Here is a 71,204-nt window from a genome sequence, read left to right as displayed (position 1 = left end):
TGGACATAAATTGTTTCAACTTCTACCCTCAAAATGAGGCTATAGAGCACTGCACACCAGAACAACTAGACACAAGGTCAGGTTTTTCCCAAACGCCATCACTCTGCTAAACAACTAATTCCCTCAACACTGTCAAACTATTTACTAAGTCTGCACTACTATTAATCTTCTCATCGTTCCCACCACCCATCTCCTCCCACTTATGACTGTATGACTGTAACTTTGTTGCTGGTATCATTATAATTTATATTGATATTGATTGTTTCCTGATTGCTTATTTGTACCCTATAGAATAGGTTTATTGGCCATGTGTGATTGGACACACAAGGAATTTTTCTTGGTGCATAGGCTCTCAGTATACATAAAAAGAAAAGATACGTTCACCAAGAATCATAAGGTACAACACTTGGTTATAATTATAGTCATTAAGTGTTGTACCTTATGATTCTTGATGAACGTATCTTTTCTTTTATGTACACTGAGAGCAGGGGTGAAATGCTCCCGGTTCGGACCGGCTTGGGTGAGTAGGTAGCGATGGCGGCGGGCAGTTCGGAGAACCAGTAGCAAAAATATCTGCCTCTGCCCCCCGTGCCCAGCTGAGCCGCGCGATCATCAGAGCCTGAGCTAAGCTCTGAGGATCCAAGCTCTGATGATCCCAGCTGAGTTGCCTGCTAATCAGGCAACTCAGCTTGGATTGTCAGATCCATTTAAAAGAAAAAAAGCTTCTCCCCCCACCCAGCCTCCAGCTTGCTTACCTTAGCTGCTGATCGCAACGCCTGCCTGCCTTGCTTTTCTTGCTGTAATACCTGCAATCCATTGCATCAGCAAGCAACTGAATCTCCCTACCTGCAATCAAGCTTATCGGTGAGCAGCTCTATGTGCAACTTTAAGACTTGTGGACTTCAACTCCCAGCAAAGCTGGCTGAGGAATTCTGGGAGTTGAAGTCCACAAGTCTTAAAGTTGCCAAGGTTGGAGACCCCTGTTCTATTGGGTAAGTTTTTTCCCCCTTTGGGAGCTTTAAAAGAAATAGTTAATTGGGTTTTTTTTTAGTTGTTCTTTTTTTGGACCTAGCCATTTAAAGTTTAGGAAGTTTTAAATTTAGCTGCTTTTATATAAAAATAAAAATAAATTAAAATAAAATAATATTTGTGCAGCTTTCTGAGATTTAGTGTGTTTCTGTAGTGTTTCACTCTAACTACACAAACACACAAAATCTCACAAAGCTGTATGTGGAATTTTGTGTGTGTAAAGTGTGAAAGTTGTTTTTTGGGGCTTTTTGGGGCTGTGTGAGGTTCCTGCTTGTTGCAGGGGCCATTTTGGGTCTAGCACAGCTGCTTTAACATTGTGGGTGAGCCAGTTGTGTTGTGTTGTGTTGTTTGTGTGCAAAGTGTGAAAGTTGTTTTTTTGGGCTTTTTGTGGCTATGTGAGGTTCCTGCTTGTTGCAGGGGCCATTTTGGGTCTAGCACAGCTGCTTTAACATTGTGGGTGAGCCAGTTGTGTTGTGTTGTGTTGTGTTGTGTTGTGTTGTGTGTGTGCAAAGTGTGAAAGTTGTTTTTTTGGGCTTTTTGTGGCTATGTGAGGTTCCTGCTTGTTGCAGGGGCCATTTTGGGTCTAGCACAGCTGCTTTAACATTGTGGGTGAGCCAGTTGTGTTGTGTTGTGTTGTGTGTGTGTAAAGTGTGAAAGTTGTTTTTTGTGGCTTTTTGTGGCTATGTGAGGTTCCTGCTTGTTGCAGGGGCCATTTTGGGTCTAGCACAGCTGCTTTAACATTGTGGGTGAGCAGGTTGTGTTGTGTTGTGTTGTGTGTGTGCAAAGTGTGAAAGTTGTTTTTTTGGGCTTTTTGTGGCTATGTGAGGTTCCTGCTTGTTGCGGGGCCATTTTGGGTGTAGCACAGCTGCTTTTACATTGTGGGCGAGCCAGTTGTGTTGTGTTGTGTTGTGTTGTGTTTTGAAGGTTAAAAAAGGGCAAAGAAGTGACATTGACTTGGCCACGCCCACCCAGTCACCTTACCACCAAGCCCCGCCCACTAATTAAGCCACGGCCAAAGAACCGGTATCAAAAAAGTTTAGATTTCACCCCTGACTGAGAGCATATGCACCAAGACAAATTCCTTGTGTGTCCAATCACACTTGGCCAACAAAAATTCTATTCTATTCAAATCCACCAGGTGGACCCGGATGAAAGCATGCAAGAGGTTTTATGCTCTTCCTCCCGTCACTCAAAACTGTCCTGCTTCCCCATTGGCTGGAGACTAGCAAGCTCTCGACCTATCCGGAGCTCCTGTTCAACAATATGGCCTTATTTTCCCCAGCAACCCACTGTCTCCATGGCCTGGTGTGATTCTGCATCACTAACTTTCCATTGTTCTTTTGCATAAATTGTTTATTTTTGAAATGTTTCTGTTAAGATATTGCTCAGAAAGCCCCCCCTTTTCTTTCTAGACTTTTCTGAACCACTTTGTTCACTCTAAGAACAATACCATTTTAACTAGTTTTTCAAAAAGTTCATTAACTTTCTAGTTCTTTATTTTATTTATTTATTATGCAGAAGTGGAAGCTGTAATGAAACATTATTTTAGAAGCAATACTTCATATCTGACAATATCAGAAGCCCATACCTGCCACGGCTGCCTTGGAGCCCCCAACCTCCCTTCGCCCTCCTTCCTTCCCCTCCTCCATCTGGAGGAATAGGCAGCGTTCAAGGCCTGGACCAGAGTCTGAATCATACTGTACACAAGGGGATAATTTGTGAACCTTCTTCTGTTTTTTTCCTCCTGGGTCTCCAGTGGGGCTTTCTGGGTGCATCTTCTGCGGCCTTTGACAGAAAAGACGTTCTTTGAAAGAGAACAGCGGAAATAATAATCTTGAAACTTTTCTTCCACAAAGAAAAGGGGTTCAAAGGCAGAATCCATTGGCCTTTCTTTTGCCAGATAACCAAAGTTCCAAATACTATGGATGTATTTGTAAAGTCTGTGCTTTATCAAAATTAATCTTCCCAAAGCTGTACAGATCCAGACTTTCCCTTCAGTGGATCCTGGCAAACGCATAAGTGTTAAATGGAAAGGCAGAATTCTCCCCAAAATGGTAACATTTTCTATGAAGTGAACAAAGACGTTGACTTGTCTCCACTTAGAGAGGGAATCCCTGAGGGCTGTTGTGTATCCAGTTGTTGAGAACAGTTGTGATATAACCACACAAATTCCATTCCTGACAAGCATAGGAATAAAAATCCTCATGAAATTCTCTCCCTTCTCTGTGTCTGAAGCAAAGAGGCCAATCAGGGTCCATCTGAAATGGAGGAGCAGTTCGACAATTGCTGGGTAGTGGAATCCTTCTTTGGGGAGAATATGGTGGAAAAAGGGGAATTTCCTTTTATCACTCAGAGCCTCTGAAACAAGGTTATTACTGATCTGAAAAAGCAATGAAGAAAGCTGTGTTACATTGAGGGTCAGATAAAGTCCAAAACTTTATTTTTTAATAAATTCAACTTGGTATTGATGAACAAATTAAATAGATTATTGTTGATTAGCAATTATGCCATATCAATAAACAGAATATTAAGCACAGTGTTAATGACACTGAATATAAAAACGAAGCACAAGAAACAAATTAAATAAAAAAGAATAAGAATAAAAAAACATATTTCTTTATCACAACTTATTGCAATCAGACCCACATGTCTATGGAGATTCTCAGTCGTCCAGGTTCTTCAGCTCTGGATGAGAAGCAAAAGGTCTTCAAAGAAAAACCAGAAAGTCCAGTTGCCTCTTGAAAAAAGCACCTTTGGGATAATCAGATCCAGATGTGCAGGTGTCAAGTGAGCGTTTCCTTCCAATAAAGAGCCGTATTATATCTTTAATTCTGACTGAACAGCAAAAGTGTTGCTTTAACACAAGTTTCCCAATAGGTTGTTTGTCTAATGTGCAGCCCAAGACTCTCATCTCTCTCTCTCTTATGCAGTTGACATTCAATATTCCAGACTCTTGGTGAAGCAATATTTGTTTGTTTATTTATATACCACCTTGATTATTTTTGGGCTTTTCTCTAGTTACACAAGAGAGAGGGAGACCAGAGCTCCCAATATAATTTGTCAGTTGCATAATCCAAGAGGGCTTTATTTGAAATTCTGCATCTTCTAACCCAGAGAACTTGGGGACTCTGTCAAGTTCCAGAGATTTAATTGTACACTAAGAAATTCATTATTGAACGTATTACTGAAATAAATGAACTTTTGCATGATATTCTAATTTTTCGAGTTTCACCTGTATATAGGTGCTACTATTGCCAGCTTGAATACAACTGCATATGTCAGGCGTTATGTCTATGTGAAAATCAACATGCCAATAGTTTATCCACAAATAGGATATTTTTTGAATAGCTGAATAGCTGGGAGAAAATCCTCTTCAATGACCTTATTGCTTTTCAGGCCTTGTATGAGAAATTTGAACAAGAACATAAGAGAAAAAAACACAACTGACATGTTTGCTAATATGAAGAAAAGCAACTCTTTAATTCCATGGAGAAGATATGGTTAGATCTATTGCTCATCCACCATTCACTTTTCCAGATAGAGAAAAACACACACAAACCTGTGGGACTTTGTAAGGTGCTGCTAATGTTGATGCCTGGATGGAGATGTCCCTGTCAGCTGCATCAAGAAGAGCCAGGAGGTTCTCCTTCCTTCCACAGCCGTAGTTGGGGACATTGGCTTCTCCAGTGGAGAGCATGTCCAGCAAGGCATCTGAAGTGTGTAAAGTATTCAAATAGTTGTCATGGATGTTGTAGCCCAGTGTGAGATTGTGCAGGAGCTGGGAGTTCTTGGTGACCCCTTGAATGTTGAAAATGAATAGTAGGGTGTATATAAAACTAGAAGAAAACGTACTGTAGAAAAATGTTCAAGTTATTATCAACAGTAACAACAAACTTTTTAAAAGAATTTATTCCTTTTTGCCTCCATAAACCTACTGAGTCTTAAGCCAATATTGATCCAAAACCAATAATCAGTTATAGAAACATGGGAATGGGCTGGGCAGAGGCAACTACAACTGTTTCAGTCCCTCCTTTAAACAAAATGAATTCAACTGATGAACTCAGGAGTGAACGGGGAGAGGAAAATAATCTGCATTGCCTTCAGGTTTTTTAACCCCATCTTTGGATTTGAGTCTTTTCTACAAAATAAAAAAAGAGGCAAATTATAGAAATCAAAATCATTCAGGAAATTAGACAAGTCCTATAATATAAAAGTAAGTGAAATAAGACAAAAAAAAAGGAGAGTGTTAGGAGGGGATGCAGCTCCATCACCCTGAATGACTTACGCATAAGAAAGTATAGAAGGAGCACTGTGGAAAGGCAACATTATAGGTGATAATTGTGTTTCAGTTAAAACTATACCAACGAGATGGTCTCCTGGTCTGTAAAAGCTCAATGGTGTATTTTCATCCTGGTGGTCCAAACTCAGCAGGCATTTCCTTCCAAGCTTCCCAGAGACTGGATGGGACACCAGCAGCATCAGAAGCAGAAGCAGGAGGTTCATAATTCATGGAGCTTTATTAATCTTCTTCCTGTTTCTAACACCCACAGCAGGAACAGTTGGAACAATTCAAAACACTCTCAGATGATGGAAATGCCAGCGACTTTCCTGATATAAACAGAGAAACACTCAGCTTCACCTGGAAAGGAGAGAAACGTACAATCAAGAGCACAGATCCTGCCTGTCCCAAAACTTGTTCCCACAGAGCTTGACAAATTTATGCTTTTCTGATACAAGATTCTTTGCTTATGGCTTCAATCTGCTCTCTCTATCACAGGTATGGATATCTCCAAGGCCCAGATAATCATTATTAATTACAGGGAGAAGCAACTTCTCCTCTTGGGATCCTGAACTTCTTCTGGGCTCCATGTGCAGAGGAGAGGATGGAGAAAAGCTTGTTTGTGAAAAGCCACAACTACACTCCTGGGGTCAATTCCTGTCGTGGTTGTGGTCCTTCCAGTCAGGACATGTCAGGAAAGTGATGCTGGAGAAAGATAGTTCAATAACAAGGGAATTGACCTCTGCTGTCCTTCAACTGGGTCTCTTGTCTCCAGGGACTTGCAGGGGAAGGTCACCCAGAAGTATGGAGTTTGGTGCCACTCTAGGTTGGTGACCCTTAACTCTTGTGCTGCCTCTCTTCTTAATGCCAAGGAAGCAATCAGTCCCCTTGGATTCTGCCTAAGGTGAAGAGTGGGGCCTGTTTGGGCTTTTCTTTTATATCAGAACTTCATAAATCGGAGCTGACTTTAAAAAGGGGGACCCCTATGACGTTCCCATCTCTGAGGCTGTGGGGTGAAGCCCCCTTCCCTAAAAAGCCTCCGAGTGCTTTGAAGCTGCTCTTGGGGCACCTGAGTCCCTGGTTCATTGGGATCCATTGTTCATGGATTGTGTCTCTTCTCTGGATGAGGAAGACGGAGACGTCCCCCTTTGCCCAGGAGGGAGAACTGGGGAGGGGGCTAATCTGAAGGGAGAGGAGGGTTCCCATCCCAGGTTCTCCTCTCAGGGCCTGGCTAGGAGGTCCTGGGGGGCTCTGGGTGGAAGGCCAGGCGGAGGCCTGGGAAGGGGCTCCTCTCCTCCCGGAGGGTCTCTGCCGTGTCTCCCTGGAGCCCAGAGGGGCCCAGAGGGGAGGGGGCCAGAGAGAGACGGGGGCCCAGGAGAGGCCCAGGGGAGGGGGGCAGGGGCGGCTGGGGCCACTTTCCTCTCAGGGAGGCCGGGGGGACCTTTCCCCACACTGGGCGGAGGAGAGTCTGGGCTGAAGAGGAGCCTCGCAGGAGGAAGAGCCTCTCCGGCTTCTCTCCCATGGTCTCCATCCAGGCTCCCACCTTCCTCCCCCCCAGATCCAGAGGCTTCGGGGGCCCCAAAGAGCTTCCGGGGCCGATCGGCCAGCAGGTCCCCCCTGAGGAGAGAAGCCAGGATGGAGGCTCTGAAGGGGGAAGGGAGGCCTGGCCCTTCCTCTCCCCTCGGCTCCCCCGGCTCTGCCTCGGCCTCTGCCCAGCAACAGAACCAGAAGGAAGAAGGTGGAGGCCTTAGATCCTCTGCTGATGGAGGAGGAAAAGAAATATTTATATATATGTTAAAAAAGAGGGAAAAATCCTTCATTCCCTGGTTGCCCCCCATTGTCCCATATCCCCCTCCTGCCCCCGTGAAGTCAGGGAAAAGGGGATGGGGGGGTTGGGCCTCCCCCCCCTTGGGGGCCCTTCAGTGGAGGTCATCTGTCCGAGTGTCCAGTGCAGGGCCTCCCAGGGCAGGTGGCTCAAACTCAGCAAAGGCCTCTGGACTTCAACTCCCAGAATCCCCTGTCCAGCACTCAGGGTCCTCTTTCCATGCTTTAGCTGTCCCTCACGCTGCCTGTAGGGGGCAGCCTACAGTCCGGCCTTTCAGCCCCAGCTGGCCCCCACAGGCAGCGACCGGGACAGCTAAAGCGGGCAAAGACCCCGCAGCCTCCTCCATTTCGTGGCCTCTTTTTTCCTGAGGCAATTCTCCCTCCCTCCATTTTGAGGGGAGAAAAAAGCTGAGGGGAGATTTTCTCTCCTCTCCAGCCAGGAGTCAGGAAGGTTCCCCAAAGGGGGGGAGGGAGGTTGGGGGGGGAGACCAGCAGCCCCTCCTGGTTCTTTCAGGGGAGCCCCAGAGGATCCAGGACCGGAGGGGCCCCCAGAGGTCATCCAGCCAGACCCCAGCCCAAGCAGGAGCCCCTCTGCCCTCCTGGAGGTTTCCCTCCGGGGCCTCCGAGCTGCCTGTGGGCCCTGGCTGTATTTCAGAGGCCGAGGCCTTTCATGAGGAGAGTCTCTGCTCCCCATGGAAGCCCTCAGAGGAGAGAAAGTTTAGGCCTGGATGGCCTTGAAGTAGTCCGCCTCCCTCCCTCCTCCCTCCCTCCGGACCTCAGCTTAGTTAGTGCAGAAGATCCTCTCCTCCCATAAGGCCCTGCCTGTTCCTGCCCCCTTTGCCTCCCCTCTCGACTTCAGTCCTTAGAATAGGAAAAGTCTGGAAGTCTCTCCCCTTCGACCCTCCACTGCCTCCCCTGGACCCCCCACCCGCTTCTCCAGAGGTCCCTAAGGTCCCCCAGCCCCCCTCCCCCTCCCCTTCCGCTCCCCCTCCCTCCCCTCCTCCTGCCCCTGCCCCTCCCCTCCCCCTCCCTTTCCCCCTCCCTCCCCTCCTCCTGCCCCTGCCCCTCCCTCCTCTCCTCCTTCCCCTTCCCTCCCCCTCCCTCTCCCCCTCTCCCTCCCCTTCCCTCTCCCCCTCCCTCCCCTCCCCCTCCCTCCTCTCCTCCTTCCCCTCCCTTAACCTTCCCCCTCCCCTTCCCTCTCCCCCTCCCTCCCCTCCCCCTCCCTTTCCCCCTCCCTCCTCTCCTCCTTCCCCTCCCTTCCCTCTCCCCCTCTCTCCCCTCCTCCTGCCCCTGCCCCTCCCCTCCTCCCCACCCCCACCCTTCCCCCTCCACCTCCCTTCCCCCTCCACCTCCACCTGTCCCCCTTTTCTTTTATGTACCCTGAGAGCTTCTGCACCAAAGACAAATTCCTTCTGTCTCCAATCACACTTGGCCAATAAAGAATTCTATTCCTATTTCTTATTCTATCCTATCCTATCCTATCCTATCCTATCCTATCCACTCTACTCCACTCCACTCCACTCCACTCCACTCCACTCCATTCTTATTCTATTCTATCCTATCCTATCCTATCCTATCCTATCCTATCCTATCCTATCCTATCCTATCCTATCCTATCCTATCCTATCCTATCCTATCCTATCCTATATGTACTCATTTCATGTATTTATGGCTGTGGTTTGCTAATTTATATCCATTTATTTGTGGCATTTTGTTTATGTGTCCATGTCTATGTTTATACTGATACTTGTTTCCTTGTACTTGCTGACAAATTAAATAAATAAATAAAAAATAAACAAACAAACAAATAAGCGAAGGGGGGTTGGCTTGATGTGTGAACCGGATCAGAGTTTGGCATTCAGGGGAAAGAGGTGGGATAGTGGCAGAGGGACAGAGAGGCATCTTGAGAGATTTGGGGGGGGGGGTGTTCAGTGATTTCCCACAATTTCTGGACAAACCTTGATAAGAGACTTGCAGAGCTTTGTGGTTGTGTGTTCAGAGGATGGAATTGGTGACTTTGTATCAGCTGGATCTCCAGCCTGGGATTCTCCTTGGATGCATGCTTGTTATCAGCTGCCATAGTAACGGGGAGGGGGGGTATTTTGGCATTTGGGTTGGGGGGCTGAGCTGGTGAGGTGGAGACCCATCTGAACTAAAAGGGAGGTTTGCTCTCATGAATGACTGCGCTGCTCAGTGGAGTTGTTTACACCCAGTCAAGGCCAACCGTCCTAGGACTCCAGGTGGACGAAAACACCTGAAGATGTGCCCCACACGACACTATGTGGGACGGGGATTGGACTTTCAGCCTGGGTCCCTGGGGGGGGGAGGGATGGGATTTGGGGAAAATTTCAACCTGTAACTTTCAAGCCTTTTGAATCAGATCTTGCCTTGCTTTTGCCGCTACCATCTCAAACTCAGTAAAAGGACCTTTTCTCTACTTCAATGGAGTCGGGGGGGGGGGTCTTTCTCGGGTTTTGAACGGAGGCAGGCTTGACACTTTGATTCCCCTCCTCCCACTTGGAGCCCCAGAGATGGCTTTGGATGCTGGTTTCCAGTATTCCCAGTGAGGCCATGGCTCAGGATACTGGGGCTGCTCCCCAGAGCAGAAAGGCTGGGCATGAATCCCATAAAAGTGAAGAAGGGGGAATGTGGCTGTGACCCTCCCTGGGTTCCCTTCTCTCTCTCTCTCTCTCTCTCTCCTGCCAGGCGTTGGGAGGAAGAATGGAGGCTTCACAGGGCATCCCAGACTTTGCTCAATGTTGGCTTAGAGAGTTCTTAGAACCAACCAGGATGGCTTCCAAACCAGGATCAGGGTCTTAAGAGTTATTAGTCAGTCCAATTAATTGTGGCACTTCTGATGGCCATAACAAATCATGGTTTCTGCATTATGCAATCACTGGTGGTCTCTTCAGGTGTGCTTGTTCTTTTCCAAAATGGAGGCAACATGTGGAGAGTTGTTGGTCTGCATCCGTGTTTTTCAAACTTTAAGATGAATGGACTTCAACCCCCAGAATTCCCCACCCAACAATGCAGGGACTTCATCATGCTGGCCAGAAAATTCTGGGAATTAAAGTCCGATCATCTTAAAATTCCAAGTTTGAAAAATGCAGCTCTACATTCCTCCCTTCTATAAGGAGTTAAAGCCCTGCACCAAGAATTGGCTAACTCACACGTTGCTCAATAAGACAGACACAATTTTTTCTCTCTCTCTCCGGGCAACCCCAGATCCCCCTTGGAAGACCCAGCCCTGCATGGCTTCTCCCCCACAGGAGCCTCTCCTGGAAAGACACGGAGCCCAAGGGAAGCTGGGGAAACCCCGGGGGCTACGTCCCCCCAACATCCAACCCTGGACCCATAAACCAGGTTCGTCTCTTCCCAGTGTGGGAAGCCCCCCCACTCCTAGAAGAATGAAATATTTTGGGAAATATTAAAAAGGCAGAATATTATATTTCCCCAAAGGAGAAATGGAGAAAAAGGCTTTTAAAGACAGAAAGCAGACTTGGTCTTTAGAATTCACCCACCACCATTTAGCAGAAGGCACAGAGCTCACTACATGGCACAATTTCCTAAGGGCATTTCAGGCATTTAACAACCCCTCCCCTCCCCCCCAGCAGCATTTCAGGACCTGCACAAAATCCTGGCATTCGTCCAGCTAGTTGTCCAGCTGGTCCAGAGTCCTGGTGGTTCTGCTTCATCAATCAATGGACCTTCTTCCCAAGGAGCCTCCATTTTATTTCCAGCGTCTTTCTCCGGATTGGAACTGAACCAGATGGATTTTCCCTTCCAACACCAGGAATGGGGGGGGAGGGGGGAGTTGCCCCAGATCCCCTCCTCCTTCCTGGCCATCCTAGGCCTTCTCTATGGGTCTGGGCTTTGCTCCCCGCCCCAAGTGAAATGGAAAGAATATATGGAGAGAAGTAGCAGTGGAACATGGGATATGGTCTCCCCTGTTTCCAGGACTCAGAAGATGGAACCTGGAGGGAGATTTTGCTCTGCTTTCCTTCCCCAACATGAGGCTCCCCAGCTTCCTTCTCCCAAGAGGGGCTCCCCACTCATCCAGGCAGAGTCCTGTCTGGCATCCCTGCAAGAGCCCCCTTGCCTGGCCTGGGCATGGGAAAGGGTGGCAGGGGAACATGGGAAATGGGCTTCTGCATTTCCAGGTCTCTGAAGATGGAAGTTGGATTTTGTAGATCAGCTTTCCATCTCCAACACGAGGGTCCTGAGCTCCCCTTCCCTCCCTCCCCTCCCCACATGGGCTGAGAGGCAGCCTTGATTTCTCCATCTCTTTTCACTTGGTTTTTTTCTAACGTCCCTCTCTCTCTCTCTGATTTTTTTTTAACTCTGCAAAGTTTAAAAAACTAGTTTTTCACTAAAGTTTATTTTGTTCTTAGAGCCTGGCTGCACTATTGCATCAGCCCTTTTCTGCGATGCTCTTGAGCATTAGCTTTCAAAATAAAGTAAATTTTGGCTCCAACTCAGCTGGCAGCTATTTCAGATCTGTGGCAGGCTCTGGCATTAACTGGCCCCCGGAGTTTTGTCTTTCATCACTACGCAAACAAATATCAGATTTATGTCTTATTTCAGCCACAGGTGCCATGTATTCCCTGCATGGAGCTCCAAAAATTCTCAATTCTAGATGATGGATTTAATTCCATCTCTGCTCCTGTTGTTTTGAATCACTTGGGGATTATTTCCCTTTCATTTCCCTCCAGAGAATTTCCCAACAATCTCTGACTGCAAGAACTAGCTGAATTATCCAGGGATCCCTCCTGAGAGGAAGAACTGTGATAAAAGTTTCAGCTCTGCTCTTTGGCCAAATCCTCCAGGGGAGACTTTGGGCAGAGAAATATGGAGGTTTGGGACAGGCAGAGTCTGTGCTCTTGAATGTATGTCTCTCTCCTTTCCAGATGAAGCTGAGTGTTTCTCTATATTGAGAAAAAGCAACTGGTTCATATTCCACCTTGTGAGAGTCCTTTGAATTCTTCTAATTCTTCTTTAGAAACAGGAACGGATTCATTGATTCACGCCATGAATTATGGACCTCCTGCTTCTAACGCTGATGCTGCTTTTGTCCCATCCAGTCTCTGGGAAGCTGAGAATGAAATGCCCGCTGAGTTTGGAGAACCAAGATGGAAAACAACCACAGAGCTTTTACAGACCAGGAGACCATCTAATCAGTATAGTCAGCAGTGGAAAGAAAAGATTGCATACAAAGTTGCTTTTCAACGTGGCTCCTTCTCTTCAGTTTGTTTTCCATGATCCGTAAGTCATTCAGGGTGATGGAATTGCAGTCCTTCCATTCTAACACTCTCCTTCTTTTCTGTTTTTTATTTTTCATTTATTCCTATATTGGGGAATATGTCTAATTTCCTGAATGATTTTGATTTCCATGGCTTCTCTCTTTGGTCTGATTTTGTGAAAGAGACTCACAAAGGGGTCTGAAAAAAAAGCTGAAAGGCCTGCAGATTATTTTCCTCCCTCAATTCAATCCTTAATTTATCACTTGAATAATTTTTTTTATTTAAAGTAGCAGTGGAATCAGTTGTAGTTGCCATACTTCAGCCCATTTCCATATTGTGTAACTGATCTTTGCTTTTGGATCAATGTTGGTTTAAGACTCAATAGGCTTCTGGAGGATTATATATATTATATAAAACAAAAGTATTTGTTTTGGCTGTTGAATATAATAACTTTTTTTTTTCAATAGGACTTCTTACGATTTTTCTTATTGCTTACGATACATTTTCAACATTCAACTGGCCAACAAAAATTCCCATCTCTTGCACAATCTCACACTTGGCTACAACATCCATAACAACTATTTGAGCACTTTCCACACTTCTGATGCCTTGCTGGACATGCTCTCCACTGGAGAAGCCAATGTCCCCAACTACAGCTGTGGAAGGAAGGAGAACCTCCTGGCTCTTCTTGATGGAGCTGAGAGGGACATCTCCATCCAGATATCAACATTAGGAGGCACCTACAAAGTCCCTCAGGTTTGTGTGTGTTTTTCTCCCTCTGGAAAAGTGAGGGGTGGGTGGTGGTGGGTGAGCAATAGATGCAATCATGTCTTCTCCATTGAATTCAAGAGCTGCTTTTCTCCATATTAGCAAAAACATCAATATATTTCTCCAATTTGTTCATCTTGAGATTAATCATAAAAGGCCTGAAATACAAGCAATACACTCCCTGGAGAAGATATTCTAACAACTATTTAACTGATCAAAAATGGTTCCATTTTAGGCCCAGTACTCTTCAACATCTTCATCAATGATTTGGATGAGGGGGGAAATCATCAAATTTGAAGACAACACTAAAGTGTAATGGCTTAATGGGTGTTTTAAATTACTTGAACTATTTTAATTTAAATTTTAAATTGGTTTTATCGGGGTTTTATCGCTGACCAAGTTTATATAATTCTCTTAATTTGGTTTTAAAGGTGTTGATTTGTTTTTGTATTGTTTTAACATGGCTGTACACTGCCCTGAGTCCTTCGGGAGAAGGGCGGTATAGAAATCTAAACAATAAACAAACAAACAAACAAACAAACAAACAAATAAATAAATAAAGTGGCAGGAATAGCCAACAACCCAGATGGATGAAGATCCAGATGGATCTAGATATACTTGAACCCTGGACCTATCTAACAAAATGAAATTTAATGTAGAGAAAAGTAAGGTTTTATACTTAGAATAGAAAAACCAAATGTCCACGTACAGATGAGGTGAAACCTGGCTCAATAAGTGTAACTGTGAGAGGGATCTTGGAGTCCGAGTGGACAATCACTTAAATATGAGCCAGCAGCAGCTAAAAAAGCTAATTCAGTCCTAGGTTGCATTAACAGAGGGATAAAATCAAGATCACATGAAGTATTGGTACCACTTTTTAATGCCTTGGCAAGACCACACTTGGAATAGTGCATCCAATTTTAGTCTCCATATTATAAAAAAAGATGTAGAGACTCTGAAAAGAGTGCAGAAAAGAGAAACTAAGATGATTGAGGGCCTGGAGACTAAAACATAGGAGGAACAGTTGCAGAAATTCAGTATGTCTAGTCTAGTGAAAAGGACTAAGGGTGACATCATAGCAATGTACCAATATTTGGGGGGCTGCCACAGAGAAGAGGAAGTCCACCTATTTTCCAAAGTACTAGAAGGCAAGACAAGAAACAATGGATGGAAACTAATCAAGGAGAGAAACAACCTAGAACTAAGGAGAAATTTCCTAATGGAACGTCTCCCCTTCAGAAATTGTGGGTGGTCCATCACTGGAGGCTTTTAAGAAGAGACTGGACAGCCACTTGTCTGGAATAGTGTAGATAGATACAGATTAACAGAGTTGGAAGGGACCTTGTAGGTCATCTAGTCTCCAAACCTGAATCTTGGCTCCCTGATCATCCAAGGAGCTCAGTTAGAGAAAGGGCAGGAGTGAAAGTGGTGCTTAAATGAAAACCTCACAGCTCTCCAGCTTCCTCAGCCCCAGTGATTAAAGTATACGAGGCCCAGTTTTCCCCCATGTTCTTACATCAATCTGATGTTTGGGGCTTCAGAGAGAAACCACCAGCAGAACCAACCCAATCTCAGCCTCTGAGGAGGATCTTGGGGTGGGTAAAAGGACTCCAGCTGCTGCCCTCAGAGCTGATTTGGGAATTTACACAATATCTGCTTTGCCTAAATTCAGAAAATATGGGCATTGGCATAAAATTTAATCTATGGAAACTGACAGACTCTGAAAATTGTGGCTGTTGGAACAGACAAAACTTCAGTTAAAGATCATACTTGGATTACTCAACTGACAAATCTTATTAGGCTTTGACGCCTGCCTGTTTATTGTATAACTGGAGAAAGAAGTTAAAAAAATTCCTTCAATACAGCATATAAGGAAAATTTGTATAAGATGTTTTACAGGTAGCATTTATCCCTATCGAGAATAGCCAGAATGTTCCAGAACAAATCGGAGAAATGTTGGAAATGTCATCAGACCCCAGGATCGTATTACCACGTGTGGTGGTCCTGCGTAGAAGCAAGGAGATATTGGACTAAGATACACACGTGGTTGGAAAAAATGACTTTGAGACATATTGACTTTAAACTTGAGATATTTTTATTAGGGATTCTTCCTGAAATATACAACAAAGAATTGCAGTATTTAATCGTGAATCTGTTAACAGCAGCTAGAATTGTATTTGCAAAACATTGGAAAGAAGAAACGATACCTAAAGATGAAGAAATTATTAGGAAAATGTTAGTCTGTGCCGAAATGAGTAAATTGACATTTGAAATAAGAGAACAGGAGGAAAAACAATATTATTTGATATGGGATTTATTTTACCAATGGATAGATAATAAAAAATGGTGATAAACTAGCAAATGCTGTATTTTTTAAGTGATAAATGTAAGTGGATTATTTCTTATAAGAATACATTTTGAATAGCTAGGGATACTTAGAAGAGTGGCTAGGGCACAAAGGATATTAACCGACTGATGTACTGTCTGTACTTGTTTGAAAGAATGATGTTTGAATGTTTTATTTTTGTTTTTGTCTGTTTGTTTTAAAATAAAAATCATTTGGAAAAAAAAATTCCTCCAAAAAGAATCTGGGATATAGAAGCAAAAAAAGATGCAGCAATCCTCGAAAATTATAATAGGCCCTTTATTGGAATAGAATACTCCAGTTGGCATTTGCACATGTTAATCTAATTGTGATAAATTGTAGGGGTGATACAGTAATATGATTTACATTTTATTGTTTTTTAATTTGATTATTATTTTCCATTATTATGATACAATCTTGCTAATATTCTGTCTTTAATATTTTAAACAATGTCTGTTTAACAAACTATTCTAATACATTCAGGAGAACCAGGTTGGATTTATTAAAATCTAATATTTTGGACTTGATCTGATCCCAAATGTAACAGAATTCTTCATTGCTTTTTCAGATCAGTCTTAAAACTGCTTCAGAGGCTATGAGTAATAAAAGGAAATTCCCCTTTTTCCACCGGATGAATCCTAAAGAAGGGATCGTGTACCCAGCACTTGTCCACCTGCTCCTCCACTTCAGATGGACCCTGATTGGCCTCTTTGCTTCAGACACAGAAAACGGAGAGAATTTCATGAGGATTTTTTCTCCTATGCTTGTCAGGAGAGGAATTTGTGTGGTTATATCACAACTGTTCTCAACAACTGGATATACAGCATCCCTCAGGGATTCCCTCTCTAAGTGGAGACAAGTCAACGTCTTTGTTCACTTAATGGAATATGAATCCATTTGGGGCAGAATTCTTCCTTTCCATTTAATATTTATGTGTCTGCCAGGACCCATTGAAGGGAAAGTCTGGATCCTCACAAATTTTCTATATTTTCCAAAGAATAAGCACAGACTTCTCAAATACATCCATAGTATTTCGAACTTTGGTTATCCGTTAAAAGAAAGGCCAACGGATGATGCCTTTGAACCCAATTTCTTTGTGGAAGAAAAGTTTCAAAATTATTATTTTTTCTGTTCTCTTTCAAAGAACGTCTTTTCTGTCAAAGGCCGCAGAAGATGCACCCAGAAAGCCCCACTGGAAACCCAGGAGAAAAGGAACAGAAGATGGATCCCAAATAACGACAATAATTACAGTGTGATGAAGACTCTGGCCCAAGCCTTGAATGCCGCTTATTCCTCTAGATCGAGGAGGAGGAGAAGGAAGGAGGGAGAAAAGAGATTGGGGTCTCCAAGTCTGCAACCGTGGCAGGTATGGGGGTCCTGATATGGATCCAGCAATCTTAGATCCTTTGGAGGAGGAATCCAGAGGAGAAGGAGGGGAACCATCTCAACAGATCTGGCCAATTCAATTACTCCGGGAATGATGGTTCCAAAGAGTAGATACCATGGCATTTTAATATTACACACTGCTCATTTGAAAATGCTGTATTCTTTCTTAAATGAATTCCTGTATTTGTGGGTTTGTGATGAGCATGGTGGAATTTCCCCTTTGTTCCATCCCCACTGCAGGTGGGTCTGTGTGCAGCTGAACAGGCAGCTAAACCCCCCTCTTCTCCTCCAGTGAAAGGGAGCCTGGGGTGGATCTGAGTGTTTCTTTTTTCTTTTTTTTTTTAGAAATTTTATTAAGTTTATAAACATATATACATTAACATTTACATTAACATCGGATGTGCAGTGGTTATAACTATGTACAAAAATACATTTCTGGTGTCATTTTAATTACTTTTTACTTTTATTTAAGTCACCTTTTTTTCTTCCTTTCATTTTATCATTCATCCATTCATACCACCTTCCCCACACAGTATAATATTCTGAATTCTCATCATCGTTTATTTCATGGGTTACTTTGGTCACCTCTGCGCACTCCAGTATTTTCCTAATTATAAGCTCTTCTGGTGGTTGGGTTTTCTTTTTCCAATATTGTGCGTAGGCCAGTCTGTCAGCTGTAATTATGTGTATTATTAAGTGGATCTTATCTTTTCCATATGGCTTCTTTACTATTCCCAGGAGAAATATTTCCGGGGTCAATTTAATATCTTCCCTGATTATTTCTTGTAGCCATCCCCTGATCTTACTCCAGTATCCTTTTGCTTCAGGGCATGTCCACCACATGTGAAAGAAGGTGCCTTGACCATAGCCACATTTCCAACAATTGGGATGCATATTGGGATACATCTTTGCTAACCTAGCCGGGGCTAAATACCACCTGTGGAGCATCTTATTTTCTTTATATGTCGCAGCTCTAGTCAATTTGAGGTTCTTATTCCATGCCCCTTCCCTTCCCTTTCATTAAAATTTATATTATGTCCAATATTTTTCTCCCATGCACTCATTTGATTTTTTATTGTATCCTCAGCCCTATCTTCATCTAATAAATAATTATATAATTTAGCCAGGATCTTTTTATCTGTTCCCATCAGAACTTTATCCAACCCGTTATATCTTAGTTCAACTCCACACTGTTCTTTATCTTTCTGATACCTGGATTTTATTTGGAGATAGGTCCACCAGTCCAAATTTATTCCTTGCTCTCTCAAGGCCTCATTTGGTTTAAGGTTTCCTCCTTCGTCTAAGATGTCTTTATACCTACAGATTTTCTCCATTCCCCATCTATTGGGGTGAATCAGAGCCTCCATCGTAGAGAGCCATCCTGGGACTTTTTTATAATATCTTTGCCTGATTCCAGTCTATGTTTGTATCAATGAGTCTCTAATTTTATGTCTATGGAAATATGTTTTCTTATTCTTATCTGTGTCCCACAGGTATGTGTGCCACCCTTTTTGTAGATTGTGACCTTCTAGGGTTAAAATCCTCTTATTTTCCAGGGTGGCCCAATCCCTTAGCCAAACTAGCTTAGCTGCCCTGTAGTATGTTTCCCAATTGGGAAGTCCAAATCCTCCTATATCTCTTTTGCCCCTTAAAATTTTAAGAGAAAACCTCGACTTTTTCCCCTCCCATACAAATTCCCTAATAATTTTATTCAGTTCTGAGAAAAATTTTCTATCTAAATTCACCGGAATATTTTGATACAAGAATAGCACTTTGGGGAGGATGTTCATCTTAATCGTAGCTATTTTGCCCAGGAGTGACAATTTTATTTTCTTCCATCTGTCCAGGTCTTGTTTCATTTTCCTAATTAGAGGGGTATAATTGTCATCTTTTAGGGACGAACACCTTGCAGTAATGAGCCTCCATCTCTGTTGTTTCTTTCTCTTTACACTCTTCCACCTTATTTCTAAGGGGTTATGGTCTGCCCAGGTGTTCGGGTTGATTTCTGCCATTCCTATTTCTAATCCCAGCTTCCTGCTGACCCAAGCCATGTCTATTCTAGACCACGACTTTTGTGGGTTTGAATAAAAAGTATATTGTCTGTCCTTTGGATGTAAGGTTCACCATATATCGATCAAATTTAGTTCATCTGCTAAATCAAAAAAAGCTCTCGGTAAATTTTATTTTTCTTTATTTCATTACTTTTATAATCTTTATCCAAATCTACAATACCATTAAAGTCGCCTATTATGCAAATTTCATTATATTCCATTTTTCCTAATTGCTCATGGAGTTTCTTGAAATATTCTCCCTGCTTTTTATTTGGTACATATATGCCCACTAATAATATTTTGGAATTCCCTCTCCTAATCTCAATCATAAGAGTTCTTCCCTTTGTATCATTGAACTTTAATTCTGCTTCGATTCCATTCTTTACATAAATTACCACTCCCCTCTTCTTCTTTTCTGCTAGGGAAGTAAAAGTTTGACCAATTTTTTTGTATTCTAAACATTTACCCTCTTCCTTTTTTATGTGGACCTCCTGAAGACAGATTATATCTATGTTTTGTTTGACTAATTTTGTTAATGTTAATTTCCTCTTTTTGTAGTCGTTTAATCCGTTAATATTTAGTGATATTAGTTTCAGATCGTTCATTCCTGTTTTCCTCGTCTAGTTTTTAGACTCTTACTGGTCTTGCTCTTTTCCCTTTGGCTTCTTCTTCTTCTTCTGTCCTCTTCTCCTCCGCGATTCCTTCTTTAATATTTTGGTGGTGTGAGGCTTCCTCTTCTACTGCTATTGTCTCTACTTCTTCTTTACTGCTCTGTTCTTCCTCTGCGCCTCTCAGCTGATCGAGGAAGTCTTGTGCTGTGCTCAAAGTGTCGATTTTTATTTTCCTCCCTTGCCAAGTGATTAACATCCCTTCTGGCAGGAGCCACCTGAATAATATATTTCTTTTATTCAATTGTACAGCTAGGAATTTATAGTCTTTCCTCACCTCCTTTACTCTTCTTGGTACCTGTTTTAGGATTATCACTTCTTTCCCTCTATATGTTATCGGTTCTTCCCTCGCCATGTTATATAAAATGTCTTTCACCTTTTTTCTTGCAAACCGAACATGCACTTCCCTAGGGACCCTGTTCCTCCTTGCATAATTTGTCTGAACTCTATATACGTCGTCCACTTCTCTAATTATCTCTTGTTTATCTTGCTGAAGTACTTCTGCAATCAGCTCTGCCATCTTCTCTCCCAGATCCTCTTCTTTGTCTTCGGTGATGTTTTGGAAACGCAAGTAGAAGGCCACCTGGTCCATCTCCAATTGGATTATTGAATCCTCTAGCTCTCTATTTTGCATTGTCAGAGTTTGGTCTACGGTGTCTAGTTTCTTCTCGGGTTGTTCTACTCTTGTTTCCACTTTCTGAATTCTTTGCTCGTTGTTAAATATTGAGACTTGGATCTCGTTCATCTTCTGGTCCAATGCATGGATATCTGTTTTTAATTCGGCATGATTGTTTGACATTTTCTCCTGCATGGCCATCATAGTTTCTTGGATTAAAGTCAATGATGATTGCATAGTTTGTATTGTTGGTGTTGCTATAAGTTTTTCCGTTTTTGCCAATCCTTCCATTGATTTCTGGGTAGCTGGAGAGGTCATCGCTATAGTGGGATTGGACGGAGTCTTTTTTCCTGTTTTCACAATTGTTGCGTTGGAAGAAAAATTGGAAGAAAAAACAGCTCCTTTCAACTTCAGCACAGCCTACTTAGCACAAGTTAATTGGATCGGCCTCCCGACTCTAAGCTCATTTGTTCTCAGCTGTTTTGCGCAGGGCTTGCTGCTTGCTGGAAAGAGGTAAATTGCTGGAGCAGATTTTTTTCCCCGTGTGCTAATCAAGCTATGCTGAAAATGAAAGTAAAGCAGGCTGTTTGCTGCAATGAGGCAAAATTGCTCAGAGGCAGAATGAGATTTCTTTTTCTTCTTTTCCTCACCAATAAAGGTAGGTGCGTCTTATACTCCGGTGCATTTTATATTCCGAAAAATATGGTAACTATGATTTTGAGATCATTTTCATAAACATTTGCTGATGATAAATATTGTTTCTGGAAAATTGATATTCCTCTCATTAAATTTTATTTTATTCAAAAAGGTAAAATACAAACTTCAAAAAATGAAATTATTACAAAATCAAAACAAAATTAAATGAAACATTTTTTTAAAAAATTGTGCATTAAAAACAGATAAAACCACATACGCATATATTGTTTCCCAGTTGAATACTGACAGATGTACATTTCTCCCCCTTGCAAAATAGGCCCACAATTATAAACTTCTACCAATATATTTGCAACCACTTGACTTGTCATCTGTCTGCTGTATATAAAAAATGTAGTTAACAGGCAATCAAAAAAAAATTAAATTTCAAAACTTCAAAACTGTCTGTTATCTGCTATTATATTTAACTCTCAGACAATTTGCAGCGGCTTATTGTGTACCACAGACCACCACAATCATTATCTCTGATCCATCCTGAATCTGTTCATGATTCAATATCTTTGTTTGATTCTTAATAATAATTAATAATAATTAATAATAATTCATTTCCTTAAAACTTTAATTAGGATCTTTCCCAACAACTGCTTTCCATTTCCCAAAATCACAGGACCTCCTGTAAATTGAAACAACTCTTAAGACTTGTTTTCCAGTTAAATATGACAAGTCCATTCCCCAATCTCCCTCAATTTTCTTGAAAGAATCCATTTCTTCAGTCATCCGTTCTGTCCACTTTGAGTCTTCAGGGTCCATGGCCTCTCCAGCCATCTCCAAGCAGCCTGCCTTCAAACCAGACTCCTCCTTCAGGGATGCCTGAAGCAAATTCACTTCCAGTCCATCCGACCATCCAATCCATCCAATTCAACAATTGTTGCTTGCTTCTGATTATCGTCTTTAAGTTGATTTAAAACCATTGTTATTTTATCAATTTTTTTAAATGAAGTTTCAAATAAGGTTTCTAAGTAGAAAAACTTTATAGTCTTTAAATTAAATGATATCATATTAGTTTACTCTGGGATCTACATCTTAGATCAAATCTTTTTTTTTATTAAAAAGTTTTAACAAATTTTACAACAAATTTCCCCACCCCTCCTCCCCCCTCCCCCCAACCCTCTAATTCTCTTCCCCCCTCCCCCCCAGACTTCCCAGAGCAACTACATTTAACAAACATAAACAAACCAGCCAGACTAGCCAAAATATATCCAAACACCTCCCCACGCTGTTGGAAGTGCAAAACAAAAAAGGGGACATACTACCATGCCTGGTGGAAATGTACAAAGGCCCAACAATATTGGAAGGACACAAAGGAAATTATTGAAGAAATAATAAACCAACAAGTAGAAAACACTCCAGAATTTTTTTTATTTGGAATGATAACAACACAACACAACAAAGAGACAAAATACCTCATCATACACATCTTGACAGCAGCACGGTTACTGTTTGCGCAAAATTGGAAATCAGATCAACTCCCAACCAAAGACAAACTAATCTCGAAGATAACAGAATGTGCCGAAATGGATAGACTGACACTAGAACTCCAAGATAAAGAAGAAAGTGAATTCTATCTTGTATGGCACCAGTGGTATCAATGGCTAGAAAAGAAAATCAGTACAAATATAGATGAAAGAAAATAGGGTAGAAAAAACAAAACCGGAAATAAATAAATAAAGAGGAGATGCAAGATTATTTCTAATCTAAAACATCCAAATTGACAATGTATTACTTATATATTAACTTATAAAGCAATATATATTCTGATGATGATCAAAACATATATGTAAAGTTTGGTGTGGGTAGGTTGGTGGTGGGAACTCGTTTGTCTTTGTAATGTCTTTGTATTTTTTGTATTGTCTTTATATCTCTGTTTAAAACTCAATTAAAAAAAAATTCTCTCTTAAATTTTGAGCTTGGGTAAATTTAACATTTCTAACCCATATTTTTCCACATTTCCATCATTATTGGTTCCTCAATATTTTGTGCCCATTTTATCATGCAGTCTTTAACCAGCTCCGTTTCCGAATCTATTTCTACCAATGCATTATACAACCTTCTTATGTGCATTTGACTTTGGTCTCTAATTTGTTTTACCAAATTCTCCTCATGCTGCAAGATACCAATTTTCTGATCTTCTCTCCATCTAGCTTGCACCTGTCCATACTGAAACCATGTTTGAACTATCCTTTCTTCTTTTAATTCATTCAAAGATTTTAACTTTAATATACCTCTTTCCATATTGAGAAGCTCTTTATAAGTAATCACATCTTGTTTTTGTTCTACACTTATATTCTCTATCGTGTGTCTGGGTATTGCCCACATTGGTAACTTATCGTTTAATTTGTATTGATACTTTTTCCAGACACGCAATAAAGCATTCCTTAGTATGTGACTTTTAAAAGCCTTGTCCACTTTCTTGTCATATAATAGATAAGCATGCCAACCAAATACCAAGTCATATCCCTCAATATTCAATACTCTTTCTTCTGTTGAATTAATCCAGTCACTAATTGCTGTTAGGACAGCTGCCTCATAGTATAATCTTAAATTGGGCATTTTGAGACCTCCTCTTTCACGTATATCTTGCATTATTTTTTGTTTTATTCTTGGTCTCTTTCCTGCCCATACAAAATTACTAATCCCCTTCTGCCATATCTTCAAATTTGCATCTTTTTTAAGTATTGGTATCATTTGAAAAAGAAATAAAAACTTTGGCAAAACATTCATTTTTACTACTGCTATTCTTCCCAACAAAGACAGTTGTAATTTTTTCCAGTTTTCAATCTCTCTCTGAATTTTTTGCCACAACGGTTCATAATTATACTTATATAATTTCACATTTGATATCGTAATATAAACCCCTAAATACTTGACCTTTTTTACTATTTCAAATCCTGTTACTCTTTCTAGTTCTTCTTTTTGATTTGTAAACATGTTTTTAGCTATTATCTTTGTTTTCCCTGCATTTATTTTGAATCCAGATACTTGTCCATATTGATTAATTATATCCATTAAACCTCTAACCAATTATACTGGTTGGGTTAAAGTAACAACCAAGTCGTCTGCAAATGCTCGTAATCTGTAATCAAAATGCCTGATTTTAATTCCCTTTATTTTATCTGACCCACGTATTTTATTCAACAAGAATTCCAAGGTCAAAATAAACAGTAGTGGAGACAAGGGACATCCTTGTCTTGTTCCTTTTTCTATATTAAAGTTATCTGTTAAACTACCATTGACTATTATTTGCGCTGTTTGTTTCTGATATATTGCCTAAATAGATTGTGTAAAATATTCTCCAAACTGCATCTTTTCTATTATTTTCAATTAAAATTGCCAATTCAATCGATCAAATGCTTTCTCCGCATCAAGAAATATAAGCACCGCAGGGATTTGGTTGTTCTTCCCCAAATACTCCAATAAGTTAACAACTTGCCTTACATTACTTTTCATTTGTCTCCCATTTACAAAACCAGTTTGATCATTATGAATCATTTGTTGCATAACTAACATTAACCCATTTGCTAATATTTTAGCAAAAATCTTATAATCTGTATTTAAAAGTGATATAGGCCTATAATTTTTTGGCTGAGTATGGTCTTGGTCCTCCTTTGGAATCAAAGTAATAAAAGCTGTCCTCCAGGATGGGGGTACCTCTCCTCCAGATTGTATTTTCGTAAATAATTCCTTAAGTGGTCCCACCATTTCTAACTGCAGGTTTTTATAATAAGCAGCTGTCAAACCTATTGCTTAGCACATTGTAAGCCGCCCTGAGTCTCTGGAGAAGGGCGGCATATAAATCAAATAATAATAATAAAAAAACCATCTGTCCCAGGAGCTTTACCCACTTTCAACTGCTTAATTGTAGTTCTTACATTCTTTTACATTTTCCTCATATCTACACAGATTTTCATTTAACCTCCAAGACCTCTTAGGTCCCTTCCCATACTCCAGTTCCATCCAAACCGGTCTATGATCTGTTAAAACTCTTGGGCATATCTTTGTCTTCTTCATCCTAGGAAAGAGATCATTAGTAATTAGTATAAAATCAATCCTGAAAAAGGATTGATGTCTATCAGCAAAAAAGGTAAAATCTTTTTCTTCAACATTCCTCTCTCACCAAATATCTCTCAACTCCATATCATCCATCATTTCAAAAAAAGATTTTGGCAGTCTAGAGCACATTGAGATGTTTTGCAAGAGCCCTTTTTTTATCTTTTTTGATATCCAGAACTCCATTCCAGTCACCCAGTAAAATACATGATTTATAATCCCAATGTAGTAACTTGGAATGTAAAAGCTTGTAAATTTTTTCTTGTTGTTGATTCGGTGCATATACTCCGATTAAAAGTGTTTTTCCCCCTTTATTAAAAGTTCAATTGCTATAAATCTTCCTTGATCATCTACTTCAATCAATTTAGCCATTAAATCTTTTTTAAAATATATAACTATACCATTTTTCTTCTCTGGAGCAGATGCAACAAAATGTGTTCCTAATCTTGCATTTATCAGATATTTTTGATCTTTCATTCTAATATGTGTCTCTTGTAAACAAATTACTTCATTTTTAAACTGTTTCAGATAATTTTCCTCCTCTTTTGTGGTGAATTTAGACCATTAACATTCCAAGTCAGAAATCTAGTTGCCATCCTTGGCTCTCTGAAGCTTCTGGAGCATTAGCTGAAAATCTTCATGAATTCTCTTTGGCCTTGCTCCTCCCACTGCTTCTGTTTTTGTAGTTTCTTGAGTTGTCATCTGAAGTTGCTGTGCCTTTAATTCCTCTTTACGCTTGGCAACCGCTCGGGTCTGTCTTTGATCCTTAGGTTCTTCTATTTTTTCAAATACATCCAAAACTTGAGCAGTGCTCGTAAGTTGTATTAAATCATCTTGAATAATCAAAGCCCCCCCTTGAGCCTGTGCCAGCATTCCTTCTTTCTCCCCTTTTCTTGCCACCTCTGCTTCCTTCCTCCTTCTAGCTTCTGGAGATTGTGGGCATCCAGCCTTTAGTACATTGACATAAAAATCTCTTGCTTTCCAAACTGAATTAAGACGATATCTTTCTCCTGAATAATTCACCACTAGTCCAGCTGGAATCTCCCATCTGTACTGTATCTGACGATTTCTGAGTTTTTCCACCAGAAATGCATAGTCTTTCTGGCTCTCAACATTTTAGGAGGAATTTCTTTCAGTATTAAAACCTCCTGCCCTTCCACTTGAAGCTTATGCTTAAAGGTGGCTTGTAAGATTTCATTCTGTATCTTCCTTGTAATAAAATAGACTACAATATCTCTTGGTAAATGTTTCTGTCTGGCAATCCATGAATTAACATGGTAGATTTTATCAATTTGCCATTCAAAATTTGCTTTTTGTTCTCCCATTATCTGTGCGAATGCTTCTGCAAAGATCTCTCTCAAATCTTCTTGCTTATTTTCTTTCAAACCTCTTATTCTCAATGTAAACTCCATGTCTCTATATTGTATCATTGTTAATTCTGCCTCTGTTTTTTCCATCTTAATCTGGACCTCACCCATTTTATTTTCGAAATTCACATTGGACTGCTTAATTTCTTCCACTTTTTTGTCTAGCAATTCAATATGGCCTGCCAGACCTTGAACTGCCATAACAATATCTTCTCTAATTTCTTGATTTCGAATTTGAATCTCTTCAGCCACATCTCAAATTTTATCTTCAAACACAGAAGTAATTTTCCCCTCTATAACAGAGGCTTGTATTTTAAGGGCTTCCTGCAACATTTCAAGTGTTAATTGTGATTCCGTTGGGGCTGGTAGAGACTGCAATTTAGCTGTATGAGCTGGTGAACTCCCAGCACTTTTAGGAACAACAGTCTTTATTTGTTTTGAAGCCATTTTTAGATTTTCAATTTAAATTTATTCAGCAGCCAAAACAGCAAATTCAAAAATTTCCAATCTTCTTCTTTCTTTCAAATCAAATCAAAGTCTTATAATTTTAAACAGGGGCTATCAGCACTGAGTGATACTTTTTTAACTTTTACTTTCCATGCCCCATTAAAACTCAAACGCCATCTTGCTTTCACTTTCTTCCCTTAATAGCCACAGAAGGAAATAATACACATTCGGAATTAGAGTTTAATACTTGCAGATCTAGTCTCTCCTGGCTTTGCTCTGCCTACTTCAAAATCCAGTATTTTGTTTAAAACGTTGTTTGCAGGGGTGGTCGTGACTTCTTGTTCTGCTTAAAGCAGAAACGTCCCGGATCTGGAGTGCTGTCGGGTTTCCAGGGAGCCCTCACCCTTCAAGTCCCAGAATCGTTCCTGGGGCTCGTGGGGAGCTCTACCTGCACCCATCTGCTCTCTTCCTCCCCTTTTCCTGGGGAGAAAGTTTCCAAGCCGCTAGACAGCTGATTTTCGCTGTTCTAGCAGCTTTACGCGATCGCGGGGCTGGCGCACACAGAGGAGCGTCTTTCAACGTCTACGGTGCCACCGGAAGCCCCATTTTAGATCAAATCTTGCAGGAAGGGGATTTATCAACTTGACTGTATTAACGATAACATAGAAAAATTGATGTCCAATAGCAAAAATTTATCCCTAACCTTCAATCCCTGGCCCATTAATTGAAGTATATAAAGGTTACCCCGATGCTCTTGTATGGAGCAGAAGTTTGGGATTTCTACTCAACCACAGTACTAGAACAAACACAGTCCCAGCACCTGAGCTGTATTGTGGGGGTAGATCTAAGGACATCTGCTGCAGCAGTTAGAGCTGAATTGGGAATGTATACAATTCATCCACTATCCAAGATCAAAGCATATAACCACTGGCACAAAGTCAATGAAATGGAGACTGATAGACTCCCCAAGTTATGCTTACTAGAGCAGATAAACTCACAATCACAAACCTCTTGGATCACTAAACTGATTAATTGTGGAAGTAGCTGTGGCCTTCCTGTCTCTTGCGTAACAGGTGAACAATTCAAAAAAACAGCTGCCCAAAGAATTAAGGATATAGAAGCACAAAATGACATGGCTATTCTCAGTAAGGTGGGTAAGTTGAAATGGCTGAGCAAATACAAACCTACTTTTCAACTAGACAACTATTTAAAGTTACAACTGCCAAAACATCTTAGGGAGAGATTTACGTGAGCGAGATTCAAACAGCTGGACACAATGATCAGATATGGGAGATTCCACTCTAGACCTGATAATGGAGGTCTCTGCATTTGCAGAGTGGCAGAGGCAGAAGACCTGGCTCACATCCTATTTGATTGCTGCCTGCATTAGAGGGGGAGGAGTAGGTATCTTGGTCCATATATCAAATGAAGGACCCATTGGGAATCCCATATCAAAACGACTCACCTTATCTGCAGCCAGAATTTGAAAACAACGTTTAATGCAGCTCAGTACTTGAGCAAAATGGCTCGGTTGAGATCGGTATTTGTGGGACTGATTGGGGTAGACTGAAGGGGTGATATTGAAATATAATTTTATCCTATTTTATTTATTTAGAATATTATAGTATTCTATTCCAATCTCATTTTAAATTGTTTTTATCGGATTTTAGTAATAATTTGTGTTTGGAACTCTGCACTTTGATTTGGCCCATGTAATCAAACATAAACGGCCATAGCCAGGGGGGCTTTCTATCAGGTTCGCCTGATACGCCAGTTGCACCCCTTTCTGGATCGGGACTCCCTATGCACGGTCACTCATGCCCTCGTCACTTCCCGCCTCAACTACTGCAACGCTCTCTACATGGGGCTCCCTTGAGGAGCACTCGGAGGCTCCAACTGGTGCAGAATGCGGCCGCGCGGGTACTTATGGGGGTGACATGGCGCTCCCACGTGACACCTCTCCTGCACAAGCTGCATTGGCTTCCAGTGGTCTTCCGAGTGCACTTCAAGGTGTTGGTTCTCATCTTCAAAGCGCTCCATGGCTTAGGACCCGGTTACTTACGAGACCATCTTCTGCCTCCGATAACCTCCCACCGGCCAACACGCTCCCACAGAGAGGGCCTCCTCAGGGTGCCGTCTGTCAGGCAATGTCGGCTGGCGACCCCCCGGGGAAGAGCCTTCTCTGTGGGGGCACCCGCCCTCTGGAATGAGCTACCCCCAGGGATACGACTAATCCCGGACCTCCTTACCTTCCGCCGGGCCCTGGTGACTTTTTTATTTCAGCAAACCGGGCTGGGTTAAAAATCTTTTAATTGGGGAATTTATGGGCAAGGGGTTTTAAATTGGAAAAGCCAAAGATAATTTAATTTCATTTTAATGTATTTTAATATTTGTATTGTGTGTTTTTAATTCTGGCTGTTCACCGCCCCGAGTCCTTCGGGAGAGGGGGTGGTATAAAAATTAATTAAATAATTAAATAAATAAATAAATAAATAACCTTCAGGTGTCGTAGGAAAAATTTAAAAAGATGAAAAATTATTTGAGTATCATTTTGAAGACAGTTTTTATCCACTTAGTTATCATACCATCCACCCCTCAGTTTTCTTTCTTTTTTTTTTTTTATTGTAAAAGTTTTACAATTACATTTTCACCCCATTTTCACCCCCCTAACCCACCCCAAACTCCCCAACCCATCCTCCCTAACCCCCCCTAACCCTCCCCTCCCCCCCGGACTTCCATAGAGTGTACCCCATCATTATCCCCTTTATATAAAAAAAAAACCTTGAACTTTAAACCCCCCCCAACCCCCATATCATTTTTCATCTTCACATAGTTCAAATATTTCTATCTTAATGTAATATAATACTATCAATAAAAAGCTATTTGATACTTCCTAGTTTGATATTTGTTCTGCACATAATCTATCCATTTTTTCCATTCACATTCATAAATCTCTTGTGAGCGGTCTTTTAAATATGCTGAGATCTTCGCCATCTCAGCGAAACTGGCCATCTTCAAAGTCCATTCTTGAACGGTGGGCAAAGCTACATTTTTCCAATATTTACCTATCAACAATCTCGCTGCTGTAATCATATACAAAATCAACTTTGTTTCATCCACTGTAAAACCCTTAGCTATACCCAGTAAAAACAATTGTGGAGAAAATTGAATTTTTTTCTTCAAAACATTCTGCATAACCCACCAAATTTTTATCCAAAAAGCCTTAACTTTCTTACAGGTCCACCAAATATGAAAATATGTAGCATCTGTACAATCACACCTCCAACATTTTGGCTGAACATTAGGATACATACACGACAGTTTCTTAGGGTCTAGATGCCATCTATAAAACATTTTGTAAAAATTTTCCCTCAAATTCTGCGACTGTGTAAATTTAACATTCTGGACCCAAATTTTTTCCCATGTTTCCAACTTCACTGGTTCTTCAAAATTTTGTGCCCACTTAATCATACAGTCTTTAACTAATTCAGTTTCTGAATCCCTTTCTAGCAAAACATTATAAAGCCTTTTAATATGCATTGGACCTTTCTCTCTTATATGTCTAACCAATTCTTCCTCATGCAACATAATACCAATTTTTTGGTCCTCTTTCCATCTCAATTGTAATTGATTATATTGTAACCAAGTTAAATTAATCCCTTCGTCCAACAGTGTCTGCAAATTCTTCAGCTGCCATCTGCCCGCATCTGTAAAAAGAACCTCTTTGTATAAAACCCCCCCGAGTGACATTATATTTGTATTCCACAAAGTATGACCAAGATCCAACCATAGCGGTATTTTATAATCCCATTTGAGTCGGTGCTTCTTCCAAACTCTCATCAAAGAGTCTCTAAGTATATGACTTTTAAATATTTTATCAACTTTGTCATCATAAAATAAGTAAGCGTGCCATCCAAATTCAAGATCAAAACTTTCTGCATTCAATATTCCAGCCTTTTTACTTCCAAACCAATCACTTGTTAAAGTTAAAGCTGCTGCATCATAATATAGCTGTAGGTTTGGAAGTTTAAGACCTCCTCTTTCTGGAACATCTTGCATAATTTTCAATTTCACTCTCGGCTTCTTCTCGTTCCAGACGAACTTATTCACTCCAAATTGCCAAACTTTCAATTGTTTATCACTTTTAAGCACCGGAATCATTTGAAACAAAAAAAGAAATCTTGGCAAAATATTCATCTTAACTGCTGCTATTCTTCCAAGTAGAGACAGCTGCAGTTTTTTCCAAGTCTCCATATCTTTCTGCACCTCTCGCCACAACACCTCATAATTATTTTGAAACAATTTCATGTTTGATTCTGCAACCTGAACTCCTAGATATTTTACCTTAGGTACAATCTCAAAACCTGCCCTCCTTTCAAGCTCATGTTTGCGATCTTGTGTCATGTTTTTAACTATCATTTTAGTCTTTTTTGGATTCAATCTGAAACCTGAAACTTTACCATAATCTTGTATAATGTCCTTCATCAAGATTATTGATTCCATTGGTTGTGATAGGGTAACAACCAGATCATCTGCAAATGCCTTTATTCTGTAATCCTCTTGCCTAATCTTTATACCTTTCAAGATATTAGAGTCCCGTATTGTATTTAAGAAGACTTCTAGTGTTAAGATAAATAAAAGTGGGGACAACGGGCATCCCTGTCTTGTTCCTTTTTCAATTTTAAACTCTGTTGTCAAACTTCCATTAATAATAATCTGTGCCTTTTGCTCTTGATAAATTGCCGAAATCGCCTGTATAAATTGGTCCCCAAAGTCCATCTTTTTCAAAGTCTTTACTAGAAAATTCCAATCCACTCTATCAAAGGCCTTCTCTGCATCCAAAAAAACCAGCACTGCAGGGATCTGTTTATTCTTCTCAAGATATTCCAGTAAATTTATTACTTGCCTTACATTATCCTTCATATATCTGCCCTCGATAAATCCCGCTTGATCATCATGAATCACCTCTTGAATTACTGGCATCAATCTGTTGGCTAATACTTTTGCATAAATTTTATAGTCATTATTTAAAAGAGATATTGGTCTATAATTTTCCGGTTTTTTAGGACCTACATGTTCTTTTGGTATCAAAGTAATATATGCTGATTTCCATGATGGGGGTATTTTACCCCCTTGTTGTATATTGCAAAATAAGTCTCTAAGTTGTTCCACCATTTCTGCTTGTAAAGTTTTATAATACACTGCAGTCAATCCATCTGTTCCAGGAGCTTTAGCTGTTTTCAATTGTTTAATTGCTGCAATTATTTCCTCAACTGTTATAGGGTAGTTCATTCTTTCTTTTTGTTGACTAGTAATTTTTGAGACTCTTTTCTCTTCTAGATATTTTTCTATAAGTCCATTCTGTATATCATCTTTGGCATATAATTTAGTATAATATTCTACAAAGACTTCTTTAATCAATTTTTGTTGAGAAATTTCTTTCCCTCCAATATCAATACTCTCAATAGTCCGTATACTCTGCTTCTTCCTTAAGGTGTAGGCCAACCATCTTCCCGGTTTATTAGCATTACAAAACGTATTATGCTTCGCATATTGTAAATTTGTTGCAGCTTGCTCCGCCAAGAGCATTTGAAATTGATCTTTCAAAAGTTTTATAGCACCAGATATTCTTTCATCTGTTGGGTTTTTAATGAGTAGCTGTTCCTTATTCTTTATTTCTACTTCCAATTCGAGTCTTTTCTTTTGTCGATTCTGTTTATGTTTAGAGTTCATATAAATGAGTACCCCTCTCATATACGCTTTACTCGCATCCCATACAATTTCAATTGGGGTACCCTTATTCAAGTTCATCTCAAAAAATTCTTTCATCTGTTTTTTAAGTTCTGTTATATTTTTTTCATATCTAAACAAATTTTCATTTAATCTCCATGACCTTCTCTCAGTTTTTCCCATCTCAATTTCTATCCATACAGAACTATGATCAGTTAAAGTTCTTGGAAATATCTTTGTTCTTTTTGTTTTAACAAGTAAATCATCTGATAACAAGATAAAGTCAATCCTGGAAAAAGATCTATGTCTGTCAGAGAAAAAAGTATAGTCCAATTCTTTTGGGTTGTAAATTCTCCAGATATCTTTTAATTCCAAATCTTCTTTCATATCAAAAAAAGTCTGTGGTAGTCTGATCCTTACTTTCGCCAAACTCTTTTTATCTAGTTTAGAATCAATTACTCCATTCCAATCTCCCATTATTAAAATAGATCTATAATCCCATTGCAATATTTTATTATGTAAAGTTTTCTAATCACATCACACAATTGTTTGTGAGTCCGTTACTGAAATCCAGTGATATCACCAGAGTTCCCATAATCTACTTAGGAAGTGCAATGATGTGTGAGAATGACTTTTGGGATGAGGAGAAGAGAGGCTGCCTAGGGAAGGATCAGAGAAGAGGGGAGAATCCAGGGGTGAAATTCACTTACCTTTCCTACCGGTTCGCAAATGTGTGCGCACTACCACAGAGCCCCCATCAGAGCCTCCCCCAGACTCCAGGACTGGCCCATGTCCCTCCCCAACCTCCTCACTGTCCGAATCTGCTGCCAGCTCCACTGGCCGCTGGTGGGCCACAACAGCTATACGGATTCTTCCTTCGGCTTCTGTCAATCCTGTCTCCAGGCGCAGAAGTGCATTTGAGACACAACGTGGCATCTGGAGAATTGATCTGGAGAATTTGGATTGAACTACTTCTAATGATGTAAAACATGAAGCTGACGGTCCGAGCAACGTCCCATAAAGGAGCTGTGCTAGCGACCTGACAACTTTCTTCTTGATCAACCCATGTTTTCTGGGAATCAACCTCTTGTTTTCAAAGAATTTATGAATCATCTTTTTCCCCCTCTGTTCATTTTATTTGTCATCTGCTCTAGAATGTTCCCTATATTTGACCAATTGTATCAATTATATACTTTTTCTATATTTTGTCAGCAAATGATTGACAAATTTTTCTCAAACTATCTTGTTCACTTATGAAGATGATGGCAGTATTTGTATCCTAATTAAGCATATTTGGAGATTAGACAATTGTGGAAGAAAGATTCAATGTGGGATAAGAAACAAAGTTTTCAACTTTTCAAATTCTTGGATGTTCCCATTCTAATTTCATCCCTTTCTGGAGAAGAACGAGTTTTTCAATATTTCTCAAAGAAAACTGTACTTGGACCAAAATGGAGAGATAACGGCCGATCTGGGCATCAAAACCTTCTTGGTTCTCCCCAAGGAGGATGTCAGAATAGAGATTCTGGCATATTTTGAAAGACAGAGACTTTCTATCATCCAAGATGTTCTTTCACAGCTAAAGTTGCTCAATAAGGTGGGAGAAATTTTGTTGCCTTTTCTCTGTTTTCCAAAGTCTGAGGTCCCATTTCCAGTGGGCAAAGCCTGGAGTCTCCAGGGTGGTTGGCCTCCCATGCCAGGTGGTGTCATCTCATGGAAGCTCTTCAAGAGACGGGACCTAAGTGGAGTGGCTTTGCCATGTTTTATGGAAACCTTTCAAGATCTTACTGGTCAGAGGTTTCTTTCTCCATCACAGTTTTACTCTACATTAAAAAAAATCTAATGGAATAAAAGCGTCCTCAAATTTTTACAGTAAACTTTGTTCTCAGTTTTAAGATGAATATATCATTATACTTAAATCTTTTTTTCAATTCCACCCCTCAAGACTTTATTAAGTAGAAAAGTAGTTTATTGCAATGTTAAATTCCAAAGCAAAAGGGAGGAACTACATGAAGAATCTGCCAGTTGTTTTATCTCCTGCATCTGTTTAGAAGTAATCAAAGGTTTCATGGTTACCTCAGTGAAGGTCAGAGGTTACTTGTCTTCATCCATTTCTGCCTCCATTTTCCATGGACAGAGAGTCCTAAGGTATTTTCTTTGGCATTCCTTGTTTTTCTGCTCAGTCCCTGCCTCAGTCCAAATGTGTGGAAAGTTGTCATCCTGGATTTGTCAAGAGGGCTCGAGAAGGAGAGCCAGTTTGCTGCTATGACTGCGTTCCTTGTCCGGAGGGGACCTTCTCCACTCAGGAAGGTGGGTCACACTGAGGAAAATGGGAGGCCTTGTGGAACTGGATCCATCCAGAACCTTTTCATGAAGGTGGAAGTTAAAAGACAGATTGAAGCTCACATGGGTTTTTTATTTTTAACCTGCACAATTTCTCATCTAAACGGAGGTAAATCAAAAAGACTTTGAAGGAGGGGTTGGGAAGAGATGGGAGCTGAGAGATAGTGGCTGGCCCAAACATATCTATTCCGATTTCATGTTTAAAGTGAAAATTTCTCTTTAGTGTGGATGTTTCCTGCCACATTTACCTCTCTGCGACCATCTGAGTTCTCTGAAACTTGAGGAACTGTCTTAGGTCCATCACCTGGAAGGATTACTATGATACCTTCTACATGCGCCTCCCCTTGAGGATCTCCGAGTTGCTGGTCCACAGGGAGGTAGTGTGGACCGTTATGGGGGAACCTCATTACATGAATATTCTGACAGCCAATTAGATATCCCAGGATAGGAACCCTCTGAGTCAATATATTAAAAAGTGCCATGGGTCAGGTCTCAGGATGTTTGCTTAGAAAGATTAGCTGATTCATTATTAACCTCTAATAATGTAGGTTCCTATGAAGATTCTGCACATTAACCAGGAGATAATTAACATCCTAGGACTTCCTCCAGTTTCATAGACTTCGCTCTACATTTGTTTGCAAATACATATTCTTTTGGTGAAATTGTTAAGGAACACATCTTGGAAATTGATCATGCTATTAGTTTAAGATCTTTGTTGAAAGATAAAAGGATAGAATATTAAATAAATATTATTTTTTGGCTTTTTCAGATACACAAATGTGCACCAAGTGTCCAGATGATAAACATCCAAATAAGAACAGAGTCCAATGTATCCCCAAAGTCATAACCTTCCTGTCTTATGAAGAACATCTGGGCATCATCCTGGTCTCTTTTGCCCTACCCTTCTTCCTAACCACAGGCCTTGTTTTAATCATCTTCATTAAATACAGAGAAACTCCCCTTGTCAAAGCCAACAACCGGGACCTCTCCTACATCCTCCTGGTCTCCCTCCTGCTTTGCTTCTTGTCTCCTCTTCTCTTCATTGGTCAACCAAGGAAAGCCACCTGCCTTCTCCGACAAATGGTTTTTAGCATCATCTTCTCAGTTGCTGTTTCTTCTCTCTTGGCCAAAACCATCATGGTGGTGCTGGCTTTCCTGGCCACAAAACCAGGAAACAGAGTGAAGAGATGGTTGGGGAAGAGCTTGGCCAACTCCATCATCTTCTCTTGTTCTGGAGTTCAAATTATCATCTGCTCCATCTGGTTGGGAGTTTCTGCCCCCTTCCCTGACTCTGACCTCCACTCCCAGCCTGGAGAGATCATCCTGCAATGCAACGAAGGGGCCGTTGTCATGTTCTACGTCACCCTCAGCTACATGGGCTTCCTGGCTGCCATCTGCTTCACGGTGGCTTTCCTGGCCAGGAACCTGCCTGGGGCCTTCAACGAAGCCAAGCTGATCACCTTCAGCATGCTGGTCTTCTGCAGTGTCTGGGTGACTTTTGTGCCCACCTACCTGAGCACCAAAGGGAAATACATGGTGGCTGTGCAGGTCTTCTCCATCCTGGCCTCCAGTGCTGGTCTGCTGGGCTGCATCTTCATCCCCAAGTGCTACATTATCCTTGTGAGGCCAGACCTCAACACAAAGGACCATCTTACGGGCAGAACAAATGTAAAAACATGAGTTAGAACACAATTGCGATATTGGAGAATTGTTAAAGTTTCTTTTAATTGAAGGGAGATATTAAGTCCTTATATAGTATGCAGAAGTCAAAAAAAATCATATCTATATGTTCCACAATGGAAATTTTTGAATGACTGGAATTCTTGTTGTTCCCTCCCCTTTCAATAAATCTTGCTAAAGAGAACTCTGAAAGTTATTCGGAGGAATTTGCCAGCTACTTTATGTGACACTTATAGAAAATAATGTGGGCACTTTTTCCTACTGACAGCAGCTAAAAGTGTGTGTGTGAGAGAGAGAGAGCAGGAAAAGAGGCCAGGAGGAAGCTGTGGGAACCAAGCACCAGCCTGATTGCCTGATCCTCTCCGTGAGAATGTCGGAATGATGTGAAATATGACATGTTTGATCGGCTGTCAGATGGGGAGGGAAATCTTATATAATTCTTTCTTGATTTCCTGATAAAAGCTCCTTTGCAGAAAGAATTTGGCAGAACAGCTGTCTGGGATTTCAGTTTGGGATTGTTTTTATTTTGGTACATTAAATAATTTAATTACACTAAAATAATAAAAAAGTAAATAAAAAAATAAAATGTGTTAAGAAATTTCAACTTTACACTTTGTATATTTTTTTCTTTCCTCAACCAGAGAAAGAAAATAGCAGTTTTCAGGCCCTTTAATTTTCAACTCCACAATTTCTACCTAAAGCATTTTCTCTGCTCCTCTTCCAAGCTTGTCTTGTCTGTGAAGGGCTGGAGAAGATGCCCAGAGACAGAGGACCTGGAGACTCTCCCCAGGAGGAGGTGGAAGGCAGGGGTGAAATTCAAAAATTTTCCCTACCGGTTCTGTGGGCGTGGCTTGGTGGGTGTGGCTTGGTGGTCATGTGACTGGGTAGCCGTGGCTTGGTGGTCATGTGACCAGGAAAACCCACTATCAGACTTTACACAAAAATAACACAAAAGCTATGCAACTGAGTCTGACACAATGCAAAAGCAGCTGGACTTCACACAAAATGTCTGTCACAGAGCTCAAAAACAAACTATCACACTTTACACAAAAGTTGTGTTTTGTGATGAGCTTCCCCCCCCCCCCCGGAATGTGCATTTCCAGCTGTGGAACAAGAAGCGCTCCTAAAACAAAATGTTCCTTTCTATTATTATTTTTTTATTAAAATTATCATGGCATAAAATAGGAAATAAAGGTAGGAAAGGAAAGGAATGGGAAAGGGAAAGGGAAAGGGAAAGAAAGGAGAAGGAGAAGGAGAAGAGTGGAATAAAGGGGAAAAGAAAAGAAAGGGGAAGAAAAGGAAAGGAGTGGAGTGGAATAGCTGAAAAGTCCAAAGTCCAAGAAAAAGGCTTCTTCCCCCCAATTCAGAACCGCCGATTCCTCCTCTGGGGTTGGAAGCATCTGGCCAGGACACCCCCCTCCTCCCTCCTTCCTTTCTCCCCCCCCCATTCATTGAAGGCGAAGATTCTGCCCTCGGAAGAGTTGCTGCCTGGATGAGGAGGGGGGAGAGGCAGAGGGGGGAGAGACTTGGGGGTCACAGACAGACACCCCCCAATCTGAAGGGAAGACAGGAAAGCCCTCAGCTAAACCAGGAGCAGGCAGAGAGGATCTGCAGGGATCCCTCCTAATCCAGAAGGATCCTCCTTCCCTCCAGCCCCCCTCCCAATAAACCCCCCCCGCCTGACAGCTGCTGTTTTCTTCTTTTGCCTCGCCTAGCCAGCCTTTTTTTCTCTGCTTCTCCCCCCCATGGAATTATAGAGGGGGGGGCAGAAGCAGCCCCTTCCTTCAGCGAAGCCCCCTCCGGGTTTCCAAGGCCCAGGAGCCGCTGCGATGTCCCTGGACTTCTCCGCGCAACCCACCCTCCGACAAAAGCCAATTCAGAGATCCAGTAGATTCCGCTCCCACCCCGCCCGCCCGCCCTGCCATTGGCTAGCCATTCCTGCAGGATTCGCACCCTCTGCCCTCGGAGGTTGGGAATCCACCTCCCTTCTAACCTGGCTGCCTTCGAGTTCGATCCCGGACTGAGCCCCGCTCGCAGCCTTTGGGGAGCTGAGGCTTTCTCCCCCCACTCACCCCCGCCCCTTATTTTCGAAAAAAAGAAAGAAAAGACGGGAATGAGAAGTTTGAAGAGGGATTTCTCTGTCCCCACCAAAAAGACAATCGCAAAGCAGGAGGGGGGAGCTGGCACAGAATGCAAGGAAAAGCCCCCCCCCTTAATACAGGACCCTCAGGAAGAGAGAAGCGAAAGGAAAGGGGGGGAGAGAGAGAGAGAGAGAGAGAGAATATGAATGCAGCCCCCCCACCCCCCAGGCCAAGCGTCCCGCTGCTGCCCCGCCTGCCCCCGCCCAGCGCCTCCAGGGCTCGGCAGAGAGAGACCCCTCCTCGGAGCCCCGGTTGGCCACGGAGCCCCTCCAGCGGAGCCTGAGCGCCGGGGGCTGTGCAGGGGCTGGAGGGCCGGGGCCAAGGCTAGGCAAGCCCCCCGCCCAACTTCTCCGGAGGGGCTGCGCAGTTCCCGGCCAGGCTCCTCCGGGGCAGAGAAAGGACTCGGGGCCGCACCTGGCGCTCTGCACATGCTCGGGTGCCCCGAGTCGCTCTCGCAATCAGCCCGCTCAGGACCCAGCGGGGCAGAAAGCCCCCCCCCACCCGCCGCAATGGAGAAGACCCAGGGGGAGGGGAGGGGAAGCCGCCGCCCGCCTTCCTCTCGGCCCCCGCCCGGACGAGGCAGCCCCCCACCAGCCGCGCCTGGCCAGCCCTCCCCCCTCCTGCCACAGCCCCTTCCCCGCCTCCGCCGCCGTCCCTGCTGCCAGCCCCTCGCAACTGGGAGGCCGGCCGGTGCCCGAAGAGCCTCCCTCCCGCCCTCTCTTGCCCGGGCTTCCCAGGGGTCGCAGAGGAAGGCAGCCGCAGGGAAGGCGGATTTCCCCTCCTGGGCAAGGTGCTTAGAGGGGGGAGACCCAGCCCAGGACGCGGCTGCCCCTCCCCTCTCGGCTTCCCCCGCCCCAGGTGGCAGGTCCTCCTAGCTGCCCCCCCAGGGAAGCCCCCAGGAGCAAGAGGGGCGCCCGCGGCAGCCCCCTCGCCCTCCAGCCCCCTGGGCTTCCCCACCCGCAACCGAACCCCCCCGAGGAAGCCTCCGGATCCGCCCAGCCACGGTCGGTCTCCACTGCAGAGACTGGCGTTGAGTTGCAGCGTGGAAGAAGAAGAGCCGGCGGGGCTGATGGGCTCTGGAGTCTCTCCAGCAATGGGGTCACTCAGTGGGCAACGGCTGGTTGAGAACGTCGCGTTCTTCGCCTTTGGGCTAAAGCAATTTGACTGGTTTCCTTCGTCTTTCCCCCCATATTCCATTTTATGGAGCTTCATTTGGCTTCCGTGACTCAACGAGGGAACTTTTCCTGGAAACTCCCCAGGCGGAAAGGCTGCAGCTGCCCAGCAGAGGAGGAAACCCCGGTCAGTGAAGCCCTTTCAGCTTCCTCTGAGCATCCGAGGACGGATAAGACCATCCGGGCCCTTCAAAGCCTCCCAGGGATTCCGAGTCCCTCCTTCCCTCCAGGATCTACTCCGTTTGTGGACTTCTGGTCCTTCCTTTCCTCTCCGACTGCAATGCCTCTCCTGGGGGTCGAGGGATCAACAGGTTCGGCCAATCAGGAGGTTTCCTCTACAATCCTACGGGCTCCTCTTTCCTCTTCGGGAATTGGCTTTGTAGTCCTAGGGGGGGCTCTGAAGAATTTCTCCACTCAAGCAATGCAGGGAAGGGAGTAGGATTTGCGCAGTGCAGGTAAAGCAGATCGCGCCCCCTTGTATTTCGTACTACAAATCCCATCAACTCCAGCCAATGCGAGCAACGTCGTGGATTCTGAGAATTGTAATCCAAAGCAAGGCTCCAGCTCCTATTCGCCTACTCCTTTCCCTTCGAGGCTGCGCTGCATCCGGCTGGGGCCAAACGGAGGCCGGTGGTTGGGGAAGATCCGGAGCAGCTGCGGTGCCAGGAAGGGGGGGAGGAGGGCAGGAGGGCAGCGGATCTTCTCTTGGCCCCGGAGAAGGTCCCAGCCCCCCTTTTTTACCTGCGTCCAGGTGAGGTTCCAAGAGCGCCGGCATCACTGCGGAGCTTTTAATGCAAGTGCAGAGTTGAGCTCTCTCCATTCTCCCCCCCACAATGACCTGAAAGGAGGCCCCGGATTTCATTGCCCTCCGTTAGTCTCTCCCCCCCCCCCCGTCTTTGTCCCAAGCAGCACCCGAGGATGGCGGTCCTTCTACCTGGCAGGGGCTTCCTAAGAAGCCAGTGGAGGGGCAGGAGAGGGGCCCCACCTTCTCCAAGACCAGAAGTAAAAACCCTCTTTCTGCCTCTGCCTTTGTCAAGGGCAGCTGGGTGGGGGCCGAGGGGCTCCCAGAGACCCCCAAGCTGGATCGTCTGTTTAGTTGAAAGTCCCAGGGGGAGGAGGGAGAAAGCTCCGCGCTTCTTCGCTCCCCCAACTGTAGAAAAGAGCCTCTGGAGAAGGTGAGAGTTGGTCTCCCTTGGGGGGGGGAGAGAGACATAAAAGTGGATCCCTCCGAGATCAAGGTGGGCCGAAACGGGCCTTTTGGGGTGTGTGTGTGTGGAGGGGGAGCCTCCTTTGGGCGAGGCGAGGGGGGAGCCGGGAACTGCAACTACAGAAAAGGAGCGTTTGGGGAGGTGTGCGTGGGGAGGGGGCGAGGCGTTGCTTTGCGAAGGGCAGAGTCTTTTGGGGGTGATCTTGGCGGGAGAGTGGCTGGTTGGTTGGTTGGCTGTGGATGGGAGGTCGGGGGTGGGGGGTGTTTTTGTGGGTGCGTGTTGTGGGTGGGGGAAGGGGAGCGGTTGAGGAGGAGGGAGGGGCTTAAAGCCAGGGAGGGAAGGAGAGGGAAAGGGGGAGCAGCGGGTGAGGAGCGATCAGAGCGCCCGAGAAAGGCGGCGGAGGAGCTGCGAGAGGAGCGAGTGAAAGAAGCCAAAGAATCGCGGAGATTCTCTCCGAGCGGCTTCAACGGCTCTGCCGGCAGCGCGCCTGGAGCGTCTACGGTGCTAAGCAGGGATGCTGAGGGTCTCACCTGGATGGGCGACCAGGGCGAGCGCTGCGGAAAAGCCAGATTCTCCTCCCTCTTTCCCCCGCCCTTCTCAGAAGCCCCGCCCCTCTTTCCCTCCGCTCTGCCCCAAACTCTGCCAGCTCCTCTCTGCCTCCTTCCCACAGGGGGCGCTTTCCTCCCCATTAGCCCAATGATTCAGCCACGGAGACGCTCCGGGTCCAGCGCCCTCCGGACTTCAGCGGAGCTGGAGGTGCGGGGGGCCCTTCGGGAGGCCATTCAGACAGCGCCGCCGCCCTCGAAGCGCCTCCTTCCTCCGGTCCAGCGTCTCCAAGCGGCCCCTCTGGGTCCCTTTCTCGGCCACTGGGACCTCCAGCCTCCCGGGGAGTTTGGGCTGGGTGGGCTTTGCTCCGCTGTGGAAGGGCTGCGGAATAAGAGGGCGTCACAAATAGCCCCAGAGACTTTGGGGCAGCTGATCAGGGAGGGAACCTCCGTGGAAGGAAAAGACGGGAGAGAGAAAGAGGGAGAAAGAGAGCGAGAGAGAAAGAGGGAGAGAGAGAGGGAGAGGGAGGGAGAGAAAGAGAGAGAAAGAGGGAGAGGGAGAGAAAGAGAGGGAGAAAGAGAGAGAGAGAGAAAGAGGGAGAGAGAGGGAGAGAAAGAGAGAGAGAAAGAGGGAGAGAGGGAGAGAAAGAGAGAGAGAGAAAGAGCGAGCGAGAGAAAGAGAGAGAGGGAGAGAGAAAGGGAGGGAGAGAGAGAGAAAGAAAGAAAGGGGGAGAGAGAAAGAGAAAGAGGGAGGGAGAGAAAGAAAGAGAGAGAAAGAGAGAGAGAGAAAGAGGGAGGGGAGATGAAGGAATGGCCGGAATCCGAGACCCGGGATCTCTTCTGAAGAGGGAAACCTTCTCACTGACGGGATCTCTGAGTTATTGGTGGTTACAGAAGAATTGCAGCCGAAGGGCAGGTGAAGGGATGATTGGCATTCCTTTTTCCCCCTTTTTCCCTTCTTTTTCCCAGCCCCTCCGGCTCCCTCCTTCCCTTCCTGCCTCCGTTTCCTTCCCCTCCAGACGCCGCAGAGGTCGTGCAAAGGCCCCGCTCACTGGGCTCAGCCTGGAGGCGGGGAGGATCGCACAAAAACGGATCGCCTCCTTCTCCTGCCCCTCCCCGCTTCCCTCTCGCCTCCCCCCGCCCGCTCCTTTGCGGCGGGGGGGGGGAAGCAGGAAGAAGCCGCACCAGCCACGCATCAGCCCCCCCCGGAGGTCCTTGCCCCGCACTCCCCCCGCCCCTCGCCCAGAGAAAGAGGCCCCATCAAAGCACAAACGCCTCCGAACAGGGCGGGGGGCGCTCAATAACGGGGGGGGGGGTTAGGGCAGGGGGGCGGCTGAATCCCGCGGTGGGAAGCTGGGTCTCCACTCAGTCTCCCCGGAGACAATATTGGAAGGGAGGGGAGGGGAAGTGCCCAGCCCCCCTGGCTTGGGGAGAAGGACGGAGCTTAACGGGCCTCAGCGCAACAGCCGCCCTGAAAGGCAGAGACAGGAAGGAAGGAAGGAAGGAAGGAAGAAAAAGGAAGGACGGAAGGAAAGAAGAAAGAAAGAAAATGAAGGAAGGAAAGAAAGAAAGAAAGAGGAAGGAAGGAAAGAAAAGGAAGGAAGAAAGAAAGAAAGAAAAAGGAAGGAAGGAAAGAAAAGGAAGGAAGGAGGAAGGAAGGAAGGAGTAAAGAAAGAAAAAGGAAGGAAGGAGGAGAGAAAGAAAGAAGAAGGAAGGAAAGGAAGGAAGGAGGAAAGAAAGAAAAAGGAAGGAAGGGATTTTCTGTCCTGTGGGGGGGGAGAGGGGAGGTCGGCTGACCTTCTCAGCAGGAGCTGCCAGGGGGAAGGACCGCCGTCCTGGGAGCGCTGGGTCGGACCAAGACCGGGGAAGGGATTAAGGGGGGGTGGGGGGGGAGGGGAGGCGGTGCGCCCTTTCAGGTGGGAGGGGGAGAATTGAGAGGCCTCAGAGCTGCAGCGGATGAGAAGCTCCAGGTGATGCTGGTCCTCTCGGAAGCTCACCTGGACGCAGGTAACAAAAAAGGGGGGGACGTTGAGACCTTTACCCCCCCCCGAGCACCTTCCCTTCCCTCCCCAGCCCCCCCCTTCCAAGGGCTTCCCGCTCTGCGCCGTTGCTGCCGCTGCCCTTCGCTCGCCTTCCTCCGGGGTGAAGGGAGCTGCCGTTTCTCCCCACCCGGCAGCCCGACGGCTGCAACCTCGCAGGGAGAGAATCCATCCCCGGAGCTCCCCCCAAGGCTGCTTCCCCGCCGCCTCGCCGGATGCCCCCCCCCCCGCAGACCCCCGGAGCTCCCGCGTGGGCTCGCTCGCTCAGCCCCGGGGAGGGAGGCCAGGGAGGCGGGAGCGGGGTTGCCGGAGGGGGCGCTGGGCGAGCGGGTGGGGGAGGGGCGCCAGGCGGAGGGGCGGCAGCAGAAAGCAGCTTCGTCTGTGGGAAGCCGTCAGTTGTGCCTGGAGGCCATAAGGGGAGTCAAAGGCCGCTGAGGGACTTTGTGCCAATCACCGGAGCTTTAATCCCACCTTCCAACAAAAGCCAAATGGGGGAGTTGGAGCCAATCATGGGGGGACTTTGAGTCCTGCTCCTGTTTTAGGCATGAAAGCCAGCTGGCTCTGAGTTCTAATCCTCCCTTAGGCATGGAAACTCCCTGGAGGACTTTGGGCCAATCACCAGGAGGCTCCTGCGTTCCAGTCCCGCCTTAGTACTTTTTGATTGGGGGAGTGAAACTTGGAAATATTTCCTCATATGAATCTTCTCATATTAATGTTCTCATATTAAGTCATAATATGCTTTGCCCAACACTCAATGGGTGCTTCCCCACAACTGAACCTTCCTCCATCACCCCAGACAGTGTTGGGCACTGAGACTTCCCTCCATCTGGGACTCCCCAGTTCTGATACCCCAGATATTCTGATCCCAGAACTGGGGAGTCCTAGATGGGGAGATGGCCGAGTGTCCAGCACTGTCTGGGGTGATGGAGGAAAGTTCAGTTGTGTGGAAACACCCGTTGCGTGTTGGGCAAAGTCTCTGCCTTCTGCCTGTGGGAGAACCAGAGGCCTCTCTCTGCTCATCGTGAATCTTGGACTGACCTTCTGACCCATCAGAGCTTTTCTTATCCCCTGAAAATGGAATTTGCAAAGGATTCAATTGGCAATTAGGAGCCATTCTGAAAGATAAAAATTGGTCTCTAATCAATCAGCAGACTCGGTGGTTGGAGAGCAGAGCAGCTTCCTAGAAACCCAGCTCTTCCCATCCTTGCTCACCCCCTTCCGGGACCTGGATGAAGATGCAGCGTTGAACCCTCATGCCACAGTCTGTGATGCCTTTAGACAGGATCCCCTCAACCTCCCCCTGGGGAGAGTCTCCGGGTCCCCTTTCTCTGGGCACCTTCTCCAGCCCTTCACAGACAAGAGAAGCTTGGAAGAGGAGCAGAGAAAAGGCTTTAGGTAGAAATTGTAGAGTGAACCATTAAAGGGCCTGAACACTGTTAGATATTTCTCTTTTATTTCTTGAATAAGGAAAGAAAAAATAGGGAGCCAGACAAAGTGAGCCCCAGTGAAATCCCAGACGGCTGTTGTGATCCACTCTTTCTCTAGAGTAGGTCTCATCAGGACATCAAGAAGGAGCCATTTAAGAGTTGCGCAGATCTGCCTCCCCAGCGGAGAGCAGGTGAAACCTTCACATCATTTGGGTATTTCATGGCTTCTCTCAGAGATTGTCACACATGACTGGAGCTTCTTTCCCACAGCTTCCATCTTGCCATTTTTCCTCCTCAGGCTTTTCTCTCACACAGAAACACTTTTCGGCTCCCTCAGTAGGAAAACCTGCTCAAATTATTTTTATAAGGCATCAGGTTCATTGGCTGTTCCTGAACATCAAATTCCTCTGAATGACCTTCCCAGAGTTCTCTTTATTGAGCTGAAAGGGAAGGGGATTAAAGAAACATAGACAAATATTCTTCTTGGATTCCTGCATACTATCTAAGTAGAAAGAATTAATAATTTCTTTCAAATAAAAGAAAATCTAATAATTCTTCCAATATCACAATGGTGTTACATCTCATGTTTTTACATTTATTCTGCCCGTAAGATGTTCCTTTGTGTTGAGGTCTGGCCTCACAAGGATAATGTAGCACTTGGGGATGAAGATGCAGACCAGCAGACCAGCACTGGAGGCCAGGATGGAGAAGACCTGCACAGCCACCATGGATTTCCCTTTGGTGCTCAGGTAGGTGGGCACAAAGGTCACCCAGACACTGCAGAAGACCAGCATGCTGAAGGTGATCAGCTTGGCTTCATTGAAGGCCCCAGGCAGGTTCCTGGCCAGGAAAGCCACCGTGAAGCAGATGGCAGCCAGGAAGCCCATGTAGCTGAGGGTGACGTAGAACATGACAACGGCCCCTTCGTTGCATTGCAGGATGATCTCTCCAGGCTGGGAGTGGAGGTCAGAGTCAGGGAAAGGGGGAGAAACTCCCAGCCAGGTGGAGGAGATGATAATTTGGGCAGCAGAACAAGAAAGGATGATGGAGTTGGCCAAGCTCTTCCCCAACCATCTCTTCACTCGGTTTCCTGGTTTTGTGGCCAGGAAGGCCAGCACCACCATGATGGTTTTGGCCAAGAGAGAAGAAACGGCAACTGAGAAGATGATGCTGAAAACCGTTTGTCGGAGAAGGCAGGTGGCTTTCCTTGGTTGACCAATGAAGAGAGAAGGAGACAAGAAGCAAAGCAGGAGGGAGACCAGGAGGATGTAGGAGAGGTCCCGGTTGTTGGCTTTGACAAGGGGAGTTTCTAAATATTTAATGAAGATGATTAAGACAAGGCCTGTGGTTAGGAAGAAGAGTAGGGCAAAAGAGACCAGGATGATGCCCAGATGTTCTTCATAAGACAGGAAAGTTACAACTTTGGGGATACATTGGACCCTGTCCTCATTTGGATATTTATCATCTGGACACTTGGTGCATTTTTCCGTATCTAAGAAAGTCAAAAATCAATATCTTTAATATTCTGGGTTTTGTTTGTTTGTTTGTTTGTTTGTTTTTTGCATTTAAAGAAATACCATTTTTGAGGAACGCCTGATTCCGGGAACATTTTCCAAGATGTGTTGTTTAATCATTCCATGGGGGGGAAATGATAATTTTCTGATACTTATTTACCCAAGGTATATGAAATTGGAGGATTTCTAGTGCATTTTGAATAAACAAAAAAAAAGTTGAGTTTTAATTTGCACTTTCATCAAAATGCTCTGGATAAATCCATTTCCATCAGGCCTTCCTTTCCTCTGGTGACACCCACCTTCCTGAGTGGAGAAGGTCCCCTCCGGACAAGGAACGCAGTCGTAGCAGCAAACTGGCTCTCCTTCTCGAACCCTCTTAACAAATCCAGGATGACAGCTTTCCACACATTTGGACTGAGGCAGGGACTGAGCAGAAGAAAAGGAATGCCAACGGAAATATGTTAGGACTCAACATCCATGGAAAATGGGGGTAGAAATGGACATTATACAAGTAGATTCTGGGCTTCAGTTAGGTGAATATGAAATTTCTGACTCCTTCTAAACAGGTGTAGGAAATGTGACCCTGGCAGGTTCTTCCTTTAGTTCTTCCTTTTTGCTTTTGGCATTTAACATTGCAATAATAAAGGACTTTTCTCTTTAATAAAGTCCGGAGGGATGGAATTGAGAAAAGATTTAAGCATAAAGGAGGAAGAAATTGGTTTCTCCTCATTGCTATATTAAAATGCATCTATCCATGGTTATGATGATCTTTCATCTGAAAATCCCTTGAATGGCCTTGTTTTCCTTGAGTGTTAGGGTTACTGAATAGAGTTGTGAACATCAAGATCTATACAAATAATATAACAGCATAAAAATTTATAGCAAATATCATATTATATCAACAGCTAACTTTTAATGAAAATAATTTTAAATTATTTAATGCCAATTTGGGACAGCGTGTATAATATCCTTAAAAAATAGAAAGAGATACTAGAAGAGATGACTACTACAAACACCACAATAACTAAGACAGGAAAGAAGATCACATTAACCCTAATGCCCTCAGCAACAACAGCTTCTCCGATGATGCAAAAAAACAATAGAAGGAATGCTGACAGCTGAGAAACAAAACACCGCTTTGAATGTCAATATTCAAACCTCACTACTCACATTGCAAGAATCGATGGTTAAACTCCAAGAAATAATGATAAAGAATCATTTAGAGACAAGAGCTAACATTAATGAGCTGAAAGAGGAAATGGGGAAACTAAAAATGGAAATGAGATCAGACAGATCAAAGCTTGATGAAAAAGTAGGGTCAATTCAACAAGCATTAGAAAAGAATGAACACACAATAAAGGAAGTAGAGAAAAGAATGGAACAAACAGAGAGGAAATTAGAAAAAGTGGACCAGCAAATAAAAATGGTGAGCAAAGAAATGGAATATTCTATGATCTATATTGAGATGGATAAAGCTGTGTCGTTCCTAAGATTCCAAAATATAATGGAAAATAAAGATGAAGATCTGGAACTAGTGATGGCAGAAATTTTAGCCGAAGCACTAGATAGAGACAAGGAGGAAATGAAGGAAATGGACGATGTTTACAGGGTCAATACGAGCTATGCAAGAAAAAACAAGCTCCCAAAGGAGATCCACGTTCGATTCATGAGGAGAAAAGTTCGAGACATAATATATAAGCTATCCAGAAAAGAAGCAATAATATATAAAGGAAAAGAGATTCAGATCCTCAAGCAAATCCCAAGAAGAGTAAGAGAGCAGAGAAGGGATTATAAATTCCTGGCTAAACACCTGAATAAAAGAGCTATTCTGTTCCGATGGCTGATTCCAGAAGGGATGCTGGTCACTTGGGAAGAAACGAAAATCAAAATAGACACTCTGGAAAAAGCACAGGAACTTTATGAGCAACTGGCGGGATCGGAAGACCAAAGCAGCAGAGAAGATCTAGATTCAAATTCTCAGGAAAAACAAGACCAACCAAAAAATAAAGACGAAGAAAAAGAAGTAAAAGATACCAATCAACCACAACAAGAAAGAGAAGAGCCTAAGACAGCGATCAGAACAGAAAGGGAAATAAGAGCAATCAGAAGACAAAAAACGAGATACAATTAGGGCTATGGAAAAAGAGGTGAAACTCTTCTCTATTAACATAAATGGACTAAACTCAATGACAAAAAGAAAAAGGATTTTGGCAAACTTAATAAAACAAAATGCAGATATTATATGTTTACAGGAAACACACATCTTAAAAACAGACGAAAAATATTTAGATTGCCCCAAATTAGGGACTCTGTTTACGGCTCCTGCAGATCAGGAGAAAAAGAAAGGAATAGCTGTCTACATTAGAAGAGATAAAGGCAAACTTAATATTTGCAGATCCCAAAGGAAGAATTCTGGCAATAGAAATACAGATAAATAAAAACAATTATTAGTGGTAATTTATACCCCCAATGACAATCAAAAAGAATTTTACAAAACCTTATATGATAAAATTATTGAATTAGAAAGAAAAAATATTTGCATCATAGGAGATTATAATGCGATAACAGATTATCAAAAAGACTACAATAGGAGAAAGAAGAAAGGTGGGGGGAAGAGAACTACCCAAAATATATGTAGAAATGACCAAAGAATTAAATTTAATAGATATATGGAGAACACTAAATCCAGAAAAGAGACAATTTACTTTCTATTCGAACCCCCATCAGTCATGGTCACGCATCGACATGGCGTGGAGAATTAGCAGAAGAAGTGACAGAAGTAGAAATTCCAGCGAACTTGTGGGCAGACCACAACCCACTCAGAATCAATTAGACGGGTAAAAAAAAAAACCAAGGAGAAGATGGACGCTAGATTCTCAATTATTGAAAGATGAGGAATTGATTAAGAAAATTAAGGAAGAACTAAATTTTTATTTTAAAGAAAATAATAACCAATATACAACAACCCAAAACTTATGGGATACTATGAAAGCTGCTTATGGGAATTATAATATGCTATGTTGCAAAAAAGAACAAAGAAAAATATGCCCAACAAAACAATCTACTTCAAGCAATCAAAAAATTAGAGACCAAATTACAGAATAGGCCACAAAATTCCCAATTACAAGAACAAGAACAATTGATTTTTCATAAACACAAACTCAATTTAGTTGATCAGGAAGAATTGGTTAGAAACTTGAAGGCAACCAAACAAGTATATTTCGAACAAGCAAATAAGCCAAGAAGATGGCTATTGTATAAACTGAAAAAAAGAGAGAGAGAAAAGAACCATCTACCAACTACAGGATGAAAATGGAGATTATCAACACACAATAGAAAAGAAAAAAGAGATTGCACATAAATATTTTGAGGATCTCTATAAGAAAGAAAGAGTAGATGAGGATCAGATTAGGGAGCATCTAAGAGAAAAAAAGAACCCGAGAAATAAAAGACGAACTGAAAGAAACTTTGAGTAAGGATATAACTATGATGGAACTAAATCAAGCAATTAGATCCCAGAAAAGTAACAAAACACCGGGCCCCGATGGTTTTCTATCAGAATTCTATAAGGTAATAGAAGAACAAGTAGGGCCAATAATGGTTGATCTATACAATGAGGTATTAATATCAGCTAAAATGCCGGATACGTGGAGGGAAGCATTAATTTCGCTAATCCCGAAGGGGGATACAGATGCCAGACTGATACAAAACTATAGACCAATCTCTTTATTAAACGTAGATTATAAAATATTTGCTACTATTATTGCCAACAGATTAAAGAAAATTTTGAACGACTATATACAGTTAGATCAAAATGGATTTCTTCCAAATAGACAAACCAGGAATAATTTAAGAATAATAATGGACAGTTTAGAATTACGAAGCCCACCAGGAGAAACAAGTAGCCTTTGTCTTCTTGGATGCCCAAAAAGCATTTGATAACCTCAATTGGCAATTTATGATTCAACAAGTTTATGATATGAATTTGGGCACTAAATTTGAGAATATTATAACAGCAATATATTCGATACAAAAAGCAAAAATTATAATTAATGGAGAAAACACCCAAACTTTAAATATAGAGAAAGGAGTTCGACAAAGTTGTCCTCTATCTCCTCTGCTCTTCATACTGTCACTAGACAAATATTACTAGAACGAATCAGACAAAATTCAGAAATAAAAGGATTGAAAACCAGAAATGAAGAATATAAATTGCAAGCATTTGCAGACAATTTGGCTTTTACTATTGAAAAACCAATAGAGAAAGGACAAACACTAATTAAGGAATTAGAAAGATATGGAGCTGTAGCAGGACTGAAAATCAATAGACAGAAAATGAAACTTATAGCAAAAAATTTAACAGAACTACAAATAACAGAATTGGAAAGTACACTTGAACTCCAAACAACAAGAAAAATCAAATACTTAGGTATATGGTTGACAGCACATTGCAAATCGATAAAGGAGAATAACTATAACAAACTATTACAACAAACAAAAAAAGATTTAGAACTATGGACTAACATGCAACTGTCACTTTTAGGAAGAATAGCAGCCATAAAAATGTCTATATTACCAAAATTTCTATACTTGTTCCAGACCATCCCAGTTAAATTAGAAAAGACCTTTTTTAATGACCTTAATAAAACAATAGCAAAATTTATCTGGCAGGGGGAAAAACCCAGAATAAAAATGAAATTACTACAAGATACAAAGAGCAGAGGAGGATTTGGATTGCCAAACTGGGAATTATACTATAGTGCAGCAACATTAGTTTGGTTAAAAGATTGGATCAATTTGAAGAATGAAAGAGTACTAGCTATAGAAGGTCACGACCTGCAGAGAGGATGGCATGCCTTTCTGTGGGAAACAGGACCTACAAAACAACAATACTTCCACAGAAACCTGATTAGAGATTTGCTAATAAATAATTGGATTAAAGTTAAAAAAAAAACACTACATAAAAATCCCAACTTGGCTATCCACAATGGAAGCGATGATCCATCCAAACAATTTAGATTTGAATAAAATGTTAAAGACCTATTAGATATCCATGGAAAGTTAAAAACATTACAGGACCTCCAAGAACAAGGGCTACGAGTTGACTGGTGGACTTATCTCCAATTACAAAACTGATACAAACAAACAAACAAGATATAAAAGATTATGGAATATATCTTAAACCACAACAACTAGACAAAATTTTATTAGGACCAGACAAAAAAAAATATTACTAAAATTTACAAATACCTTCTGGAAGTAGAATTGGAGGAGGAAGTAGTGAAAGGATGCATGATTGCATGGGGTCAAAATATTGGACACAACATAAAACTATCAGATTGGGAGAACATATGGAACAGAAACCATAAACTAACAAAATCAGCAGCATATAAAGAAAACGCATATAAAATGTTCTACAGGTGGCACTTACCCCCTTCGAGATTAGCGAAAATGTACCCTAAAATGAGCCCCATATGTTGGAAATGTAAAAAGAAAGAGGGAACATACTACCATATGTGGTGGTCCTGTCCTGAGGCTATTGGCTAAAAATTAAAGATTGGCTACAGGAAATTACTAACAAACAATTAAGACTTAGAACCGGAACTCTTCCTATGGGGGATCTTCAAAATATATATATATATATATATATGTGTGTGTGAAGGGCACAAAATACAGTATCTACACATATTAACGGCTTCCAGGATTGCCTATGCTCAATGTTGGAAATAGCCATGTACATCCGCAGAGAAACTGGTCATACAAAAGATCATGAATTGTGCAGAAATGGACAAATTAACGCTGAGTTTAAAAGATAAAGAGATCTCAATATTTTACAATGTGTGGGAACAGTGGTATAACTGGATAGAACGGAGATAGATTGAAGATAGTTATTAAGTACAAGTAATAGATAAAATAAGAATGTAAATATGCACAATTTAATTTTTGTAAATAATGCATGAATTATTGTCACAAGAAAAACACCACAATTAGCTGTTGTTGAGTGAAATAATTTTTTATATTTTTAATGTAATAAAAGTTTAATAAAGTGTTTATATAACAAATATATTAGTTAAATTGGGAGACCCCCCAGAGGGACTGAAGGTGGCTAACACTCAAGATAAACAAGGTCATTCAAGGGATCTTCAGATGGAAGACCCTCTTAAGAGCCAAAGGCCAAATCTAAGTAGCATTTCCTATCACAATCTCTCTTGTTACTTCTGATATCAGGAAGACCTTGGAATCAAAGTTGTGTTTCAGTGTTTCAGGTTTCTGGGTCAAGGGATTGTCTCACTGGTCACTGTCATTTTATGTGAACTGAAAGCCTTGGACCTCCTTCCTAGGGGCAGAAGGCCAATTGCTCCCCCCAGTTGGGTGAGAGACAGATATGGCTAACTTTGACCAGGTCTGGACTACTTAAACATATCACAGACCATGGACCTTCCATTTCAGGGAACCATTTCCCAATGGCCTTTCCCTAAGCAGGACAAGAGGAAGCTTCTCCCCCAATGGGACCCCCAGGAGCTCCATCCAGCCATGATCCAATTTCATCTCATTTAGTCCAAACCTCAATTCAGGGTCTGTTCAACAGAATTCCCTTCTGCTTTGCTCTTTCAGGACAAGGAACAAGCGAACCTGAGGCTCTTAACAACACAACCTCCAGCACTTGAGGGTTTCTCATCCCAGGTTGGACATGGCTGAACCAGCCAAAAACAGTCTTCAATATTACAGCAGCTGAAGAACACCTTGGTCGATAGTACTGAAGCCTCCCAAGTGGTCTATAGAAAGAAAACTATAAGGTTTCTACTTCCCACGTTCAATTCTCAGTGAAGGTCACTGACCCTGGAAACTAGGCTTAGTCCACATGAAATGGGTCCTAAATCTTTGGAAAAAACAGGAAAGACAACAAAATTTCTCTCACCTGGTTGAGCAACGTTAGCTCTGAAAGAGCATCTTGATAGATAGTAAGTCTCTGTCTTTCCAAAGTCCCCATTTGTTGTTCGATGGAATCCTCCATGGGGAGATTCAAATAGCTCACGATTCCCACATCTGCTGCTACATCTCCATTCTGATCCAAGCAGAATTCCCTACTGGATATATTGCAATACTCATTCTTCTGCAGGAAAGGATGGATCTACAAGGGGAACATCCAGGAAGTTTAAAATCTGAAACCTTTTTTTTTAAAATCCCATTTAGCTTTTATATATTTGAATCTTTCTTCTACAATTGTCTTCCATGAAAATGTGCTTATTAGAAAAATAGGTGTTACTGCTATCTTCAAAAATAAATTGAAAAGGTTCAGCAAAGTTAATCATATTTTGGCAAAATATATATTAACAAAATATAATTGATGCAATTGGTAAGTTATAAGGGACATTCTAGAGCAGGTGACAAATACAATGAATCATAGAAAACGAGATTATTCATAAACGCCTAGAAAACATCAGGTAAGGTTGATTATGAGAAACCGTTCATTTAGTGAAAAGACAATCAAGGTAATAAAATAGGGCAAAACTCACTTAGCAAAAGAAATGCTGAGCTCAGTTGTGGTCGTAAATCCCATCCTGCCTCCTACAGCCCTCTTCCAATAACTGGAAGAAGTTGCCCAGAAACTCCAGATCTCCTCCATGTTGCTCCAGAGGGAGGAGGGGAAATGGGGCAATGAGCTCAGTCAGAAGGGAGGAGATTCTGGCTGAAGGAGAGGAAAAAGACCCTGAAAAGAGGAGCCATTTCAGAGCTGAGCCCTCAAAGCAGAGAAGTTCAGCCTCCCCTTCACTGAGGTGGCAAAGACTGAGCAGCCGTCAGTCAGAGAAGCTTTGACTGGGACTCCTGCAGAGAGGAGGGGTTGGGCTAGATCAGTGGTTCTCAACCTTCCTAATGTCGCGACCCTTTAATACAGTTTCTCATGTTGTGGTGACCCCCAACCAGGGGTGGGTTCTAAATTTTTTTACTACCGGTTCTGTGGGCGTGGCTTATTTTGTGGGTGTGGCTTGTAGGTCATGTGACTGGGTGTGTGTGGCTAGCTGGTCATGTGACCAGGTGGCCATGGCTATGTGTATAGGGACTACTCAGAGGGCTGAAAAAAGTCATTTCTGACAGGTCCTCGCACTTTTGACTGGTCCTCACACTTACGACCATCCTCACATTTATGCCCGTGCAACATTCTTAACAACCATGTCACTCATTTCACAACTGCTTCTCTTCACCATGGTGATAAGATAGGGCAAAAAACGTAAAATGTGAGGATAGTCGTAAATTCGAGATCTGGTCAAAAGTGTGAGGACCAGTCAAAAATAACTTTTTCAGCCCTCTGAGTAGTCCATATGCACAAAAGGACTACCCAGAGGGCTGAAAAAAGTGATTTCTGACAGGTCCTCGCACTTTTGACCGGTCTTCGCACTTATGACTGGTCATCATTTATGCCCATTGTAGCATTCTTAACAACCATGTCACTCATTTCACAACTGCTTCTCTTCACCATGGTGACAAGATAGGGCAAAAACGTAAAATGTGAGGACAGTCGTAAATTTGAGGACTGGTCAAAAGGGCGAGGACCAGTCAGAAATAACTTTTTCAGCCTCTGAGTAGTCCATATGCATAAAAGGATACAGCAATAGAGAGGGATGAAGGAAGGGAAGGGAAATTAGAGTAGGAGTGAGGGTAAGAGAGGGAGGAAGAGAGGACAAGGAGAAAGGAAGAGGAAGTAGGGAGGAGAAGAAGAGGGGGAGGAAGAGAACATAAGGAAAGAAAAGAGAGAGGTGGTAGGTTTGAGGAGAAAGATTGCTGTACAATAAAAAAGATGAAAGGGAAGAAAGCCAACCCCAAACAAATATAAAGATATTAAGATAAAGAATGAATTGTTAAACTTTAAAGAATAAAAGAGAACAAATATGAATAAATAGCAATAATTAGAAACACACATACAAACATACAATGTATTTTCTTTTGTAGGAAGTTAGCACCCACCCCTTTCCTGGAAGAGTGAAATATTTTAGGAAATATGAAAAAGGCAGAATATTATATTTCCCTGGGATAAGCATGTTTTGAAGCAGCTCCCATCTTCCTGCCCCCACCCTTTGTCAATGGGCCATTAAGGCCTGGGCCAGTCTATTCTACATAACAAAGATCTGCCTCCTTCAGGCAGAGCCATAGTAGGAATTGCCAAAGATCCAATAAAGATAGGATTAGCTCTCTACCCATCTAGCAACAGAAACTCACCACATGTGACCTGGGAAGCACATGTGACCATCAGCCAGCAAGGCTAGCTAAGATCCCCACCCCCTGGGAGTCTGACAACCAATCATGATACTCTTTTGGGACCCCAAGAAATGCAGAGCCAGAGAGAGCATAAAAACCAGAGGATTTACTGTATCTGCCCTTTTCTGTTCAGGAACTCAAGCCATGTGATCCTGTCCACCATTAAACCATCTTTCCAAGCAGTCTCCATGTCTCCAGTGTCTTTTTCCCCACTTGGAGCAGAACCTAGAAGGAGATTTCTTCCAAGACTTTGAACAGAGTATTTGGCCGGTTCACAAATTTAAACAGTGTTTAGTCATTTCAATTAAATTTACAATTTCTATATTTCCTTTTTGCCATATTTATTCCTCATCTATTTTTTTTTTAAAAAACAATATTACCCTTCATCCTCATCTCTAATCTTAATCAAATTCAATTTTTCCCTTCTATTCTATATTATACCCCTTCCCATTGTCATCTATTTTTATATCTATCCTCACATTGGTTAATTATGTAATATTACAGTTGTTTAATATAAATTCAACATTTTAATATAAATCAATTAGTTATATAACTACCTTTTTGTATATTAATCAATATGAACATGAATATTCCCATTATTTCCATGCAATCCAATTTCTTACAAATCAATTAATTATATTTACCAATAATAATAAACCAAATAATTTCCCCCATATATTCCTCCAAACCACAACTTAACCATTTCTGCTTTCAACACAATATACAATTAATAGTATCTCAATTATTACAATTCCCTAGTTAAATAGAGCTTTTTTTCTTTTGTGTTTTAAAATCTTGAACTCTCTTCTTTTCCCCTAAATTTCCCATTGTTTGCACCTACCTTTTTTGGTGAGGAAAAAGAAAAGAAATCTGCCTGCCTAATTTTCCAACGTTGCAGCAACAGCAAAGCCAACAGCCTGCTTTACTTTCAGTTTCATGTTTCAGCATAGCTGGGGGAAAAAAAAGTGCTGCAGCAAGCAAACAAGCAGCAGAGCCCTGCGCAAAACAGCAGAGAGCAAATCAGCTGAGAGTCGGGAGCCGATCTAATCAAGGGCTAATTAGCCTATGCTGAAGCTCTGCGGGCCAATAAAATTACAAAAAAACACCGAACCATTTGTTAAATTGCTGGCTCGCCCGCCCCTCGCCCACCACTATTTATTGGCAATAAATAGTGGTGCGGAGAGGCGGGGCAAGCCAGCAATTTAACAAACGCAGAATCTCACCACTGGTTATAGGGTGGCCCTTTGAAGCCCCGTGGCAAGAATTTAAACCATTTTTTTCCCTCTAGCCATCAGCTGGGACACCGGAGGCAGCAATAGATTGGGAGTGGGCGGGGTAAGCGAATGGCCGGCGATCCAACAGAGCAGAGAGTGAGGGTGAGTGAAGGCGTGGGGGGGGCGAGAGAGGGCTTTGGTGACCCCTGAGAATTGGCCGTTCGACCCCCAAAGGGGTCGCGACCCCCAGGTTGAGAACCGCTGGGCTAGATGGTCTCAGGGTGTCCTTCAAAGTTACAAATGTAACATTCTACTATGCTAATCACAAACCCATAAAGACATGAACATATTTAAAAATGCACACATCCTTTTAAAATTAGCAGTGTTTAAAACCAAAATTGATCTGTCGTGAGGCTTAGAAGGTGATGTCTCAAGCCATTAGATTGGCCGAAGTGTTGGACCTTCTGAAGCCCAATGTGGTTGAGAAGGTTCCCCTCCTTCTCCTTTGGGTTCCTTCTCTGAATGATCTAAGATTAATGGATCCATATTGTTAGAAATAGGAAAGCAGCAATAAAGCAAGGAAGGCAATCTGGTACCCAAAAGGAGCAAAAGTTTATCAAAGCATCTGCAAATCCTCCAGGTGGACCCGGATCAAAGCATGCCCTTCCTCCTGTCACTCAACACTGTCCTGCTTCCCCATTGGATGGGGACTAGTAAGCTCTCAACCTATCCGGAGTGCCTGTTTAACAATATGGCCTTGTTTTTCCCAGCAACCCCCTGTTTCCATGACATGGTGTGATTGTGCATCACTAACTTTCCTTTGTTCTTTTGCATAAATCGGTTATATTTTGAAATGTGTCCATTAAGCTCTTGCTCAGAAATCCCTCCCCCCTTTCTTTCTAGACTTTTCTGAACCACTTTGTTCACTGTAAGAACAAGACTGTTTTCACTCGTTTTTCAAAAAGTTCCTTAACTTTCTAGTTCCTTATTTTCTTTATTTATTATGCAGAAGTGGAAGCTGTAATGAAACATTAATTATGAAGCAATTCTTCATATCCCACAATATCAGGACCCCCATACCTGCCACGGCTGCAGCCTTGGAGACCCCAACCTCCCTTTGCCCTCCTTCCTTCCCCTCCTCCATCTGGAGGAATAGGCAGCGTTCAAGGCCTGGGCCAGAGTCTGAATGAGACTGTACACATTCTGTTCATTTGGGATCCACCTTCTGTTCTCTTTCTCCTGGGTCTCCAGTGGGGCTTCCTGGGTGCATCTTCTGCGGATTTTGACAGAAAAGACGTTCTTTGAAAGAGAACAGCGGAAATAAGGATCTTGAAACTGATATTCCACAAAGAAATGGGGTTCAAAGGCATCATCTTCTGGCCTTTCATTTGCTAGAAAAAAAAAGGCCCAAATACTATGGATGTATTTGTAAAGTCTGTCCTTATTCAATGTTAATACTCCCAAAGTTGTAATGATCCAGACTTTCCCTTCAATGGGTCCTGGGAGACGCCCAAGTGTTAAATGGAAAGGAAGGAGTCTGTCCTTAATGGAAATACTTTCTATGAAGTGGACAAAGAGGTTGACTTGTCTCCACTTAGAGAGGGAATCCCTGAGGGTTGCTGTAAATCCATTCTTTGAGAACAGTTGTGATATAACAACACAAATTCCATTCCTGACAAGCATAGGAGTGAAAGTCCTCATGAAATTCTCTCCCTTCTCTGTGTCTGAAGCAAAGAGGCCAATCAGGGTCCATCTGAAATAGAGGAGCAGTTGGACAATTACTGGATAGTGGATCCCTTCTTTGGCACGCTTCTGGTGGAATAAGGGAAATTGGCTTTTATCACTCAGAGGCTCTGAAACGCTGTTATCAGTGATCTGAAAAAGTAAGGAAGAAAGCTGTGTTATATTGGGGGTCAGATAAAGTCCAAAACTTTATTTTTTAATAAATTCAACTTGGTTTTGGTGAACAAATTAAATAAATTTTTGTTGATTACCAATTAGCAATGCTGAGCCTGGATAGCTCAGCAGACTAATGCATTGTAATTTAACACCAGCTGTCTGCAATTAAAGTAAGATCGAATCTCGCCAGGCTCAAGGTTGACTCAGCCTTCCATCCTTTCTAATGTAGGTAAATTGAGGACCCAGTTTGTGGGGGCAATAAGCTGACTTTGTATAAATATACAAAAGTATGAAGGCTATTGCTTAACGCATTGTAAACCACCCTGAGTCTCCGGAGAAGGGCGGCATATAAATCAAATTAAAAAAAAAAAATATTCCAGATGCTTGGTGAAGTAATCTTTTTAGTTTGTTTATTTATCTCCCACCTTGATTATTTTTTGGCCTTTTCTCTAGTTATACAAGAGATAAGGAGACCACAGCTCTTTCTTAAGCTGCTGACATTCAATATTCCAGATGAAGCAATATTTATTTATTTATTTATTTATTTATTTATTTATTTATTTATTTATTTATTTATATACCACCTTGATAATTTTTGGACTGTTCTCTAGTTATACAAAGAGATAAGGAGACCACTGCTCCTAATATAATTTGTCAGTTGCATAATCCAAGAGGGCTTTATTTGAAATTCTGCATCTTCTAACCCAGAGAATTTGGGGACTCTGTCAGGTTCCAGAGGTTTAATTGTACACTAAGAAATTCAGCCTTGTGGAAAAGGAAGGAGACCCTCTGTGACTTCTGTGGTTTCATGTATCTGGACAGAGGAAAAAGCATCTGATCTTCAGCAGTTCTTAAAAGGAGGTAAATGCAACCTCAGGTGAACAGCAACACAGGAGATATAACACCCTGTCCTCCTTTATTTTACAGAAAGAGAGCCGAAATGGAGGAGCCAGGTGTGAAAGGCTAAGGACACCCTGACTGCTTCCATGGGTGTGAAGAGGCTGAGAGGAAGCCTGGTGCTGCTGATCAAGGGACCTGGATTAATCGATAATCACAAGTGTCACGGCCTCTATAAAAGCCAAAGTTTCAGGAGTTTTCTGGTCTCCAGCATTGAGGTGTGTGCAGCGGTGGGATTCAGCCAGTTCGCACCACTTTGGGAGAACCACTTGTTAACTTTCTGAGCAGTTTGGCAAACTGGTTGTTGGAAGAAATCATTAGGGCAGAGAACCGGTTGTTAAATTACTTGAATCCCACCACTGGGTGTGTATTAACACAATGCAAAGAGTAAAAACACCAGCAATGATCCAAGAGAAGCAATTGTTGCTGCCTATCAATCTGGAAAGGGTTACAAGGCCATTTCCAAATAATTACGTTCCAAATAACGTCCATCATTCTATACCGAAGAAGATTGTTCGCAAGGGGAAAACATTCGAGGCAGCTGCCAATCTTCCCAGGAGGGACCATCCCGGCAAGTTCACCCAAGGTCAGACCGTGCAATGCTCAGAGACATGGCAAAAATCCCCAAGAGTTCCACCTCAGACTCCACAGGCCTCAGTGAGCCTGTTAAATGTTCCAGTTCATGATAGTAAAATTAGAAAAAGACTGAACAAGTAAGGTTCTTGGTTTGGAGGGGTTGCCAGAAGAAAACCTCTCTCTAAAAAGAACATGGCAGAATGGATGAGTTTTGCCAAGTTGCAACTGAACAAACCACAAGGCTTCTGGAACATTCTCCTTTGGACAGACGAGGGCAGACTGGAGATATTTGGTCGTAATGCACAGAGCCACATTTGGTGAAAACCACACACAGCCTATCAGCACAAACATGCCATAACAATCACCAAACATGGTGGGGGTTATGAGGAATTAGAACAGGAATATAATAGAAAAAACATAATTCACACGTTCCCTAAAATGGAGAAAATCAACTCTTGAATTCTATGGAGAAGATATGGTTGCTTCTGTGGCTCACCCACCACCACCCACCCCTCACTTTACCAGATAGAGAAAAACACCACACACAAACCTGTGAGACTTTGTAGGTTCCTGCTAATGTTGATGCCTGGATGGAGATCTCTCTGCTAGCTCCATCAAGAAGAGCCAGGAGGTTCTCCTTCCTTCCACAGCCGTAGTTGGGGACATTGGCTTCTCCAGTGGAGAGAATGTCCAGCAAGGCATCTGAAGTGCGTAAAGGGCTCAAATGGTTGTCATGGATGTTGTAGCCCAGTGTGAGATTGTGCAGGAGCTGCGAATTCTTGTTGACCACTTGAATATTGAAAATTAATCGTAGGGTGTAGAAAAAACCATAAGAAAACGTACTGTAAAAAAATGTTCATGTTATCGTTAGTAACAAGTAACTTTTTAAAAGAATTTATTCCTTTTTGCCTCCACAAGCCTACTGAGCCTTGAGCCAATATTGATCCAAAATCAATAATCGGTTATAGAAACATGGGAATGGGCTGGGCAGAGGCAACTACAACTGTTACAATCCCTCCTTTAAACAAAATGAATTCAAGTGAAGAATTCAGGAGTGAATGGGGAGAGGAAAATAATCTGCATTGCCTTCAGGTTTTTATAACCCCATCTTTGCATTTGAGTCTCTTCTACACAATAAGAAAAAAGAGGGAAATTGTGGAAATCAAAATGATTCAGGAAATTAGACAAGTCCTGTAATACAAAAGTAAGTGAAATGAGAAGAAAAGAAGGAGAGTGTTAGAACTGCAAATGGAGGGGATACAACTCCAACACCCTGAATGATTTACGGATGAGAAGGCATAGAAGGAGCCCTGTGGAAAGGCAACATTATAGATGATACTTCTGTTTCAGTTGTGACTATACCAATGAGATGGTCTCCTGGCCTGTAATAGCTCCATGTTCTGTTTCCATCCTGGTGCTCCAAGCTCAGAGGGCATTTCCTTCTCAGCTTCCCAGAGACCGGCTGCGACAAAAGCAGCATCAGAAGCAGAAGCAGGAGATACATAATTCATGGAGCTTTATTAATCCTCTTCCTGTTTCTAATACCCACAGCAGGAACAGTTGAAGAATTCAAAGCACTCTCAGAAGATGGAAATGCCAGCGACTTTCCTGATATAAACAGAGAAACACTCAGCTTCACCTGGAAAGGAGAGAAAGGTACAATCAAGAGCACAGATCCTGCCTGCCCCAAAACTTGTTCCCACAGAGTTTGATCTAACAAATTTATCCTTTTCTGATGCAAGATCCTTTGCATATGGCTTCAATCTGCTCTCTCTATCACAGGTATGGAGATTTCCAAGGCCCAGATAATCATTATTAATTACAGTGAGAAGCAACTTCTCCTCTTGGGATCCTGAGCTTCTTCTGGGCTCCATGTGCAGAGGAGAGGATGGAGAAAAAGTTGTTTGTGAAAAGCCACAACTACACTCCTGGGGTCAATTCCTGTAGTGGCTGTGGTCCTTCCTGTCAGGACATGTTAGGAAAGTGATGCTGGAGGAAGATCGTTCAATAACAAGGGAATTGACCTCTGCTGTCCTTCAACCGAGTCTCTTGTCTCCAGAGTCTGCTGGAGAAGGTCACCCAGAAGTATGGAGTTTGGTGCCACTCTAGGTTGGTGCCCCTTAACTCTTGTGCTGCCTTTTTTCTTAATGCCAAGGAAGCAATCAGTCCCCTTGGATTCTGCCTAAGGTGAAGACTGGGATCTCTTTGGGCTTTTCTTTTATATCAGAACTTCATAAATTGGAGCTGATTTTAAAAAGGGGGACCCCTATGATGTTCCCATCTCTGAGGCTGTGGGGTGAAGCCCCCTTCCCTAAAAAGCCTCCGAGTGCTTTGAAGCTGCTCTTGGGGCACCCGAGTCCCTGGTTCATTGGGATCCATTGTTCGCACATTATGTCTCTTCTCTGGATGAGGAAGACGGAGACGTCCCCCTTTGCCCAGGAGGGAGAACTGGGGAGGGGGCTAATCTGAAGGGAGAGGAGGGTCCCCATCCCAGGTTCTCCTCTCAGGGCCTGGCTAGGATGTCCTGGGGGGCTCTGGGTGGAAGGCCAGGCGGAGGCCTGGGAAGGGGCTCCTCTCCTCCCGGAGGGTCTCTGCCAGGTCTCCCTGGAGCCTGGAGGGGCCCAGAGGGGAGGGAGCCAGAGAGAGACGGGGGCCCAGGAGAGGCCCAGGGGAGGGGGGCAGGGGCGGCTGGGGCTGCTTTCCTCTCAGGGAGGCCGGGGGGACCTTTCCCCACACTGAGCGGAGGAGAGTCTGGGCTGAAGAGGAGCCTCGCAGGAGGAAGAGCCTCTCTGGCTTCTCTCCCATGGTCTCCATCCAGGCTCCCACCTTCCTCCCCCCCTGGATCCAGAGGCTTCGGGGCCCCCAAAGAGCTTCCTGGGCCGATCGGCCAGCAGGTCCCTCCTGAGGAGAGAAGCCAGGATGGAGGCCCTGAGGGGGGAAGGGAGGCCTGGCCCTTCCTCCCCCCTCAGCTCTCCCGGCTCTGCCTCGGCCTCTGCCCAGCAACGGAACCAGAAGGAAGAAGGTGGAGGCTTTAGATCCTCTGCTGATGGAGGAGGAAAATAAATATTATATATATATATATGTTAAAAAAGAGGGAAAAATCCTTCATTCCCTGGTTGCCCCCCAGTGTCCCATATCCCCCTCCTGCCCCCGTGAAATCAGGGAAAAGGGGATGGGGGGGTTGGGCATCCCCCCCCTTGGGGGCCCTTCAGTGGAGGTCATCTGTCCGAGTGTCCAGTGCAGGGCCTCCCAGGGCAGGTGGCTCAACCTCAGCAAAGGCCTCTGGACTTCAACTCCCAGAATCCCCTGTCCAGCACTCGGGGTCCTCCGTCCTCTTTCCTCGCTTTAGCTGTCCCTCACGCTGCCTGTAGGGGGCAGCCTACAGTCCGGCCTTTCAGCCCCAGCTGGCCCCCACAGGCAGCGAACAGGACAGCTAAAGCGGGCAAAGACCCCGCAGCCTCCTCCATTTTGTGGCCTCTTTTTTCCTGAGGCGATTCTCCCTCCCTCCATTTTGAGGGAAGAAAAAAGCTGAGGGGAGATTTTCTCTCCTCTCCAGCCAGGAGTCGGGAAGGTTCCCCAAAGGGGGGGAGGAAGGTTGGGGGGAGAGACCAGCAGCCCCTCCTGGTTCTTTCGGGGGAGCCCCAGGGGATCCAGGGCCGGAGGGGCCCCCAGAGGTCATCCAGCCAGACCCCGGCCCAAACAGGAGCCCCTCCGCCCTCCTGGAGGTTTCCCTCCGGGGCCTCCGAGCTGCCTGTGGGCCCTGGCTGTATTTCAGAGGCCGAGGCCTTTCATGAGGAGAGTCTCTGCTCCCCATGGAAGCCCTCAGAGTCCTCAGAGGAGAGAAAGTTTAGGCCTGGATGGCCTTGAAGTAGTCCGCCTCCCTCCCTCCCTCCCTCCCTCCGGACCTCAGCTTAGTTAGTGCAGAAGATCCTCTCCTCCCATAAGGCCCTGCCTGTTCCTGCCCCCTTTGCCTTCCAGCGCCATATTATCCCCTTCCAACCACAGGCCGTCCCTCCCCTCCCCTCTTGACTTCAGCCCTAAGAATAGGAAAAGCCTGGAAATCTCTCCCTGATCTCTCCCCTTCCACCCTCCACTGCCTCCCCTGGACCCCACCTGCTTCTCCAGTGGTCCCTAAGGTCCCACAGCCCCCCTCCCCTCCCCCTCCCCCCCTTTTCTTGTATGTACCCTGAGAGCTTCTGCACCAAAGACAAATTCCTTCTCTCTCCAATCACACTTGGCCAATAAAGAATTCTATTCCTATTTCATATCCTATCCTATCCTATCCTATCCTATCCTATCCTATCCTATCCTATCCTATCCTATCCTATCCTATCCTATTTCTTATTCTATTCTAATTCTATTCTATTCTATTCTATTCTATTCTATTCTAATTCTAATTCTAATTCTAATTCTAATCTATCCTATCCTATCCTATTTCTTATTCTATTCTATTCTAATTCTTATTCTATCCTATCCTATCCTATTTCTTATTCTATTCTAATTCTATTCTATTCTATTCTAATTCTAATTCTAATCCTATCCTATCCTATCCTATCCTATCCTATCCTATCCTATCCTATCCTATCCTATCCTATCCTATCCTATCCTATCCTATGTACTCGTTTCATGTGTTTATGGCTATGTTTTGCTAATTTATATCCATTTATTTGTGCCATTTTTTATGCGTCTATGTCTATGTTTATACTGATACTTGTTTCCTTGTGGTTGACAAATTAAATAAACAAACAAATAAGCGAAGGGGGGTTGGCAGGATGTGTGAACCGGATCAGAGTTTGGCATTCAGGGAAAAGAGGTGGGAGAGTGGCAGAGGGACAGAGAGGCGTCTTTAGGGATTGGAGGGGGGAGGGTTGGGGGTTTCAGTGATTTCCCACAATTTCTGGACAAACCTTGATAAGAGACTTGCAGAGCTTTGTGGTTGTGTGTTCAGAGGATGGAATTGGTGACTTTGTATCAGCCTGGGATTCTCCTGGGATGCATGCTTGTTATCAGCTGCCATAGTAACGGGGGGTGGGGGCACGGCATTTGGGTTGGGGGGCTGAGCTGGTGAGGTGGAGACCCATCTGAACTAAAAGGAAGGTTTGCTCTCATGAATGACTGCGCTGCTGAGTGGAGTTATTTACACCCAGTCAAGGCCAACCGTCCTAGGACTCCAGGTGGATGAAAACACCTGAAGATGGGCCCCACATGACACTATGTGGGACGGGGATTGGACTTTCAGCCTGGGTCCCTGGGGTGGGGGAGGAATTTGGGGAAACTTTCAACCTGTAACTTTCATGCCTTTCAAATCAGATCTTGCCTTGCTTTTGCCGCTACCATTTCAAACTCAGTAAAAGGACCTCTTCTCTACCTCAATAGAGTCGGGGGGGGGTGCTTCTTTGGGAGCCCCAGAGATGGCTTTGGATGCTGGTTTCCAGTGTTCCCAGTGAGGCCATGGCTCAGGATACTGGGGCTGCTCCCCAGAGCAGAAAGGCTGGGCGTGAATCCCATCAAACTGAAAAAGGGAGAATGTGGCTGTGACCCTCCCTGGGTTCCCTTCTCTCTCTCTCTCCTGCCAGGCGTTGGGAGGAAGAATGGAGGCTGCTGCTTTCATGAGGCTTTTTCCAAGTCCTTTGCTCAATGTTGGCTTAGAGAGTTCTAAGAACCAACCAGGATGGCTTCCAAACCAGGATCAGGGTCTTGGGATTATAAATCAGTCCAATTAATTGTGACACTTCTGATGGCCATAACAAATCATGGTTTCTACATTATGAAGCTGGCCAAGGGATGATGGTCTCTTCAGGTGTCTGTTGTTTTCCAAAATGGAGGCAACATGTGGAGAGTTGTTGGCCTGCATCCGTGTTTTTCAAACTTTAAGATGAATGGACTTCAACCCCCAGAATTCCCCACCCAACAATGCAGGGACTTCATCATGCTGGCCAGAAAATTCTGGGAATTAAAGTCCATTCATCTTAAAATTCCAAGTATGAAAAATGCTGGTCTACATTCTTCCCTTCTATAAGGAGTTAAAGCCCTGCACCAAGAATTGGCTAACTCACACGTTGCTCAATAAGACAGACACAATTTTTTCCCTCCCTCTCTCTTCCAAGGCAACCCCGGATCCCCCTTGGAAGACCCAGCCCTGCATGGCTTCTCCCCCACAGGAGCCTCTCCTGGAAAGACACGGAGGCCAAGCGAGGCTGGAGAAATCCCGGGGGTGTCTATGTTGTCTATGTTGAAGCTGAAAGGAGCTGTTTTTTCTTGCTGTTTGCTTGCAAGGGGGTAACTGCTGCGAGGCACAAGGCCAAAGGGTGGGGGCCAGTGGATGGGTAGGGCTACATTCGGTGTATAAGACGCACCTAAATTTTCACCCCCTTTTAGCGGGGTAAAAAGGTATGTCTTATACTCTGAAAAATACGGTAGTTTTCACTAAAGTTTATTTTGTTCTTAGAGACTGGCTGCACTATTGCATCAGCCCTTTTGTGTGGTGCCCTTGAGCATTAGCTTTCAAAATAAAGTAAATTTTGGTTCCAACTCAACAGGCAGCTATTTCAGATCTGTGGATTGCTCCAAGATTAACTGGCCCCCGGAGTTTTGTCTTTCATCACTATGCAAACAAATATCAGATTTATTTATTTCTTCAGCCACAGGTGCCGTGTATTCCCTCTGGGGCCACTTTCAAGCATGGAGCTCCCAAACTTCTTAATTCTACATGACTGATTTAATTTCATCTCTGCCCCTGTTATTATGAATCACATGGGGATTATTTCCCTTTCATTTCCCTCCAGAGAATTTCCCAACAATCTCCAAGTCCAAGAACTACTTGAATTATCCAGGGATCCCTCCTGAGAGGGAGAATTATGATAAAAGTTTCAGCTCTGCTCTTTAGCCGAATCCTTCAGGGGAGACTTTGGGCAGACAAATATGGAGTTTTGGGACAGGCAGAGTCTGTGCTCTTGAATGTACGTCTCTCTCCTTTCCAGGTGAAGCTGAGTGTTTCTCTGTGTTGAGAAAAAGCAACTCGATGTTCCACCTTGTGAGAGTCCTTTGATTCTTCCAATTCTTCTTTAGAAACAGGAAAGGGATTCATTGATTCACGCCATGAATTATGGACCTCCTGCTTCTTCCTCTGATGCTGCTTTTGTCCCATCCAGTCTCTGGGAAGCTGAGAATGAAATGCCCGCTGAGTTTGGAGCACCAGGATGGAAAACCATGGAGCTACTACAGACCAGGAGACCATCTAGTCAGTATAGTCATCAGTGGAAGGGAAAGATTGCATACAAAGTTGCTTTTCTTTTTTTTTTTTTTTTTTTTATTGTAAAAGTTTTACAATTACATTTTCACCCCATTTTCACCCCCCTAACCCACCCCAAGCTCCCCAACCCATCCTCCCTAACCCCCCCTAACCCACCCCTCCCCCCCGGACTTCCATAGAGTGTACCCCATCATTGTCCCCTTTATATAAAAAAAAAACCTTGAACTTTAAACCCCCCCAACCCCCATATCATTTTTCATCTTCACATAGTTCAAATATTTCTATCTTAATGTAATGTAATACTATCAATAAAAAGCTATTTGATACTTCCTAGTTTGATATTTGTTCTGCACATAATCTATCCATTTTTTCCATTCACATTCATAAGTCTCTTGTGAGCGGTCTTTTAAATATGCTGAAATCTTCGCCATCTCAGCGAAACTGGCCATCTTCAAAGTCCATTCTTGAACGGTAGGCAAAGCTTCATTTTTCCAATATTTACCTATCAACAATCTCGCTGCTGTAATCATATACAAAATCAACTTTGTTTCATCCACTGTAAAACCCTTAGCTATACCCAATAAAAACAATTGTGGAGAAAATTGAATTTTTTTCTTCAAAACATTCTGCATAACCCACCAAATTTTTATCCAAAAAGCCTTAACTTTCTTACAGGTCCACCAAATATGAAAATATGTAGCATCTGTACAATCACACCTCCAACATTTTGGCTGAACATTAGGATACATACACGACAGTTTCTTAGGGTCTAGATGCCATCTATAAAACATTTTGTAAAAATTTTCCCTCAAATTCTGCGACTGTGTAAATTTAACATTCTGGACCCAAATTTTTTCCCATGTTTCCAACATCACTGGTTCTTCAAAATTTTGTGCCCACTTAATCATACAGTCTTTAACTAATTCAGTTTCTGAGTCCCTTTCTAGCAAAACATTATAAAGCCTTTTAATATGCATTGGACCTTTCTCTCTTATATGTCTAACCAATTCTTCCTCATGCAACATAATACCAGTTTTTTGGTCCTCTTTCCATCTCAATTGTAATTGATTATATTGTAACCAAGTTAAATTAATCCCTTCGTCCAACAGTGTCTGCAAAGTCTTCAGCTGCCATCTGCCCGCATCTGTAAAAAGAACCTCTTTGTATAAACCCCCCCCGAGTGACATTATATTTGTATTCCACAAAGTATGACCAAGATCCAGCCATAGCGGTATTTTATAATCCCATTTAAGTCGGTGCTTCTTCCAAACTCTCATCAAAGAGTCTCTAAGTATATGACTTTTAAATATTTTATCAACTTTGTCATCATAAAATAAGTAAGCGTGCCATCCAAATTCAAGATCAAAACTTTCTGCATTCAATATTCCAGCCTTTTTACTTCCAAACCAATCACTTGTTAAGGTTAAAGCTGCTGCATCATAATATAGCTGTAGGTTTGGAAGTTTAAGACCTCCTCTTTCTGGAACATCTTGCATAATTTTCAATTTCACTCTCGGCTTCTTCTCGTTCCAGACAAACTTATTCACTCCAGATTGCCAAACTTTCAATTGTTTATCACTTTTAAGCACCGGAATCATTTGAAACAAAAAAAGAAATCTTGGCAAAATATTCATCTTAACTGCTGCTATTCTTCCAAGTAAAGACAGCTGCAGTTTTTTCCAAGTCTCCATATCTTTCTGCACCTCTCGCCACAACACCTCATAGTTATTTTGAAACAATTTCATGTTTGATTCTGCAACCTGAACTCCTAGATATTTTACCTTAGGTACAGTCTCAAAACCTGCCCTCCTTTCAAGCTCATGTTTGCGATCTTGTGTCATGTTTTTAACTATCATTTTAGTCTTTTTTGGATTCAATCTGAAACCTGAAACTTTACCATAATCTTGTATAATGTCCTTCATCAAGATTATTGATTCCATTGGTTGTGATAGGGTAACAACCAGATCATCTGCAAATGCCTTTATTCTGTAATCCTCTTGCCTAATCTTTATACCTTTCAAGATATTAGAGTCCCGTATTGTATTTAACAAGACTTCTAGTGTTAAAATAAATAAAAGTGGGGACAACGGGCATCCCTGTCTTGTTCCTTTTTCAATTTTAAACTCTGTTGTCAAACTTCCATTAATAATAATCTGTGCCTTTTGCTCTTGATAAATTGCCGAAATCGCCTGTATAAATTGGTCCCCAAAGTCCATCTTTTTCAAAGTCTTTAATAGAAAATTCCAATCCACTCTATCAAAGGCCTTCTCTGCATCCAAAAAGACCAGCACTGCAGGGATCTGTTTATTCTTCTCAAGATATTCCAATAAATTTATTACTTGCCTTACATTGTCCTTCATATATCTGCCCTCGATAAATCCCGCTTGATCATCATGAATCATCTCTTGAATTACTGGCATCAATCTGTTGGCTAATACTTTTGCATAAATTTTATAGTCATTATTTAAAAGAGATATTGGTCTATGATTTTCCGGTTTTTTAGGACCTACTTGTTCTTTTGGTATCAAAGTAATATATGCTGATTTCCATGATGGGGGTATTTTACCCCCTTGTTGTATATTGCAAAATAAGTCTCTAAGTTGTTCCACCATTTCTGCTTGTAAAGTTTTATAATACACTGCAGTCAATCCATCTGTTCCAGGAGCTTTAGCTGTTTTCAATTGTTTAATTGCTGCAATTATTTCCTCAACTCTTATAGGGTAGTTCATTCTTTCTTTTTGTTGACTAGTAATTTTTGAGACTCTTTTCTCTTCTAGATATTTTTCTATAAGTCCATTCTGTATATCATCTTTAGCATATAATTTAGTGTAGTATTCTACAAAGACTTCTTTAATCAATTTTTGTTGAGAAATTTCTTTCCCTCCAATATCAATACTCTCAATAGTCCGTATACTCTGCTTCTTCCTTAAGGTGTAGGCCAACCATCTTCCCGGTTTATTAGCATTACAAAACGTATTATGCTTCGCATATTGTAAATTTGTTGCAGCTTGCTCCGCCAAGAGCATTTGAAATTGATCTTTCAAAAGTTTTATAGCACCAGATATTCTTTCATCTGTTGGGTTTTTAATGAGTAGCTGTTCCTTATTCTTTATTTCTACTTCCAATTCGAGTCTTTTCTTTTGTCGATTCTGTTTATGTTTAGAGTTCATATAAATGAGTACCCCTCTCATATACGTTTACTCACATCCCATACAATTTCAATTGGGGTGCCCTTATTCAAGTTCATCTCAAAAAATTCTTTCATCTGTTTTTTAAGTTCTGTTATATTTTTTTCATATCTAAACAAATTTTCATTTAATCTCCATGACCTTCTCTCAGTTTTTCCCATCTCAATTTCTATCCATACAGAACTATGATCAGTTAAAGTTCTTGGAAATATCTTTGTTCTTTTTGTTTTAACAAGTAAATCATCTGATAACAAGATAAAGTCAATCCTGGAAAAAGATCTATGTCTGTCAGAGAAAAAAGTATAGTCCAATTCTTTTGGGTT

General features: G+C 42.9%; 2 protein-coding genes across 6 annotated transcripts; both read right to left on the bottom strand.

Annotated features, from left to right (window-relative positions):
• Positions 1 to 2,531: 2,531 nt before the first annotated feature.
• On the bottom strand, positions 2,532 to 6,630 carry LOC148112023 (vomeronasal type-2 receptor 26-like). 5 transcript variants are annotated; one of them, XM_087879218.1, is made up of 4 exons: positions 5,315 to 6,630; positions 4,589 to 4,880; positions 3,676 to 3,734; positions 2,532 to 3,409 (listed from the first exon to the last, which is right to left on the bottom strand). In XM_087879218.1, exons 1-4 carry the CDS (start codon positions 5,530 to 5,532, stop codon positions 3,379 to 3,381), a joined length of 600 nt encoding a protein of 199 aa, XP_087735344.1. In that variant the 5' UTR covers positions 5,533 to 6,630; the 3' UTR covers positions 2,532 to 3,378. The 5 variants fall into 5 exon arrangements, with proteins under 5 accessions (XP_087735344.1, XP_087735340.1, XP_087735342.1 ...); XM_087879214.1 differs by lacking the exon at positions 3,676 to 3,734; XM_087879216.1 differs by lacking the exon at positions 3,676 to 3,734 and having other exon boundaries at positions 4,589 to 4,827.
• Positions 6,631 to 45,095: 38,465 nt separating this feature from the next.
• LOC148112022 (vomeronasal type-2 receptor 26-like) lies at positions 45,096 to 63,724 on the bottom strand. Its single transcript, XM_087879213.1, has 6 exons — positions 61,728 to 63,724; positions 60,992 to 61,283; positions 58,150 to 58,944; positions 53,520 to 53,732; positions 46,900 to 47,026; positions 45,096 to 45,526 (listed from the first exon to the last, which is right to left on the bottom strand). The coding sequence occupies exons 1-6, from the start codon at positions 61,943 to 61,945 to the stop codon at positions 45,519 to 45,521; spliced, it is 1,653 nt and encodes a 550-aa protein (XP_087735339.1). The 5' UTR covers positions 61,946 to 63,724; the 3' UTR covers positions 45,096 to 45,518.
• Positions 63,725 to 71,204: the final 7,480 nt, after the last annotated feature.

The sequence above is a fragment of the Pantherophis guttatus genome, chromosome 15 (assembly GCF_059756535.1).
Source record: "Pantherophis guttatus breed Tessera chromosome 15, ASM5975653v1, whole genome shotgun sequence".
Classification (NCBI taxonomy): Eukaryota; Metazoa; Chordata; class Lepidosauria; order Squamata; family Colubridae; genus Pantherophis; species Pantherophis guttatus.
The sequence above is the reverse complement of the archived record's forward strand: the minus strand, read 5'-3'. Positions and strand labels throughout refer to the sequence as shown.

Bases quoted from the DNA above. Each gene is read 5' to 3' on its own strand.
- LOC148112022 (XM_087879213.1), bottom strand. From the start codon at position 61,945: ATGTATCTCCTGCTTCTGCTTCTGATGCTGCTTTTGTCGCAGCCGGTC. The intron at 58,945-60,991 runs GTTTGTGTGTGG...TTACTTTTTCAG, and splicing joins GAACCTACAAAGTCTCACAG to ATCACTGATAACAGCGTTTC. The intron at 53,733-58,149 runs GTATGGGGGTCC...TTCCCCTTGTAG, and splicing joins CAAGGCTGCAGCCGTGGCAG to ATCCATCCTTTCCTGCAGAA.
- LOC148112023 (XM_087879214.1), bottom strand. From the start codon at position 5,532: ATGAACCTCCTGCTTCTGCTTCTGATGCTGCTGGTGTCCCATCCAGTC. The intron at 4,881-5,314 runs GTAAGTCATTCA...ATTTTTCTACAG, and splicing joins CCTTCTATACTTTCTTATGC to TACGTTTTCTTCTAGTTTTA. The intron at 3,410-4,588 runs GTTTGTGTGTGT...TTGCTTTTTCAG, and splicing joins CACCTTACAAAGTCCCACAG to ATCAGTAATAACCTTGTTTC.